General features: G+C 42.3%; 1 protein-coding gene across 1 annotated transcript; it reads right to left on the bottom strand.

The window, feature by feature from the left end:
* Positions 1-38,745: 38,745 nt before the first annotated feature.
* ID4 (inhibitor of DNA binding 4) lies at positions 38,746-39,898 on the bottom strand (the record flags this gene model as incomplete). The annotated part of the gene is made up of 2 exons (XM_080611437.1): positions 38,746-38,790; positions 39,500-39,898. The coding sequence occupies 2 exons, from the start codon at positions 39,896-39,898 to the stop codon at positions 38,746-38,748; spliced, it is 444 nt and encodes a 147-aa protein (XP_080467563.1).
* Between the last annotated feature and the right edge of the window lie 32,191 nt (positions 39,899-72,089).

The raw sequence follows: 72,089 nt of genomic DNA on the forward strand, positions 1-72,089 counted from the left end.
TCTTTTCTTCTTTTGCTTGATGCTTTTGCTGCCCTTCTTTTTCTGAAAGGTAAATTTCTGTGGGATTGTTATGCCCATTAGCACTCCTAATCACTGAACCTAATTAGATTCTCATAGAAATGAAAGCGCACACCAGCAACAGATGAACAACAAATTCCTTCAAGAATATGAGCTGTATCTGTACAGCAGTCAGGTATGGCTGGAGAACTGGGAGCCATACCCAAGCCATGTTTAAGACAGCTGGTTCAGATACTAGCAAGGAAGATGGTGGTGGTACATCTATTCCTACACAAACCACTTGCATGATCTGACTCGCCAAAGGCATTGACCTACAGAATATGTGAAATAAGAAATGTAAGAAACCTGCTGTTTTGGAATAAAACCCGAGAAATGCCAGAAAATTTGATGCTGAAACTGCAAATCTATCACAGAGTTACACTCCTACTTGCGTTAGTATAAAAGTGTAACCAAGCAGGGTTGCAGTGATTTCTACATCCCAGTTCACTAAAGAGGGAACTCCTAAATAAATAGAGTAGGCCAGACAATGTGATCCCTCTAGTGCCACATTTTCAGTCCAGTGCACACCACATTACATCTGCAGCTAAGGTGAGATGGATCACATTATAATCTGAAATACAGATTACTACAACCTAATCTAGCAGGCTGTACTGCCCCATACTGACAGCAGTCTCCTATGGCCTCCTCCACAGCCAATGCAACAGGGAGAAGGGCTCTGCCAGAATGGCTTGTCCCACATCCTCCTGCAGGAAGGGACTGCTTACTGTGTGCTGCTCATGTCAAGATGAGCTGGACATGCATGTCCTAACATCCCCTCAGGAACAGTCCAGGCAGCATCGTGGCAACCAGCTGCTGCTACAGCATTTGTGTCACTGCCAACCCTTGTGTCAACCCCTTTTCTCTTCCTCTTTCCATCCCTAAATGGCTCTTTTCCACCTTATCTTTTGTGCATCAGAATAGGCAATTTAAAACTTTCTCCAGAATGGGACAGGGAATTAGTACAGATGCTAACATCAGGCACAGCCATTGAGGTAAATATCTTTAATGTGTTTTTTACAACCAGCTTTGAAGTAACAAAGCTGCAGTGCAGGTTTTACTGGCAAATCCTTACTCACATGGAAAAGAGCAAGGAACCCCCCACTGCACTATCTTCGTGAAGTGTTAATGCAACAGGGATAGCCAGTACTTTGGGATAATTGAACCATAAAATAGTTCAGCTTTATCTATAAATTCTTCAGTGCAATGCTTCGAATGTGTAACCATTTACATTATTCCCAGAAAATTAGGTCAGCTTTTCACACAGAAAATGTCAAATAAAAAAAAAAAAAAAAAGGAAATAAGGAAGGGAAAAAAAAAAAAACCCAAAACCCAAACCACAGGCTTCCTCTAAAAGTACTTTTCCACCCCAGATAGGAAAATGTCACTATATCCACCCAACACCATCAGCCCCACTTGAGAGCCAGGGAGGGAGCAGGGGCCGAGCAACAGTGGGCAGCATCCGCACTCGGCTCCTTTGAGCTGGAACACAGCTGTGTTATGGCTGTGTCATCATTGCAAGCGAATTAAAAGAAATGGAAACATTAACTCTGTGGAATCTTTTCAGAAGCTGGTGGTGACTAAACCGGGAGGCACTAACAAAGGAATGCTTTCAGCAAGTGTTTGGCATTTGGAGTGCAGCACGCTCTTTCCATTAGGCTGTTGTGAGGGTTAAAATTAATCCGCATTCTAAGGGGAGAAGGCCTCACAATGGATGTTTATTGTGGAGTAAGGCACCTGGAGATGTGTTGTGTTGTCAGAAGGCTTAAATAGTTTGATTCCAAAATTTCACAGGCTATTAAAAGAACCGCAAGAGTCTGGCAGGGAATGTCCCTGAGATTCTGAGCATCTCTGCAGATCAACCGAAAACACTTGGAAGATGAGGGTGGCCATGCCAACAGACTTGCAAACTCAATCACTGAGTCTGGTATGCGGATGTGTAACTTCTCAACCCAAAATTTATTTTGCAAGCAGATTGCATCCGCAGGCCAGGAGGTAAATGTTCAGCCTGCTACTGCTCCTTGCTGCACAGAAGCATCACCCAGTTTAGCCTTGAACCTCTCCCCATCAAAGGGAGAAAGCCTAGTACTGGAGGAAAAGGGGTCAGGAGCGCAGGTTGCTGCAATGCTTGGTGACTCGCCACTTCCAATTTCCAAGAGCAGCCACAGCACATTTATAATTTTCAAAAGGTACAGGCTGCACATGCTCTAGTGTGGAAGACCTGAGGGATGCTGAAAAGGGAAGGAACATATTCAGAGTAATGCACAGTACAAATTACCGCTACCAGAGACACACACTATTCTGTGCACTGCCAGGCTCTCATCTCTGGAAATAGGCCTTACGGGGTGTGTAGGGAAAAGACCTCGAATATAGACAATTCAGGCTATTAGAAAATGGCTACAAAGTTTCTGTGGACACAAATTCCAAGGAAGCTGGTGCTTGCGCAGAGGCTGGCCACACACACCAGGTTGCAGAGCAAGTGTCTGATTTGATCCTGCATTCCCTGGTTCTCAAACAGCTTTTTCATCACCTATTAGATTGCTTTTATGGTCTGTTTTTGCATGACATTTAGACTAGGCTGACTGACTCCTTCCCCCTGACTATTCCACAAGGCAGCAGTTGCTCTACAGGCACAACCATCACTCCAGCTCTCAGAGGCAGCGCTCAGGTACTGCCCTCACTTTGCTGTGGCTGGGCTGAGGCTTTCTGCCTCGCAGCCTGCATGCTCCTGTCTCCTTCCCAGGAGGTCCCCTTTGCTATTTAGTAGCTCTGATAGAACTGAATATGGTAGCCATGCGATCACCAATGGCTTTGCTGTGCTGGAAAAGAGCTGGGTGGCAGAGGCATCGCGTTCAGGCAGCTACCACTGCGTGTTGCTATGGGCACTGATGCAGAGACGAAACGCAGGCTAAGCCATCACTTGATTTTCTATTCAAGAAACTCCTGAGTACTAAAGGAATGGCCATCTGCCAGTGTTTGTAATAGAAGGTCAGTATACACTGACATTCAGCAAATTGGTATTATATGCATTAGATCTGTGCTTTATGAGGTTTTGCTCTATTTTGGAAATGTGCAAATTGACTGAAATCACGACTAAAATTTCAGAGGTGCCAGTCTGCAGCTGCAAACACGCTGACTGCCCCAAACACCCAGGCAAGCAGCAGGTCCAGATATATAAGATGCAGAAAAAACTGAAGAGTGTGTGTCTGCTGTGAAGTTGCCACCAGCACCAAACGCACTGCTCCAACTCACTGCTGTCCCCAGTGGGATCCCTCTCTTAGGAAGGGGGTCACACAGTGAGGGTAGGCAGTATCCCCGGCTCAGCTGATGGCAACTGCTACATATGGTCTGTTCTCTGGGAGTTTTCTGACAGCAAATACACTAAATGAGCTCTTAAAGTCAAATTCAGACACTGTTTTTTCTTTATTTCTTTCTGCTGTTTCCCCATGACTTGGAATATTTGAGGGCTGGCTGGAGTGCATCCCATCATCCTTTAGTAGGCACAGCAGGGGTCTGCACCGGACGCACAGCTCGTGGTACACACTGTCCCCAGTATGTGGAACAGCGACTTAGCTATTCGCCTCCAATATTATGCCCCATTAACTTAAAGTCAGGCATGATTACTGATTATTTTTCCTTATTTTGTATGCATGTGAGAGGCAAGCAGTAAGAAAGAGAGAGGATTTCCTGTTCATAGTCTGAGCAGGGTTTTGGGCCATGGCTCTTTCACTGGATGAAAGCAAGCTGCTAAGTGGCACAGAGAATATGGTCCTTTACCAAAAGCTGACACAAAGAGAAGTTTGAAAGGCGCTGGTGTGACACAAGTCAAGAGTTATGTTTGTCTGTCTTTCTCTCTCTACACCGTGATGAATTGCATATTATTTCCTTCATTAGCTTTAGGCTTCAACCACTTTGCAGTGCAGACATGAATAAAAATACTGAGCAGTTTCAGTCTGGTGACGATTTTATTCATTGGTTCTACATGTCAGATAATAGTTGTATTTCACCTCTTTGCTCCACGAGCTTTTCAAATATTTCACAGTCTGAGTCTTTCATTAGGTATCCTCATACAAAGTCCTCTGCCTCTTCCTCTGAAAGGTAATTGTTTAAGTGGATTAGTAGCTTTTCCTGGAGATGCATAGGGAATGGCATAAAAGAACAACATGGCTATGACACTCTTATTCTGACCTTAGGAATATACCCAGAGGGTTGCTAAGATCATAGGCCACTCCAATTATTGTCAAGGGAAATTAATACACCATTTTACTCCAGCTAATGCTCATTGGTCAGGCCATGGAAAACCCTGTGGTTCAGAATATTCCTCCAAAACCAGAAAAATAAATCTTACATCTTAGTGGGTTTACTCTGCCAAGCCTGCTATTCTTTATAGAAATATTTCTCATGTGCTCTTTCATATCATCGTGACTTCATATTAATTAAGGGCCCCACATCACCCTCGGTATCTAAAAGAAAAGTATAATAGAAGAAAATGCAGCCCCTGTCTCAAAGAGCTTGCAGCTGTAACAGGGCAAACATATTTAGCAGTCAAACTGAAAAATAAGATAGGCACATTCAAAGGCAAGAAAAGATAAAGATGTGGGGTTTGACACTCTTCAGCTTCTCCGGGCATGCTTGTAATGATGCCTGTAACATTTTTCATCCTCTTTATTACATCCTTCTGTTTCAAGACAAAAGAAGGACTAAAGACTTGGACTGCTGGTTAGTAACAAAAAGGTAAAGACCAGCTGTTATTCCTAAATCTGATGTTTTGCTCTGCAGTCATTCAAAAGGTTGCATGAGACTGTTAAAAATATGTTAGGGTTTGTAACCATACTTTGCCCTCATTGCTGTTGAGATGTTGTCCAGGGAGGAGCCGTGCAGACTGGAGGACCGGAGTTGTGTTGGTGTTTGGTGCTTTAGGCTGGGGGAAATAATGATGCTGCAGAAGGAGCAGCTGCAGGGGAGAGGCATGTGAAAATGCCAGTGGGGAGTCAAACAAACAAGCAATATCTCTAAAAGTTAATATCATAGGCATTGCAATGAGTGGCCTTAATATATATTTGGAAAGATTTCATGTGTCTCACAAATGTTTGATATTGATATTTTTCAATTTAGAAATTTAATTTAAGAGGTAATTGGTATTTATTAAAAATAGATACGATGGCTATTTCTTGCTTCTAATGTTGAACATTTAGCATGTCATATTAAAACAGTGACTTGAAAACGTCTTCTTTCCATTCAGATTTTGAACGTAAGGCATGTGTTCACTCTCATCTCCTTTCCTGTGTTTATTCCTGCTCTTGCTCAGCCCTCACCGTGCACAGATGTCCCTTAACCCAGGCCCCATCCCTGTTTCACCAGGATCTTCAGAGATCAGCTGCTGGTGTTCCACATTCTCACTCCACCCCCCTCCCTGCCCTTCTGCTCTTCGTCCTGCGCTGTTTGCTTTCCTGCTCCACTCCCAGCTCAGTCGTCTGTCCTGCAGCGCAGACATGTTTACAGCAGTGCTGCCTGTGCCATGTACCAAGGCTCAGGGTAACATTTGCAAGGACCCTAGCTCGTACAGAGCATCTCGCTGCTTTTCCTTTGTTTGTGTAGCCACAATTAAGGAAAAAAAAAGAAAATAAAAAAAAAAGTATTTGTAGGTGAAAATGTAATTTCTCTCTTCCCAGGTCTGAAGGGAAAGAATAACTGGTTCATGGTCAACCTCAGCAGGTGCTCGTGTCCTACAGATAAAACCACAACATTTTGCAGCCAGTGATAAAGGACATCCTGATCGTATGTACCTGCTTGCTGTTGGGGTGCAGCAAGGGATGGGGGTGCTTTGACTTAAACAGCTCAGTTTCCCAGACTCTTGATCAAAGTTTGCACCTGGGGTGAAGCAGTAGCCCTCCCTTATCCATGCGTCTTTTTCACTTGAGTTGCCAAATTGAAGTTGCCACAGAATTGCTGGGGGCAGGGGGTGAGGGGGACCCATCAAGCTGGTACCTCATTTCAGGTATTTTCTCTGCTAACATTACCCCTGGCATTGCACAGTGCTCGATCAGCCCCAGGGCCCCAGAGCCTCCAAAACCCCCATGGGGCTGCTGCCTAATGCACTGCATTTAGGAGAGGTTGCAGAGGTGAAGCAGACTGTGAAAATACGAGATACTGTGCTGCATGCTGGAAGCTGTGCTGTCCCCTTTGTTTCCCCAGTGGCTTGGTGCAGGAGGTGCTTATACATGATGTGGATCGCACTCCCCCAGGAGATCCATATGCTGTTTTACTTGGGTGGTCACCTTGCTGCTGTGCTGAGACTGTCTGCTACCTGCTGTGTTCTTTTTCCTCCTGATGATTTTGAGTATGTCCCTTAGACTTCTGGTGCTTTTTTGATTCTCAGTCACATGAGAAGAGAGACATAGCTTCCCCATACATATCGGAGTGGATTGTGTGTTGAAATATATATTCAGATGCATTGAACTGGTGCTCTCTCTTATAGCAATTAATTGCATTAGTAATGCCAAACTCTGAATCCGAGGGGATTAAAATGGCATTAATACTGCAGGGGCTTCATTGTGTCCCTGGTTTTTAAGCACAACTTCGCATTTATTGCAATAGGGGCTTAAGGGTGGCACCACGCAGTCCATGGAAATTAATATCATATTCTTTAAGTTTCCTGGACTACAAGGGGAGGATGGAGTGTCACCTTTCCTGGTTGTCTGTGACACATGATTGTGTCCCTCCCACAGGCATTGGCAGGTTGTGTGTTACTGAAGGCAGAGAAACCTAGCAGCATCTGCATAGCTCAGCGCTTATCAGGAATATACACTGGCAGCCATACTGTAGGGCAGCAGCAGAAAAACAAAGCAACAATCAAGGGAGCCCTTTGTGATGGATTAAAAGGGTTTAGAAATGTCTGAGCCATGCAGTTTTCAAGCACTGACACTGCCAATGACTTCTTGACTGAAAACTAGAAAATGTGCTTACTGAGTGCACAGCTCGAGTTTTGCTTGTTTTCCCAAAGCCTGCCTTTTGTTAATGGCCTTTTATCTGAACAAAGTTTAGACACAGTCGCTTCATGAAATGACCCTTTCCTTGAAATAAATCAGGTTAATAATATTAGAGCTCTGCAGCCTGTGAACCAAACAAAAGGGCTGCATGTTTCTCTATTATTGGGGCATAATTTTCTTTTACAATCCATACTGCATCTCTCTTATCCTCTGTGTGGATCTCCTTTGCAAGCCCGCACCGACTCTGCAGGCTTCACTCCCCAGCATGAGAGTGTGATGGGGGAGACACGGGACCCAGAGCAAGAACAGTCACCCAGGGGGACCCCCCTTCCCCCCACTTCTTCTCTTGATTGCTTAAAAAAACTAATGCATTTGACCAGCGTTGAAGACTTAAAACCATCCTTGTCATCATGCTGAAAGTTTATTCAGCCTGAGCTGACATCTCCGAGGTATCTTTAGCATCTTAGAAGGGGAAGATAATCTGAGCAGGATGACTCACTGCTGAATATGGTTCTCCCTTCTCCTTCCCTGAGGGGGACATCAATCAAGACGCTCTTCCCACTGTCTCTCACAAATGCTGGCTGACGCAGCAGGAGAAAGTGGGGCCAAGGGTGTGCATTTAGGGCTTGGACCTCAGCAAAATGGCTCTCGATGGCTGTCACTTGTGGAAATGCAGCCAGTGACAACATCCCTGCAAATAGAGAGGTCCCAGAGGCCCAAGCCACCAAAGGCCCTTACCAGGATACCAGATCATATTCAGAAGCCCTCTACAGTGTCTCTGAGCATTCAGATTTTGCAGCTTCTGTGGTGTTTAATTTCAAGAGAGCCATGGGTGACCCAGGTTCTCTGTTGCCCAGGGCTTCCTGCAAAATCAAGGGAACGAAATGGCTGTGGCACCTCTGATGAATGGTCTGAATATGGTTTATGCCCTTAAACTTGACTCAGCATTTAGTCAGGAGCTAGGGAATGAATAGAGAAGCAGGCGGTTTGTGCTTGCAGTGACCCGTGCTGCTGAGCTGGTCAGCTGCTCTGCTACAGACATATTTTTGGCATTGACAGGGAAGTTCTTTTGTTATCACATCAAACTCTTCACTCAGCTGGCAGAAGGCATTCGAGCAGCTGTGAGTCTGGAAGAATCCAGCATCTGAGAGATGACTGCAAAGTTTGTTGGGTTCATGTATTTTCTTCCCATTCCTGAAAGATTTGCACATAGTTTTGGTTTGTTGTTTTGGTTTTGGCGTTTTTATTTTAATAAGCATATGTTTAATATGTGATTCTAAAATAAGTCAATTGGATAGCTTTAATATGAATACTGGCTATAAACTGACAAAATAATTTATTCTCCCATTAATCATCAATTCTGTATTATTCATATAGCAGAAACTCTTCAGAGAGAGCCATTTCATTGGGGCACAAAAAAAATATACCTGGAGATGTAGGTGGCATACTCAAAAGCAAAAATAGGTAAAGCAAATTTTCTCCTTTACTGCAAGCCTTGCAAAATGGAACTTGCATTCAGAACAAGCTGGTTAGGCAGGTTATATTCTAGTTGGTTAGGCAGGTAAAGTGCAGTCTATATAAACAGATTGCCTAGATTATTTTCAGTTTCATTTTCTATCAGAATTGCTATGGTCTTCTTGGATAATGTGGACAAAATAATGGTCTATTTCCTTGGGGGTCTAAAGCACCAAGAGTGAAGACATGACTTCAATTACCTCTGAGATGGGCAGAGCTGGCTTTTTTAACTTGCTACCTTGGGAGCAATAGCAAGCTGGAATAGAAAGAAATGGGTCTGTCACTGGAAATTAATGGAGGGGTGATAAGTTCATATTAATCCCTATATGTTTTCTTTCAGGGTTTGACCCAGAACAGTTTCAAAATAAAAGAATCCTTCAATTACACTTGTGTAAATCTTCCATAACACCGCCTAAATCAAGGATTGGTCTGCAGTGATGCTTGTGCATCTCAATTCAGGTGCCAGACGTCAGTGAAAGCCAGACGTCAGTGAAAGCCAGACATCAGTGAAAGCCACCTTGCATGTCTTCAAGGCACACAGGATTAAGTTAGACTTATGTAAACCTTTATATCCTCTTTCCAAAATTTTTAAGCCTTCTGACCTGGAGTTTGAAATGCTGACAGAGAAAACAAGTGGCTGTGCCCCTGCTTCAAATGAATCAGTTCTTCAAAAGACAAGCTATAAACTGAGATTTTTGTGCATGAATTAACTATTCTCAACACCTCACATCCCAGTCCCACTGAATTGCTGGGGAACATTGGTGTCCAAATAGAGGCATGGTCTGGAAGCTGCAGAGATACATGCATTGAGGATTTTAGCCCTGTACACTTGCCCCAGACACCTCTGTCCACTATTTGGGCACAGATTCCTAGACAGAATTGCATGCATCGTTGCCTTGATGTTCATTGCCCTAAATTATCTGATGGGACAGAAGAGTAAAAAGAGATAGGAATGTGAGGTAACACTGCGTATGTTAATGCAAATGTTTGTTCCCATATTTTGGATTAAAGGAGGACCATCTATTGGCGATTTCACATTACTATTCCAACATTCACATTTATGGGTTTAGAAAAAGGTTGTTTCCCTGTGTTGGGAAAAGGAGCATTATTCTACAAACCTGTACCTTTTCACAGCTCATGTTCCCTTGCTTAAATCTAGAATACAAAGAAACAAGAGGTCCAACACTGGTACTGGACTTACAAGCTTTTCTAGATTCTTAATGGGAATACAAGGAAATTTCTGTTCTCTATCTTACAATCAATAGGCAGTGAAGTAGAGTGTATTGTGGACATCATGATATTGTCTGTGAGGATATCAGGATTCAGTGTATTCCTGAAGTCTGGACTTCAGACCCTCTGGTGTGTTGCAACTGGAAAGCTGTCCATAGAGGTACTATGCAAGCCAGATGGATTAGCAGCAGCTGCATTTCACTTGTGCTGCTAAAGAGAGAGAAGGATGATTCTTCAGCAGGGGAAAGCTGCTGGAGACCTTACGAGCTGCCACAGATTATTATCTGAAGGACATGGCTTGTAGTCTCTTACCTAGGGCTAGCACAAGGGTGGTGGAGGTGGTCCATGCCGGAGGGGCAGGTGGGCAGAGCATCAGTGCCAGGGCTGTGAGTCAGGCTGAGGAGCTGCATGCAGTGCTGGGGAGCCTGTGCTCCTGCCGCCATGTTTCCTTTCTATTGGAAGCTGGTATCACTAGTGGGAGCCTGTATCTTGTTCCCAGACTGGAAATCTGGGAAATGCTCCTGGATCCAGAATGCTATGGGATTCAGCTTGCTTATGGCTGTGGGGAACTGAATTCAATAACCGAGGTGATGCCTTCTGCTCCTGTGTCCCTGCATGTACTTCAGCTGCTTTGATCTTTTTTCAAAGGTCAAAGGGATTCCTGCAGTTTTATCTAGATTGAGGCTTACCCGTGTTTCTTTCAGCCAAATCTTTCTCTCAGTTGGTTACATCTAAGTGGAAAAGTTTTTTGTAAGACTTAAAATGTGTAGACCTTTGTGAAAAAAAGCATAGTGAACTGCAAGTCACCCACACAGCTATGGAAGGTGCATTCATGAACGTGTATTTATGGAAACATATTATCTTCTTACTCCCATGCATGTGAATTTGCAGCAGCTACATGGGAGCTATGCACTTATCTTTGCCCAGAGGTGGCTCTGAAACCGAGCTAACCTCACAGTTTAAGACAGCAATCATCAAGTCAAAGTCTGTAATGTGAGACCCAAGCAAGTCAAATCCCCTCATGTAGATCCCTTGGCTTTACCATTAAGTACCTATTTCTGATACTACTGAACCCAACATCTTATGGGTACCCAGAGTATTACCATATATGTGCTTACCTGAATGAGCAAATCATGGCATATTCAAATAAAAACTTTATATATGCCTATATCTTCCATGTGTCATTGAATAATGAGGAGGAGGGCACAGACTCGTCTTGGGCCTCATTAATTCTTCCAATGCACTCTAGAAATGTCATCCTATTCTGTGTCCTCCTGGGCTTAGGCCATGGTCAAAAGCAAGGCTTTGAAAATTTGGTTTAGAAATTTAACCATGATGAGCACCTGAAAGTTTCTTTTTAATGATTAGATAACTCCAACTCTCACCCCAGCCCCAAACTCTTAAGAACTTGCTGTTTTTGAAGCACATCTTGGGAACAGCAGCCCGAAAGATGAATGCAAGAGCAATATGAAAGCAGCTGAAAGTACACTGCTGGTTACAATAAATGCATGTACAAGAACCTGGGAAGAACAAACACCGCATCATAGTTTCTTCAGGCCAGATCAAATCTGAAGTGCGCAAGAGTAATGTCTGTAATTGCTATCAAGTTTGGGGAAATCTTCTTAGGAATCAGTTGTTGAAGAAAAATTCTGGAAACGTTTTCCTGGGATTATTATTACTGTTCATTTCCACTGGTTCAAAAATCTCAGTACACTTATTTGGATGACATTAGGTGAGACACTTAAGGGGGTTTCCCTTCTTAATGGCTGTGGGACTCTCCAAAAAGTGTATGGGCTCAAGGAGCTATGACATTTCCAAAGGGGAATGTATTTAAGATACTGAGATCATCTGTGTGCATGTCTTTTTTTTAACAGCCCCACAAAGTGCAATGCTTTTGACAATATTCCCCACAGGGTCCTCAAAACAAGGTTCCCACCTGCTCTTCATGCTGTCACTGCTGTGTACATGTTTCTAGATAATGCAGCTTCTGATTTTTTTTTATATGATCCAGAAAAACATCTGCATTACTGAATTCCAACATAAAGTGCACATATATATAGACAGATACTATAGACTCCTTTTTCCGTCCCATATCTGAGCATGCACCCTGGAGCACTTGAGTAGCCCCAACACAACCAAAGGGGAGAGAACAGTGGGGCCTGAGGAATTCAGCTCCTATATTATAGGTGAAGTGGCTTTACAGAGTCTGTAGAAACGAGTTCACCTGGTTTCTATTTCTGTCTTTTCTTTTGGCACCCATCCATACAAATAGAGTGAGAGGACATAGATGCACGCAAATACCCAAGCATACTGTTGGCAAGAAGATCACTTTAATGAACATCTCTTACAACATACACATTTGCAGACCAGTCTGGCTTCCACTGAAATCTCGTATAATGTCTTTACCAACTTAAATGTACAAACTGCAACAAATCACCTGCTATAACTAAAATGTGATAGGAAATCTTAAAATCTCCAAATTCCTTCTGGTGCTTTTGAATGTAAAATATAGCAAGGGAGCAGAATAGAAGCCCATGTCCATTTTTCTTTCCTGGCATGCACTCATTGGCTTCAGCATAAGTGAGAGCTGTTTAAATGTATTGATTTAGTGAGCAAGTCACCCCTGGGCTGTCAAAGATGTATGCTCTGCATGAGTCCTAACAAAGCTTTTTACTGGACATCACTGTAACATCGATGTTACTTTTTCAGAGGAAAAAAGCAAACCATCCCCTTTTGAAGAACAGTGCTGCATTGTGCGGCTGCAGGACTGCTTCTGCTAACGCACCTTAGTCTGAATGCAGCAGTCCCTGTTTAACACACTCGTACTAACCATTGCACCGGCATGCAGCTACAATCACTGCCTGCAAAGGTACCTGTGCTGCTTTCCTTTACTTCACACAGAGGTTGAGGATAATCAAAGCACAGATCACATACGTGATGAGCTAATTTTGCTGCCTCTCTCAGGTTTATTTCACCCCATGGAAGCTGCAGAAGTCAGGATGGGTATCTGAAGTGTGGCGGTGCTCAGTGTAAGTTCTTCAATCTGGAATTGCAATCAGTGCAGAGAGCCCTGCTCAGTAATCTGCTTGTAAAAAGCTGCCTCTCCACCTTCCCATCCCCAATCCAGGAGCCTGTTAAATTAATGAGACAGAAGTCAGCGCAACAGCAGTCAACATGTTATGTGTGTACAGCACTGGTGCTGTTACAATGTGCCTGTTTTTTCTCCTGGGATGTTTAATTTCCGCTTCTCAAATGAGCTGCAAAGCTGTGAAGCCTGGCAGTGTTCTTTCTAGACACTCTGTGATGCAGATAATGAGGGTACTGATAGGTGCCTAGGAGACTGTGATGGCTCTAAGCACAGCTATGGTCTGATAATGCTTTATGCCAGTAGTGTCACAGCGGAACCACTATCATCCCTCAAGGAATGGTTCATCTTTATGTGTAATACAGCAGCTGTCACCTAAATGGCTAATGGGGAAGCAAAGTAGAACCTTAGTGCTAGTAATCTTTGTCACTTAATAATTTTAAAGGTATCAGACTTCTGTAGCTCCTGCAAGTTCCAATAAAAAGTGCACTTGCCATTTTTTTTTATTTTGTTTGCCATGGATTAAATGTAAATTGAGAAATCCGTGATGCAGCTCCATGCAGATCTAATTTAGTATAATTTGAATAGCCAAATAATTAAAATGTATTATAGGTATAAGATGCTGGGATGGTGGAGTGTCTGCATTTAAGAGGAAGATTTATTGGGCTCACTGCATCCACAGTGAACCTTCCACAGCCGCATTAGCCAACATCTGTCTGAAAATGTCGAGATGCAGGGCATAAGACGTATCCTTGCGGTGTGTATATCTGCATGTATTTGAACAACACACTAAGAATATAGAGCAACATTTGCAAAATTAGCTGCTTGGGAAGAAGTTGTGTACCTCTGTGTGCTATATTCAACTAAGTCAGTAAAGGCTGCACATAATGTAAAATATATGCGTGTCTCCATACATGTACGCAAGGTAGCATAGGTGAACAGGTATATTTTCTGTTGTATATGCATGCAGGGAGAGAGGGGAAACATGCAAATACACCAAGGTGCTTCTGTAGGCTTTTTCCCAATTAATGCTGGTTTCCCAGAGTGCTAGAACTGCAGTTCCATTCAATTTATGAAGGCAGGTAATGATAATAATTAATAGGGCAGTTGACACACATGATGTGAGTATTGACATTGCACTATTAGTGTTTCCTGGAAGATTATTTTGTTTGTTTTTGCTTAAGTGCTCAAGATTAGAGTGGTGATTTAGTAGGCGAGGGCACTGGCTTCTCGAGAGCAGCCAAGCTCATTTCAATCACACCTTCAGACAGCCTGATAATCTTTGGGGAGTTAACACACTTAGGCTGGTGAAGGTTAAGAGGAGAGTGGTGCTGGGACGTGTATGTCCAGTAATTGTCCAGGGGGAATGAGTTACAGATCCAGACAGCCCACAATTCAATCTGCCTCTGGTGCTACAAATGCTGAGAGGATAAATCAAAGGGCATTTAACTGGAGTTGAGGAAGGGAAGAGGGGCTACAGAACCATTTTCTCAGCACTGGTGAAGTAGCAGAATTGCTACAGTGATAGGAGAGGAATCATTACAGGACAGATTACCATGACCTATGCTGAATATTCAAGGGAATGTACTGAGTGGAAAACATCAGCAATTTGAAGCACTATGACAAGCAGTGAGCTGAATGTTCTGGCTGCTAGGATGATTGCCTGCATTTGTCATTATCCTTTTGTCTAATGTGGAGGGCCCACGGTCAGGTGAGGGCAGCCACCAAGCTGGCCCATGTGAGCCAGTGCAGCCCTTTCACATGACGGCTGACTTGCCTGTGACCTGCGCATGGGGGCACCCTGGCCATGTAGATATGGCCAAGAGGTACAAACAAGGAGGACAAGGGTTGTCTTCTTGCCATGTATTCATACAGCATCGCCAGCAAGGAAAATCTTGGACCATGGCTGGTCTCATAGGTGTGATTTAGGATACGCAGACGGCCAGAGCAGTGGTCATGGAGAAAGTAGCGAGTGAGAAATTACTGGCTACCACTTAGACTGGGAAGACAGTGAACAATTTCAGAGAGGAAGGCAAACAGGCAGGTCAGTGGCACACAAATAAATTTTTAACAAATGCAAACCAATATATTTCAAAACAAATAATTGAACTACTTGTGTGTATTGCTGGGTTCTAAATTAGCCTTGATAATCAAAGAAAGATCTGACTGCTGTTTTGGGGAGAATCTGAGGAACAGGGGCAGCGCAAATCTGTGCTCAAGGTGTAAAGTGCAAAGGACAAAAAGAGAAACTAATGCAGACCTTACAATATAATTTGGTTTTTTTGACTCCCCTGGATACTGCCACCTTTCCTTCAGAGTGGGAGATAGGTAAAAATACAATATGATATCTTAAAATTATTGAAAATATAGAATTAAAATATTTCATTAAGAATAAAAAATGCATGTAGATTTTTTCCAGAGGAAGATGATTGCCATGTCTATGATGGTTATCTTATAGAGAAATGAGCAGAAGAAGAGGACAAGAAGCTGAAAACAAGTGCTGTTCTCCATTAATTACAAACTTGTGTATACTTGGTTTTGTAAAAAGATCCATGATTACAAAGGATAGAAATAGACCTTCCCCCCCCGGTAACAAGTTCTTGGAGTTCCCTTCCCCAGGACCTATCTGAAGGAAGGATGTACAAGACCTGACTGGGGCTTGTTCCATAGGCAGAAATCAAGAACATCTTGAGGACTCCTGCCTGAGGTGGTAGGATATTTCTGGACGTCTACACGCGTGCTTCAAGTGGCACTGCTTCATTGGTGCTCCAAAAGATATTTCAGCAATGGCTGTCCACTACAGAGCTTCCCACAGCTTCCAGTAAATGCAGGTGCTGTTAGAGCCTTATTCAATACATTTATGCACTTTTTTCACCAAGCCTCCTTACCTCCTAGTTAATGAGCTTCAAAGCTCTCCTTGTAGCTCAGCTCAGGAGATGTGCCTTGTGGCGTGTTCTTGACATTGGTGTTGGTATGCCTCCTTACACCTCTCTTGACAGAGATAGACATGTTGGCAAACAAAGAAACTCGGAGCACAACAGTGTGCCTGGTAGAGGTGACCACTAGACAGGGCTTGCTAAATTACCTTACACCAGTATCATTAATAGGTCACATCCTGCTCAGTTGAGAAAATCTCCCACCTAGTTTCTAGATCTAGTTGAAGACCATCTTATAGCATCTCCTGCAGCTGGACCTCCTGATCCATGTGCTGTCAAGGGCCACTGGCCACATGCCACCTCTCCATACGCCGGAGCTGGGCAGTCTGGGGATTCTTGTGCCATACCCGTTCTCCCAGGCGGACTATTCCCCTCCTTTTTAACTTCTTTCTCAAAAAGACCGAGTTTACAGCCTCTGGGGAGTCATCAGCTCTATTTCCCACACTTGGCAGATAGGAGGACTCTTAAATTGGATACCACAATGTGTGCTTATATTTCCTATTAAATTGGAGGTATGAATTTATATTTCCAAAACCACAGGGTAACTATATGCCTGGGGCACATATTCAGAAACGTGAATCACTGCAGTCCCCTCTCTTGGATGTTTTTGTCTTCATGTAGAAGGTAGCAGAGCAGGCAGAGGGAAGCTGGGCTTCCCTCACTGGGGCAGCCGGGCTTCCCTCACCCGGGCAGCCAGTGCATCTGGGTGCCAGTCCAGTCCATACCAGCTTCTCTTTTTTACCATCTTTTCTAAAATACGTGTATAAAGAGAGACTTGAAAGGAGTGGTTTTTATTAGCTTCACTGAATTGACTGGGAAAGTTTCAGGCACAGAGCCTCGCTTCAGGCCTAACATGGAAAACGGTTTGTAGCTTCTGCTTCAAAGATGAGAAAATGATTGTGCACCCAAAATCTTGCCACATTTTCCAGCTGCATCTGCTGCTCTAATAAGACATACTGTCCCTCCCAAAGAACCTGGCCTCTCTCCTTCATCTATCCTAACTACACTAGCACTTCTGCAACTGGAATTAATGGAGCTCTATTGGAGTTAAATACTATTAATGAGATAGTGCAGAAATGCACATGTAAAGCTCACAGTTAAGAACAGGGGAAAATAATTCTAAGGGAAATGCATTTCCTCTTCCTCCTATTTTTCTACATGTAAATTCTAGCTATTCACTGGAACATCATTAATCATTCTGAATTGTTGTGATATGCATACATATGTAAAGCATAAACTCCTGATGAGTTCTCTTGCAATTTAGCATTAATTAATGTCCACTTAGTATAAAATGTGACATCATATTTTAGGTCAGCACTTCATTGTTAATGTAAACTGTAAACATAGTGCACAGAAAAAAAAATGGAAGATGTGATTTTACTGCAGTATCTGTTCGACATATTTACATAAAATACAAAGCTAATATATCATTGGGCATCAGATTTCTTTTTCAGCTGTGTGTACTGTGCAATACACACTGCTGTGTGATGCTTCTAGGGCATCTTTTTTCCACAGCAGAGTAAACTTTGTGAGAAACTGCTACCTGCATTTCAAAAATATATTTAAAATATGTTTAAATATTTAAAACGTTTTCATTGCACCAAATATCAGCTGATGCACTTCTTATTAATATAAATGGCATAGATTAGTGTCAGGCATTTTCAACAGTGAAGAAATTACAGAAGCCTGCATGGCTCATTAGGCTCTTGTTGCATGTTAAAGAGGGCCAGACCTTATTAATAAGAGGAAAAGGGGGAAAAGAGACAGTATAATGGGAAAAGTATAAAATAGCTTAAAAAAAAAAAAAGCAAGCTTTCTGTTTTGGAGAAAAATAAAAGCATCAATTAACCTCTTCCAGTCTCTGAACACTTTCTAAAGTCATCTTAGCTTTGTTTCTATGGGATATACAGATTACATATAAAGATTTCAAGAACAGAAAAAATGCTCACAGTCACACTGCATCGCCAAGAAGGATTTTTGGTGATTAAATGTGTTATGCTGTTTACACGGGTCACAATTTACATACTGCTTCAGGAAAACATCCTTGTTTAAGTTAGGACATAGATCCACGTTTGAGTTGAAGCTCTTGCTTATATCCCACTGAAGTGAATATTATTTAAGTATTTATTCCGAGTTCATCACCTGACGTAAGCACATCTGGAGGAGAAGAACAGATTTAAAATACATTTGAGAGCTTGCTGTAATTGGGGCCTCAATCACACAGGTCCTGAGCCTGCAGAGACTGACACATCAGCATTTTGCACACAGTCAGTCTTATCAGCTTCTTGAAGGCTGCATGCAAGGAAAATATAGGTGTGTGAGAAATGCATTTTGGTGAGATGGAAGTTGCAGTACTTGCTGCTTCCCCAGTGGGCATTCCTCACATTTACACTTTCTTTGCCTGCGGATTTGCTTGGGTGCCAAAGATGGTGTTGCTGCTGGTGGTGACACTTAGGTAGGGGATGCGGATGTGCTCCTCACAGAAATGGTAGTCAAGAGCCTGCTCTCCTCAGGACAGCGAAGGAGACCTTGCCTCCTCTTTAATGCAACAAAATTCAGCCTTGTTCTTGACACTGAGAGACCTTGAGCCTGCTGTACTTCTTACACACTCAGTGGCTGGCATTGCAGAGGAAAGATGACATAGTCCAGTCACCTGCTGGTGCTGCACGAGCAGAGAGTAATCTGATGTTTCTTTAGGTTTGTATTTCTGGATTTGATTTGTTTCTCCAAGCCAGCTTGCTATTTATTGTCATGGCTGCCAGAGCACACACACACTTACGTTAGGCTTGTCCTAAGGAGAGAGTATGTGGCAGTCACCATTTTGGCAGAAAATAGATAAGAATGAATGAGCCTGAAAATCATGATTCTAGGCAAATTAAACTAAATATGCTATTTTTCTAGTCTTTCTTGTCTCGGTTTCACGTGCTCCGTGGTGCAAGTACAAATGGGAACATGTTAGGGTGTTGAGGCACTGGAATGGGTTGCCCAAGGAAGCTGTGAATGCTCCATCCCTGGCGGTGTTGAAGGCCAGGTTGGACAGAGCCTTGGGTGACATGGTTTAGTGTGGGGTGTCCCTGCCCATGGCAGGGGGGTTGGAACTAGATGATCTTAAGGTCCTTTCCAACCCTAACTATTCTATGATTCTACAATTCTATGGTGTGTACCTTGGCCAAAGAGGCCCAGTTTTTCAGTCACGGCATTAGTTAGTGAGGTGGAGCTGCTTCTAATTTGAAGCGTAAATCAGAGCTAAGTTAGTGAGCTGCTTCCAATGCCAAGCACCGCGGATCGGTGTATTGAGTTTTTTACAATTTTTTTCCTGTGTTATTAGCATTTTACTTGAGTCTGAGACATTAATCAATAAAAGCAATACCCTGTAAACAGAGTAAAATGAAAAAGCAAGTGCTGCATTTTAATAATATAAATAGAAGACTGTGTGGCATGAGGGGCCAAGGCAGAGCCTGCAATCTGAATACCATCAAAGGTAAAGGAATTGAAGGCAAAGGAAATTTTCAAGGCTGATTGCACACGGCTGGAAAAAGGGAAAAAATAAAACTAAAGAAAGATAAAATATTGAGCACTTGTTAGTAAGCGATGTGTCTGAAATATTTAATTTTGATGGTTTTTAAAAATGTTGTCTTTGCTGCCGTTGATTTTAAGGGCAGAGAAGAGAGGGGAGGGGGAACCCAACCCCTGGTCTTGATAAATTAAGTAGAACAACATAGAAAAGTATTTCAAACATGGCTCTTAAAGCAGGGCTAAGTTCTTTATAGCAACTCCATGGGGTTTTTTTTCCTGTAAAGAACATTTTCTCAGTGGTTACTCAGAAAAAGATAATTTAGAATTTATCTCATTGTTTGTGGTACAAAATATCATGCTGGAAACCTGAAAATAATAGCCAGCCACTGTTGAGTACTCTTTACCTACAGAGCTCAAGTTAGCTGGTGAGTATTGGCTTTTGTGCAGAAAATGCCAAGGCCATACCACAGTGCTGGTGAGGACAGGGAGAAAGCCAGTGTGAAGGCTGACATCACCCGCTGGCTCCTTTTGCTCTGCATCCAACAGGTCACACTGTCACAAGGCAAAGCCATTCTATGCATTGCCCAACAGAGATCCCAAACCCCAGTGACAGTCTGTCAGTGTAGTGTGGCCAGGCAGTTCAACCACCAGGACCTCAGCTTGGGGTTCATCGGGGAGGCTGGGCTGTGCCTCTGGCCAGCTTGTGACTGAGCTTCTAGTGAGCTAGGCTCTGCTCCATGGTGGCTTACCCCATTGGGGTGGCATCTTAAATGTTTAAAACCATGATACCATGTGGTAGCATGAGTGCATTGCCCCTAGCTAAGCCAACTTCTTATTTTTCCCCAGTGGCTGTTTACTTTATGTGCTGCATTTCTTGCTGAGCAGAAGTTTACATTAACCTCACTGTTTACTAACTCATTTTTGCCCTCTTGCCTTCTCTTCCTCCTTCACATCCTTCGTATACTCTGTGGTGTTGCCACAACTTGGGGAACAGCTTTTATTCATGAACTGCTTTATTAATTAGCTTCTTCTAGAGCTGCAGCAATTAGTGGGGTGAACCCTCAACATTTGTCTTCTGTAGGCCCTACACAAAGACTTGCTAGTTGGTTATGCTTTTTCTTTGCAGCAAAAGACTGGTATGGATTTAAGAAGAAAAAGGCAAGGAGAGAAAATCCTGAGCTGCATAAAACCTGTAGGAGTCCCCTCTTAAAAGGAAAGAGTCACAGTGCCTGAATTTCCTTCTGCTGCAGCCTTCAGAAAATCCCACCCCAATGGTACTGAAGGTGGTTACTACCTACCTTTCTCTTCCTCTCCTCACATGGAGACTGGGATCATAACACTTTCTGTCACAGCTTTAGAGGTGGGATTTTTTCCGACATGTGATAACCTGGGAGGTTTTTAACTGTTTCTAATTTGTAGGCTCCTAAAAATTTTCTAGTGGAGAGAAGGTGTCTTCTACAGCAAACTGAAGTTCCCAAACAGCAAGCTTTGTCTCCTTTAGTGAGCCCTTCAGGAGTAACAAGTGGTTCCCAAGAAGTCTGCAGAAAATGATGTTAAAAGCCACCAACCTAGAGAGGCAGCAGTGGAAAAAGCTGGTATCTGAAAAGCCCTTGGGTAACTGTAGCATTTACTAAACAGAAAAGTGTGGCTACCTATTGATTCCTGTCTTGGAAACACAACCACAGCTTTTGGGGTGACTTGGTGATGGACTTCCTTCCTCTCCTCTGCTTTACTTGTTCTTTAGAAAATGTTTGTACCACTCATTACTTAAGCATGATCAAAATGTTTGCTTCTACACAAAAATACTAATAAAAGGCTATTGTAGGCAATGCCTCACCTACAAAGAGTGGCACACTATTAGTTTCATCTTACAACATGGCTGTAAGGATGCAGCTGCAGTGTTCAGACTGTAGGACAAATGTGAAAAATAATAGCAGAGCAGACGTGTTTCCCTGAACAGTGTGGAATAAAAAGAAACATCTGCCCCTTGGCCCCTAAAGGATATTTCTCGGAGGGAAGAGTAAATTAAGGGTGCATTGAAGATGTAGGGACTCAACTAAAGGGAACTGCTGCCTTAGTAACCACCTCTAACCCAGCTTCCAGCATCTGATGCATAATACCATTTAAAATATAAGGCAAAAATAACTGTGTAAGATACATGCAACCAAGTATAGACATCAAAATATCCACAAAATACATGCTGCTATTTTGTCCAAACAAATAAGTAAACAAACAAAGGAAGTATTTTTAAACACCAAACATACACCAGCTATATGGCTTTAGGATAAAACATGGGCTTTTTAAAAATCTATTGAGTCATAAATCTCTGTATTTCCCTTTGTGTTTGATCTCATATTTTACTTGGAGTTTCTAAAATGATAACAAGGCATGCATTAAAAATATTTCTCTTATTGTTACATTTCAAGCACGTTTACTGTTAGCTGCTTAGCTTCATTATGTATCATAGTCTGAATCTACAAATCAAGTGTAATTAGACTTAGAGAACTGATTGGATTTCTAATTAAGCTACATTGGAAACAACAATGCACAATCAGTAAATATTCTGACTAGGTACATTTTAAAGAGCAACTCTTGGGCTTTTTGCTGATGACTAGACACCAGTGTCATTAAATTTGTTGGTGGCAAGCAAATTTTAAAGCTAAAATAGAGGCAATTAGTAAAGATCTTGAAATATTTAATCACGTTTGTCCAATTAGTGTGCAATTAGGCAATGGTGTGGCGTGGGACAAACATTCTGCTTCAGTGTTTGGTAGAGAAGGATCCCTTTGAAATTTTGCTATTTAGTTTATTGATATATAAAAAGGAAGTTATGGTTGTAATTTCCAATTTAAAAAAGTACTGTGCAGATGGTCTGACTATATATTTAACAATGTTAAACAAAACTAAACAAGGGAAGCATGTTACCTGAAATTACACAGCTGTGATCAGTGAATAAGCTCCAGATCACATTAGATTACAGCTGTGGGCATCTTGATCATAGAGAGTGCCAGGTAGTTATGCTGGTAAAATCAAAGCTAAGTTGGTCTGTCACATCTCGAGATGACATAATTATTTTGTCCTTGACCGAAAATACACTTTTCTCTTTGAGCTTCGCCTGGTTGTTTTGCATTGTTTCCATGAAGCCTTACGTTGGCAAGTTCATTGTGGAAAGTCAAGTGGTAGCTTTTCATGAATAAACCACTTAAGTATCATCTTGACTTCAATTCAGCTGGGGGATCTGGCTCCCCTTCTGGCAAATTTTAGGCTGTCTTTTTAAAACAATTGCGACACTTATTCCTTGATTTGCAAAACTTCAGTGTAATGTTTTGGCCAGCATGTAGAAACTGTCTGCTGTCATACATTTCAACATGCAACCCTGCACTGAAAGGCTCATCATACTGGTATTTTATGAAATCACTTTGCTCTGTGTGGCCGCATGCAGATAGTGAAGGTAACAGAGCCAGGCAACATCCCCAGGTGATGGAGCTCAATTTTCTGCATTGTTAAATTGTTAGAGTGATCCCTGGCATGGTTTTGGTTTGGGTCAAATACAATTCTCCCCAGCCGTCCCTGGACACAGCTCAGATGTTAACACTGGCCAGGGACTATTCCCAACAGGCATTTTGGGAGGAAGGAGGATTAGGAGAATGGATGTGGGCCATTTTGTGCCAACTGGCCTCCAGATCAAAGCATATTTAACCTTCTACTGCCAGTAGTCCCCAGAGGTTCACAAGGAGTGAATCTGAGGGAAGGTGTCTAACAGGACTACCTAGGGATGACATGGACACCAGCCTGGATCCCTGACTTCCTTATTGCAGAGGCTGTCTCATTTCCAACTTGTATTCAATATGGACTAAGAAACAAGAAGAGATTCTTTCTTCCCCCAGTGATCATAAAGTGAAGAAAATTGGTTTAGCTGTTGTTTGGATTTGATTGCCTGATATTTTTTTTTTTTTTTCAGAAAAAAGAATAATAGGTGATCAATTTTTAAAAAATCTTTCTATGTATTTCTGATAAATGCTATCATTTCTTCAACAGTGTTATGCTGTTGTGGGATTAAACATTGTCAACTTTACTTTCACATCTGAAAATTTTTTTGTTTGATTTCAGTATTGAAGAAAATGCTGAAATAAAGCAAATAATACTTCTGAGCAATGTTATGCTTCTTTTGTTGTTGGTGGTAATGGGCTTTGTTTCTTTAATAGATACAGACCTGGAGATTCAAAGTAGAGAGTTTTGTCTTGCAATCAGGTTGGTGCCTGTGAGAATCTTATGAACAGGATTGTGTTCATTTCTCCAGCAACATTAAATCAAAATATTTTTTATCTGAAATGATGCTAACAGGAATATTTTATGGGAGAGGAATGAGACAGATAAAAAGCAGAAAACAGATAATTACACAGACATTCATTTATTCCTTGACTGTAGGCAAAATTCACCTGGATTAAAGGCTGGATTTTGACTCTTTGAATTCCAAAGGTTAAAAGCAAAGTTTATCAGGTTGACTACTTCCCATGTCTCAGGAAGAGTTTGCATCAAATTTTCCTGGGTGCTTTCTCCCATGCAGAAGAGAGGACAGCATTATCCTTGAGGCCCAGGACACCATCAGCTCTCCCATGAAACACAGGCATTGCTTTAAATCCCCACAAACCTGACTACAGGAGAGACATTTTGAGCCCTGTGATGAAGTGAACCTTGCAGTACATGAACCAGTCAAGCTTCTACTTATGATTATGTTGCAAATAACGCTAATTGATAATAACATTTGTTGCTGTTGTTTTTACAGATACATACATGATGTCCTTAACTATATATTTTTTTTTTAGTTACACTTATGTTTATAGATATACCCTGATTCACAGAAGAGTTAAGTTTCTATGGATGTGAAAATCAGAGCTGCAGGCTTCAACATATTGGCAAATTGGCTGCCAAATCCTATATGGAAACAAGATGTGAAAGCAGTATTTCATGGCCTCTGCCTCATCACATCTTTATTCAAGTAAGGGATCAGGAAACCAAATCGATAGGCTGAATGCCATAAGATTGAATAGCTGGCTGCAGAGGCAGCACAAGAGAAGATGCACCTCTTACAGTTAATGCCTTGTGAAAATCACACGGGCTCCCATAGGGGGCTCTGACTTAAAATGTAATTTAGTCCCCAGAAGAAAAGATTACCTTTCACGGCTTTTAAACATCTAGGAAAAAAGAAAGAAACTGCATATCTAGTGGTAGAGAGTTAGTAAGCCTAGCTTTAAGCTTATTTACTAACACACAAGTACGCAGTGTGTGTTTATATCCAGGATTGTGTGCTGAACTTTCGCAAACTGGCACCTCAACCCTTATGCATGTATGGTCTCATATATATATTATATATATAATATGTATATTATGTATTATTATACATATATATTATATATATGTACACATATATATGGGCATTGATATATGCGTATACATACACTATACATGTAGAGGAATTGAGAACTTCAAAAAGGAGAAGAATGTTTGGGAAATTCAGAGAAGGAAACCCCTGTTTATTTGACATTGGAAGCAAAACTAGCACTTGAATAGCCATTCACACACTGCTGTCAAAGTAAGCTCTAGGTGGATACTCAGACTCGCAGGTTCCCTGTAGTTGCTGAATTCCTCCCAGTGTTGTCTTTATCAAAGAGGTAAATGTACATTTGAAAAAATTGCTTCGATGTGCAAGACATCACAGAACAGCAGCTCCATTCATTGCAGAGAGAGTCCATTATTTAAGTCTCTCAGGCAACTGTGCAGATTCCCCATAAAGGGAAAAATAATGGGACGGTGGAAATAAACCCCCAACAGCATGTATTCTGCTGGCTTCTGGAATCTTTCCCTCCAGTTTTTTTGTCTTGTTTCTGTGAAATGATATTAGGCCCCGGATCATGCGCCGACAGTCTCCGATGGGCAATACCTGTATTCTTGCCAGACTCCTCTGTCCTTGACCGTAAGGGTGAAGGTAGGCATTGGTGAGAAGGACTGAAGGCTTGTTTTCTGCCTTTTGTCCTTGAGACTTCCCCTTGGCTCACCTTAGCTTTTCCTCCAGCACACCTAGGGTTGGCAAGGTGGGCCACTTGCTGCATACCAGAGGGGTGAGGCAGTTGTGGCACCAGGGCACTGTGGGCTGAGCAGGGCTCATTCCCAGGGCAAGATCCCCCATGGAGGTTCTCATGTACAGGAATGGGAAAGGCAGGCAGGAGATGGGGGCAGAAGGAAAAAGGAAATGGAACCCTGTCACCCCTACAGCAGCAGGACTGCCTGCAGATTGGCCAGGTGACATGCCATCCAGGCACTTTCCTGTGACAGTAGGGGGGGACAGTTTCCCCACCTCTCATCTGTACTGTCGTAAGCCATGCCAATGTGTAGAAAGGGTCTGTGAAATTAATTATACTGTGAGTGCTTGGTAACCAAATGAATTGTAAATTGTACATTATTAAAACAGCGTCAGAGCACCGACTGATCTATTATTCTTTAGGGAAATGTATGAAGATAAGAGCTTTAGGGTCTTTCCAGCCACCACACAGCTAGCTTTGTAAGAAAAAATGTGGCAATATTTTGTTACTGTCTGAGTTGCAACTGACACAATACCGTATTGTTTATTTTTATTACTTTGTCCCTAATGTATATGGGATAGTATACAATGACATATACATGCCCAGTTCCGCTTCTGTTTATCCTGTTTCAGATGGTGCATGGTATTAATCGCCCCCAGTTTTGTGTCAAAAAACAAACCTGTGGGTGCAGAAAAATGAGATAAACATTAAGCAGCATGCCCTTTTGCACAAATCAGGTAACTAACAAGATGCACAGCTATTGTTAGCCCAACCATTTTGCCTGCATATTGCTGCTTGCTGCCTACCTGTCTTTTAGCATCTGAGAACTGTAAGAGAGCTTGATGGGGAGCTGTATGTTCAGAAAAAAGTGTTAATTAATAACAGGGAAGAAAGAAAACATGGCTTTATGTGTGCATGCTTGTTTTTCTCCCTTTTTTCCACAATGCATACCTCCCCACCCCCCTTCACATTTCTCTTACACAGTGCCTGATATCCAGGAAACCTGGTTCTCATGTGTGCACTGTCATCTTCTGGGATACTACAGACCAAAAGCCATATGCCCTTTCTCCTAGGCACACTAGTTTTCTGTATGACTTCTTGTAGGCTGTCCCCCCTGCACATGATGTCATGGTCCTTTTCACCCTGTGTTCCAGCAGAAAGAGGTGTTAAGCAGGGTTTTGTATGGGAGAGAGGGAGAGTGGGTTTTTTTAATGCCCTTATTGAAGAAACAGAGGTGGTAGCTACTCCAGCACAGCTTTTCTCACAGGGTTTGCTTTATATTCCCTCCTTGAAGGAAGATGCATGACAGTATGCCCTATCCATGCAGTAGCTTGCCAGTGAAGAGGAGAAACAGCTGGAGAAACATCCTCCTGCCTCTAGCTGGAGACACATCTCCTGTCTAAGTGGCTCAAGGCAGGGACATGTTGGTTTCTACAGCCACCACGTCAGTTGCCCCATACCAGTGGCCAGCTTTTCAGGTGATATGTAGTAGAGTAACCCTATGTGTCTCTTTTCTGGTGCAGAGGATCAATGGCAGCCAGTTGCATCTTCCTTCCTTCAGATAAAGTCTATCAGAAAAGAAGTTTTCCTCCGACTCCAAGGCCTAGGTGGGCATTCAACAAATCTCACAGCTCAAATGGTCAAAGAAATTACTGCAATTCCAGTGAAGACTCATCTAAAGTGGTTCAAAGAATGTCAGGACTTGGTCTCCCTTCTATCCAGGCACTGGAGACAATGAAATTTCCATGGCTAAGATATTTCCATACCAGAGTAGGGCATCTTCGCATGTTTTCCAATTTTTCAAAATAAAGAGGAGAATTTATATTTCAGAGAATTTTCATTCTTCGCAACAATTCTGCTAACTCTATTTAAGAGTATAAAATATGGTGCTGCCTTTCTCGTCATTTATCAGCACCGCAGGAGTCACCGGCATCTTTCGGGATGCTTTGCCTCCCGCTCCCCGGCAGCCCTCTGCCAGGAGCTGCACTGCCTCGTGAAATTCAAGAGAGGGCAGCATTTTACTTAGGCTGCTTGAAAGGAAGGGGACGACTCCCAAGTGTGTAGAAGAATGTCAGCAAGTGTATATCACCAGCCACAGAACATACGCATCACATTCTGAAAAATTACATTTAATGGAAGAAATGCTATGTTCCTAGGACCTTATATTTACAAAAAAAAAAAAAAAAAAAAAAAAAAAAAAAAAAAAAGTACAGGCTTTTAATTTATCAACGATATTAATGAATACATCCCACCTACGTTCAAGGAATCCTTTGCATAGCCTGACATGCAGCTGCAATGCTACCTCTGCAGCACACCACAATGACTTTGCCAACCAAGTTAGCACCACGATAGCTAACTAATATTAGACTGATGCATCTCGGATAAATACCTTATATGAATGAAGTGTTAAACTGTGTCTGAGGCTTGATTACTTAAGTATCTCCTTAAAAACTGGCAAAGCCCATCCAAAGAAAAGAGGAAGAGTTTTGTGACTTGACCCCAAAATATGTGTCTTCTAGTGCAAAATAATCAAGCATGCAAAGAAAGATCTAAGTGCTTGTTTCAGTCCAGAAGCCTGGACCCTTCTGATCAAGAGTACGCTCCTTTCAGCTGACCACAAATTACCTTCTGTTTGTGAAAAGTCCACCCAATATTTGCTCTGCTTGAACAGCATCATAGCTTTCACTTACGCAAGGAAATTCTAAGGAACAAGATATATTTGAAGTACATGCTGGATCGTAAAACAATTAGCAGGCACCCAACCGTAATACAACACTTTTTAGTTTACCCCCTACTCAACACTTGGTGCAATGTTACCCTCCTGAAATAACTCTACTGTCAGCGTTGTCTCTGGCGCATTCAGCTGGGCTGCCTGAATCACTGAAGAGCCCAGGACAGGGCAAATAAATACTCATTTTTCCTTCTCTGCATCTAACAAATAACAGATGTTGCAGTATTGAAGAAGCACACCTGATGTGACTAACAAGGGATTTCTAAAATATTTGCCCTAAGATGACAGCCACTCTGCTATTAAGCTTCTACTTAATGAAATCTGTACACAGGGAAATGTTGCATCAATTCTGGTTAAGAGGGAACAATCTGCTTGAAATAAAGGCTTCTTCTGTGATCTCAGGTTAAAACACATTACCAGAAGGATGCAGACCCAAGCTTGAGGATGCCTGCTTCCTACCCACCTTAAATACCTGATAAAGAATCCCGAAGGAGCCTGTCAAATCCAGAATGTGGTGCCACTGTCCCCACAGCTGCTCACCCTGCTTTCCCTTGGGCGGATGCCCCTGCCATGGGACAGTCCCGACAGTCCCCACAGCCCCAGGATGTGCCAGCTGAACCCTTTTGCATCAGCTGTTGGGAATCTGGCACAGCATCTCTGAGCAAACCTGCCAGGAAGCAGGGTTAGCCCTTCGCAAATAAACCCTGCTTGATCTGAGTAACACGAATGGACGCCTGGAAGATTAATTCATCCCCTGTAATAATACAACTACTGTTTGCACAAACCAGTGGCATGCAATAGTTTCTTATCAAAATGCTCAGGATATACATTAAGATCTCACTAAACAAAGTAGTGCTTAGGGACAGGAGAAAATGCAAACTTTCCTTGCCTATAGTTTGCCACTCTTTCATCAGATTTGATATAAAGCTATAAGGAGCATCGTAAATGGACCAATGAGTTGTCTAATCGTCTAGAACACCCTCACGTAATTTATGTCACCTCTTAATTTCTGTTTTGGAACATCCAGGGCTGTCTTCAGTGAATCATAGTGTATACCTCTACTCTGAGAGAATATCACGGTATGATTTTTCCTTCAGTTTCCCAGTTTCCCACAATGGAAACATGCAAATTTCAGCAAGGTATGTACCTACTGCATTAATCCTTTCTCATGTGATTCCAGTCAGCCCTTTAAAAGTAGAATCCAAAAGATTATTTTTACTGTTCCCATTCTCCATTGTGGCATACAGTTTTCCTGCTGAAAGGATATCCATCTAACTCTATACACACATAGATGAATATACATTCGAACCACAGATACATATCGATATAACACACATCACAGACTGGAAATACATTATTAAAATTAACTGCATTACAGAGAATAGATGTACAGACAAAACTGCTGAGGTACTCGACTCTCCCTATTCCACGGTGCCTTACCACTCGCCACAAACCTGCCATCCCTTTGTAATGCAGTCCTGAGATACTCAATCTGCTTTCTCTCTTCCACCGATGTAAATCAGCAGCAAAGTTGTCTGTGGAGGAGCGGAGTCTGGGGGATAATTGTGGCCTGGTGGGTTATCTATCTGTAGCTGCGTGCACAGTGGGTCTGCTCACTGAATTTTTAGTGTGCGAATTTTCCCAGTCTCTTTTCCAACCTGAGTTAGAAAGTGAGAAACAACAAAACTGGTTTAATGCACCAGGTAAATCAGACCAGCTCATTGTGAAACCTATCACCGCGCATGATTGTTATGATAATAAACGCGGGTGAGCTCTGGTTATTACATGTACAGCCCTGTACTAACTGCTCCCTACCTCTCGCCTGTTCTCTCACTTTAGCAACACCCCACACACCTGTTCAAATAATATTACTATTACCTTGTGTTGACACCACATCCACCCTTTCCTTTCATATAATAAGAGCTTCTGGTGAACTGTAAATGGAAAGCTTGTGGTAGCAGAAGCCGATTGTTTACCTGTCTCCAGTTTGTTGCCACAGATACTTGGTCGGGAGAAGGGAACAAAGATCAGTTTGACATCCTTGTTAAGCAGGATTTGCCCCCCACCTTACCCACACAAGGTTATGAGTTGCTATTCAAGCCTGAGTTCCGCAGGTGTGTCATCACACCTGTCTGAAAGAAAACAAAATACAGTTTGTTTCAATGTGGCTATTGCCCCAGCAAAATAAAGAAGACCTTGCCCTGCAACACAGATACAAGCGTTTGTTCTAATATTTCAATGAATCCAAGCAAACACAGACTGACATCCCAGTTTATATTTAGCGTTCAAACCAAACACGATGCAAGCACCCTCAGCAACCCATGGCGGTGAGCATCTGACCCTGCCGTACTCATGAAAATCATGGCCAAACTCATGGCTAAAACTCAGTTCAAAACTTATCTTGTGACGAGAAAGAGGATTCTGTAACTCTCCACGTGTTTATGCCAAGCACTAATCCCAAACCCACTGAGATGAATGGGAGACTGAGTCCAAAGCCAAGCTAGGGACATGCTTGGCCTCACCAATTTATTTCCTCTACCATTTATCCCTGCCAGAGCTGCTGCTGCTATTGAGTCGCATGTAACTCTTCGCATGGAGTTGTTGTGGGTTTTGAATAAGGGAAAGTTAAAATTTGGGAGCCCTGGTGCTGTTCTGCTTGGTTGAAGGCTGCACCCAACTTCCTATGCCAATGAAAAAAATGTAGGTGTGGAGTAAATTGGTAAAAAATGGTAAATCTAGCTCCCAACTGAGGTACAATGGGATTTTGTCCATGCAGCATGTAGCATTGCAGAGCCTTAAATGTGCCCATTCATTCATGTGAATTTGCCATTTGACATCTGCTGAAGGTGATGGAAAGACTTTGGTGGGCACTTGATCAAGAGCTGAGTCACTGGAGTTTCCAATGCTTTAGGTAGAAGCATTTTTCACCAAAAAGGGCTAACGAGAACAATTTGCCTGTTTTCCAGCTAAAGCAGTGCTCTACTTCTATAGCTTTCTATTCTCATATATTTCTATTACTTTATATTCTTATGAGAAGCCTTATCCATAGCTGCCTCTATTATGGTTTGAAGAACGATGTTTGTTATCAGCTATAAGGTGTCCCTGCGTTTAGAATAGGAAGTGTGGTAGATGCACAGCACCAGCTGGTTTGGAAAGAGTTTGCATACAGGGCTGCAACTTATGTAGGGAAATGTCCTTGAGGCAGGGAACATATTTTATTTATTGTTTTATTTATTGCATATGTCAAGTAAATGGAATCCCAAATTATGAAGATGCAAAACACAGTGTGGGTATTTATCAGCACTGAATGTTTTTATGTGCTCCAAAACAACTTGGGGTTTCCCGGCTGACTGTGAGCAGCTTGCTGGTTTTGAAGATCTAGCACCTTTGGAACTGAAGGGACATGCTGAATTTTAAGCACTTGGAAAGAGAATTAATTGCATGGACAGCAACACCTTTTTTTTGTATGCTCATCAATAGCAAATGATGAAGCCTCAGGGGAATATTAACACAAGTAAACTAAACACAGGAGTGGGACTGTTTAAACAAGGTGAGACAAAAGCCTTCATGCTACAAGCAAATTACTTTGATAGCAATATTTTTATGTTTCCACCTCTATTGTTGCAGATGTCTGAATTTAAATAGGAACTTTATCTGTCTTGTCCCAGGTTCTCCTCCTTCATTAGTCTATGCTGAGGTTGCAGGCCCTCTTATCTCATGGGTTATTACTTGCAAAGGCCTGGGAGCTCACCAAGTTCCCCTTGCAGCTTTCTACTGAGGTTAGTATGTAGCTTCTGCCTGCTTCCCCATGCTTTGGGAACAGAAAAGGATCTGTCCTGGATAATAGCAAATTAGCTATTAACCTGTGTGCATGCCTTCACTTCCATGTGCCCTGCATCTCCACACCTGCCCCTGGCTGTGCTTGCTGCTCAGCATGGAACCCCTGGAGCCACACCCCAAAAAAAGCCCCAAACCTTAAAAAGGCCCTCTGGTACTTGAAGCCCTGGAGCAGCTCACAAGCAAGTGCTAGTGCATTAGCTCCGACTCACCTGGTGAGCCTGTCCAGCAGACAGACCATGAAACTGCTTCCTCATTAAAAAAGCTGGAGAAGGCAACATCATTTTGCACTGTTGCTCCCCCACTGCTGTGATGCTCCTGCAGTCACTGGACAGACACAGCAGAAGTCAAAGGGAAACACATGGCCCGTGGCACCCTGTCCCCTTGCCCCTCTGAGGCCAGGCACTGCTGCCCTCCCAAACCCTGATGAGGATTCATTCCATGCACTCATACACGCATTAATTATGTGCGGCCCATACACATAACCTGTTCCTGGCCTTGCGTGTTTCCACGGCTGGTGGAGAAGGTAGAGAGGAGCAGAGGAAGGAGTCTTAAAAACCTGATCCAAAATGGATGTATGTTACAGTTTCTTTCATTTGAACTATTCTTTCCTGTTTCCACATTTTCACAGGGATCTTTCCAGCCTGCTGAAAAGGCTGAGCAATATTAATTCTGAAATATCCTAACAGGCTGGGCAATATTAATTTTGAAATATTCTAAACAAGATATAGATGTTAGACTGCTACAAATATAGACATTGGCATCTCTGAATGAAGAGATAGCCTGATGAATAAATAATACATATTAAAAAATGTCTGAATAGCAACTTACAGGATAAACTGTAACAGCTTCAAAGGAGCCATTGATCTATGGAGTACATAATATGCATGTTAAAAATCGTTGGAATATTTATTTACATGACACAAGGCTCAGAAGAAGCCATTATGGTCCTTAAGTAAATTATACATGTTGTGAAAATTGTCGAAGTGCTTCTTTCACCAGAAATGAGTGTATCCTGTCAGTTGGTAAACACATTATCTTTGTGGGGGAAAGGCAAAAAAAAAAAAAGGAAAAAAGGAAAGCAAATCCAAGGCTAAATGAAGGTTAAAACAGAAAAGGAAAACTAAAAAAGGGTGAGAGAGAAAATAAAAACCAACCCTTGTGCCATGTCGAAGTGTGTTCCATGCCCATCAAAGGAAGAAAAGTCCAAGCTGCTCATGTAGCCCCACGTCCCACTCAGCACTGCCATTGCGCCTCATGTGGGGAGGGCTGCACGCCCAGGGCTCTTGCAGAGGGGCTGCTCATGTCTCTGTGTGCCAAAGCCTTGGGCACTTCTCCCTATAGGCCAAGAAATGACAAACGGGGACTAATTTGTTCCAGCCACCGCTGTGTCCTCTACTTTGAAATAAGCTGCCAGAAGGCTGCTCTGCTTTCCCCACCCATGTCCCTCTGAGCCTGGTGTGGGAGAGCTGGTACCGCAGCCCACTGGCATTGGCTTTACCTTGATGTACAGGGAGATGATTTTTATGGCTATTCTTACAGGTCCTCAACTGCCTCAGCACAGCCAAGCCTTAGTTGCAAATGGCCTTGCTTCCCCTTTCATACCTTTAAGAGGGGTAAAATCGGGGTGGGAGGAGAACATTGCTTTGCACAGTCATCGTGTGCCTGTCAGCTGGGCCCATCTCTCACTATCATCTGCTGAATGCTGACCACAGCATTCAGCAGGGTTTGCACTGCTCCTTCCCCAGTGCTCTGTAGGTGACACAGCTCTTTTCTGGCTGATGTTTTGCTGAAGAGAAGGAATGCCAACTCAGAAAACCCCACCTCAAGTCCATGTTGTAGATCACACCGCAGCCTACGCGATGCAAATGTTTTTTTCCAAGCCATGAAGAGGAAAAGGGGTTTTGTCAAGAAGGCATAGCCAGGATTTGGTGGCTGAGAGACCAGCCCTACCCCGCGCAACAGTGGTGGCCTGGCCAGCAGCCGAACTCTGGAGTGCTCCACAGCCCTGAGGCGCTCGGTCCCCATCTGAGCTCAGGTGTGCTCCCAACGCCTGCCTCAGGCATTTGGGAAAGCAGGCTCTCCTAGTAGGCACAGCATGCAAGTTCTCTGAGACAGAAATAAGAGTAAAGGATGGATTTTCTAATGCAAGAGAGCAAGCAGTCGTACGGGTGGAATATATTTAGCCTGTGTTTTCAGATCACATGTTCTGGGACTGGAGCACAAAACATTTTCAGTACTGTTTTGGAAGCACGCTATTCAGTACTGCAAGCCTTACTATTGGAGAAGCCAGTAAATTGCGTTGCATCTAAAACAATTACTTGAATTGCTTGCACCGTGGTTTCTTCTTTCAACTGCAAAGGTTTTACAAAAATGTGACTTCTACAGCTACAAAAGCATTGAAAGTACAAATAATTGTAAAGTGCTGCTCTGCATTTGCATAAACCTGTTTATCCTATACATGATTTATTCATTAACTCTCAGAACAACCAGCAGGACAGCTATGGTATTCCCTCTGACCGCTTCGTTTGTGGCTGAAAACGCAACAACTGCTTAAAAGGAGCACTACGTGCTTTAGAAAGTGAAAATAAATACCATTCCCATGTGAAACAGCAGGGGAAATGTAGCTATCACTGCAAGAGCTGGCATTTGCCTTTTATATGGAATGAAAATCTCCTATCATTTGGAAATTTCAGAGGGGACTCAGTGTCTGCAAGGGCTGGGACCTCAGCCCTGCAGCTCATCAAAATGGACACTCAGCGTTAGCAATATCCATTGCTGTGCTCTGCAGATAGCATACGAGTTAGAGATGGAAAAGACCTAGGTCCCTCACCTATTCCTTCTTGAGAACATTTTCTAGTCCTTACAGTTTAGTGCCCCAAGCAAGTGGCTCCTTGCAGCCTCTGCTAGCAATGTATTTTCCAATCGGCTCCTCCTTAGGAAGACTTCCTGATTATCACCCCAGCTTTCCCTGTGCTTCCTTTCTCATCCAAAACTCAATTCCAAAACTTAGATGAAGTAAAACACATTAATGCATTTTGCCTATTTCATCTGCCTGCTTCTATGAAAATGAGTACGTGTTGCCACCAGTGCATTACAGGTGGAAAACGGGGAGTTTGACAGCCAGTGACTTGCTCAAGGTCACAAAAGAGCCTCAGTAGCAGAGCTGAGAACAGAATTTGGTATCCTAATTCCTAATTCCTAATCTGGCAGCCTCACCACAACTCTCATCACGCAATCAAAAAGCTCCTTTTAAGGAATGCTTTTGTGACTAAGAGAAAATCCAAGGCATTAGAAGAAAGAGACCTTTTAATTTGCCTTTGTTCAAACACATAGGCCTTTTACTATATGGAGAACATGATTTAAACAAGATATGGCATTAAAATATAATGAAAGATTCTCAAATCTTTGAAAAACAAAAATAAGCACAGCTGCATTTAATACTGTACTGATTCCAGCCATTAGGATACCCCTTGCTTACAGTTTCATACATAGCATAAGGAATAAATCAAGATCAGCATCTACTATGCTGCGATAAGAGCTTTTCTCAGCATTACGTACTGGCTTTGACATTTGTCAAGAATATTATATAACAAGAAAAAATTTCATGGCTCTTTTTAGTAAGATTTCATCTTCTAAAGGCCCTAACTTGTTGCACAGCAACAGTTTTTAAAAAAGCAAAGCCAAATCCTCAAGCCGCTAAACTCAACAGGAGATTGCCCTGACCTGAAATAATCTGGGGTTTAGTTCACTCTCCCTTGAAGAGTAGTTCAGCTATTTATCAACTCTCCTACGATACTCCAGCTTTGATATGCAGAAACTCTACAAGGTAGTTTCATATTTTAAGACACCACCTTTTGCTTGCTTCCTCTTCTGTGTAACAGAACTCTCTAATTTGGCAACAACGGTGGATGGAAACAAATGAGGACACGGAGAACTAATGTCACTGAAAAAGTGTATACAAAATAAGCTGAGCTATACAAGCTAAAGCAAGGAGGAGAGTGTAAATATTAACAGCATAAACAAAGAAAACAAATGCAAATTTAAACCATTCCTTTGGAAAATGACGATTTTCTTTTTTAAAACAGTGTAAGAATTCCCAAACTGCAGTAAAAAATCCCATTCGTAGCATTCTTGCCGTCATTGAATTAGCTGGAGACACAGGACAAGAAGTCCATGACTCAAGAACATGCATTTTGTTCATTAAACTATTATTTATAACATCCGAGCTGGGGAAATCATCGCAGGGTCCCGCTCCCCACCCCTCAAGAGTCAGGGATCAGCCGGTGAAATGCCCCTGTCTTCAACGAATTTGCAGCGACAGGAGGTTTATGTTTGCGGATGTGTTTAGCTACTTTCTGATTTGATCTTTACACAATTATTTTGATTAAGAGAATGTTCATCTTGTTGACACTATCCCTGTAGTCAATAGCTAATGACCCCAGTAGATAATTTCCTTATAAATATTTAACTTAATAGAAGTTGTCCCTTGGGCTGCAGTACTTTTGACACTTGTATAATCTGAAACAAATCCTCTTTTTTAGTCAAACAGACCATGTTACACACACAGTTGGCTAGCTATTTACAAAGCACCCAATTAAATCCTGCTTAATTCTCCCACTCTGAAAATCTCATTTCACTAGCATGCAGGCTACTGATCACACAGATGAACATCTTTCACCGAGCCTGGACATGAGTTTGCAGACTGCAAAACTTGACTGTACAAAAGCTCACTGTAAAATTAACTCGCCCGTCAAATGGTTATGTACAAAATATAAGTGGAGAGTGTGCAAATTCACAGGATTGAAGAAATAAGCTGAAGAATCACAGTTAAAGACAGGTAAATCTAGTTTAATGTTCACATGTAGTTACACATCACAGAGATTAAACAGGATTTTAACTGTAACATAGCTGCAGTGAAACGTAAGTCATTTTGTACTAGAAAAATAATCTTGACGCAGTTATCAGATTTTTGGTCTACTTAAGTTCATTTTAAGGTGAATGTACATCACTGATCATAACGACTCTGCCCATGTGCTTTTCTGCAGTTCAGTATTAATACTCTTTGGACGAAGGAAACAGCAACTAGTTTTGTTAATGGTTTGCCCTTTGGTTGCAAGCAGAGAACTCCTTTCACTTTTTAAGCAGTTAATAGGCTGTAGGAACACACGGTTGCAATAAAACCTTTTGGTGCTGAATGAAGTTCCAGAACAAATTTCTTGATCTGATGCGACAGCAGATTTTTTAAAGAAAAGCTGATTAAAGATCTAAAGCATCGCCCCCATAATGCAAAAACTAGATAGATTTTGTTTTTCTATTCCAGTAAAAACACTATGTCTTACTGCTACTCCTATAGAATGCACTAAAAACCCCTGTGCCTAAATGACAAAAGTGTAGTCTCAAAATGTATAATACACTTACAAACATTTCAAGTCTAGATTGAGGAAAACACGTTTGTATGGACTCCAAACAAGTTTATTTGCAATTAGACATCTCATGCAATCATGCAGGACCACTAGCTATAGCTGTTAACTTCTGAGTCTAAAGGACATCTGGGGACAAACAAAAAAAGAAGCCCTAAACATTCAAGATCTTTCCATATTAGCAGCTCCATACTTGAGCTGTGGTTTTCTAAAGAGATATTCCCACAGATTTAAAAAAAACATACACACCTTTATAATATTTACAAAAAAATATTTAATTAAAAATATTTTATAATTACAGTAGTCTATTAAAGCATATACTTTTCTCACACTTATAGAACATCTCTATATATACACAGTATGAAATGTCACTCATTTATCTATACAATATGTAACATTCCTGCAGGGAGAAGAAAGTTCCCTGGGCCCCAAATAAAATCCATCTATTTTAAACAATAGATGTCAAATATCATCTACAAATGCTCTGGTAGATTAGTAAAGCTTCAAGATTCAGCTGCTCGGTCCCTTACGAGTTACAACGCTTCTAAAGTCTGGTTTAGGTTCGGGTCCTCTTATCCCGGGGCAGAGTCGCAACTTTTCCAGCTCGAGGCCGACAACCGCGGTCGCACGGCTCCCATCTGGTCGAGAAACGAAGAGAAGAGACGGGTTGTGCGTCGGGCGGGGTGATGGGAACCGAGGTGGGGGGGGGGGGGGGGGGGCGCTACGGAAAGGGTGAAAAGGCTCTGCCGGGGCGAAACACGGGAATTGCTCGGGGGGTTGGAAGGCTCCTTCCTCCGGTGCGGCGGGGCCGGGCCGGGGCTCCCCCCCCTCCCGCCCCCCGCGGTGCCTCTGCGCGGCGGCGCCGCCGCACACCTGTGGGAGAGGAATGAATAGAGGGGGTGTGTGAACCGCTCCGCTCCAGACCGACTGGCGCCACCAACAACACACAAGACATGCTTGATCAACAACCCAAAACAAACCAGGTCAAACAACAACCGCAGCTCCCAGGCTGGGCCAAGGCGGAGGGATGCGCAGCTGCGCGCCGCGGCCAGAAGCGCTTCGGGGGAGAATAGAGCGGGGGGGGTGTGGGGGGATTTGGAAAGAAAAAAAAAAAAAAAAAACCCACACAAAAAAACCAACGAAACAAAACCCGGTAATTAAAGGAAATAAAATAACCACCCCGTTAATTAAAAGCCCAAAGCCTCCTGCTAATATTTCTCGCCAGGTTCGTGTTCCCCCCCCCCAACACTTTCGGCAGGCTTCCCATCGGGAAACGGTGTGCGCTGCCGCCCCCCCCGGCCCTCCGTCGCGGCCCCGCGCCCACCCGACACTCACCTGGGGAGCGGCGGTCAGCGGCAGAGGATGCTGTCCCCCGGCTTGTTAACAGAGCCAGCCTACGCAGCAAGGAGACACGGCATGTTAGAACGGGTAGGTGGGAGAAAGGCACGGAGATTTCCCCCCCCGATCCCCCTTCCCCGCCCAGGGCACTGCCACATTCCCACCGGGGAGCGCTGCCGGGAGCTCCCGGCTGCAGGAGGTGCCCAGGCGGGCAACCAGACCGGGAGCGCAGAGCGAAAGGGCCGCGGGAGAAGCACCGGGACAAGGGGGTGCCGAGGCACGGCGCTCCCCGCTCCGCCGGGCTGCCACAGGGGTCCCGCGGACTGGAGACGCTCCCCGGTGTCCTCCCCCCGCCTCAAAGCATGCTGCACCGAGGTCGTTGAGTGTGCATGGCCCTCAGACGCGCTCACAGACTCGCTCCGCGGAGGGCTGGGAAGCACAGGAGCAGCGCGTCTGCTCCCGTGTGTGCAAACACTCTGATTACAGCGGCTCCCTCGAGAGGCTGTAATTACACGGTAAACACCGTGCGGGCGCCTGCCTGCACTGAGGGGATGCAGGCACCCGCCGCGCACCGCCGAGGCGATCCTGCGCCCGCCAACCCCTTATCTCCAGGGGCTGCGGCCGCTCGGCAGAACCACGAGGCCAGCAGCGGCGGGGCATCACCGGGAGCTCCCACGGCGGCCGACGCTGGCCGTCGGGCCATTGCGCTGCCCTCCTCCCGCTCCGCATCCCGAACCGCGGGCTGGCGTGGCACGCACCTCTTACCGGGTCAGTGTTGAGGGCTGTCAGCGGGGTCCTTGGGGTGCCCACGGGACAGCTACCCGGGTGCAGGGCGGGTGGCTGCTGCTGCTGCCGAAGCAGCGCCGGGTGCGTCTCCAGAGCCAGCTGCAGGTCGAGGATGTAGTCGATGACGTGCTGCAGGATCTCCACTTTGCTGACCCTCTTGTTGGGCGGGATGGTGGGCACCAGCTTCCTCAACCGGCTGTAACAGTCATTCATATCGCACTGCAGGCACAGCGCCGCAGGCTCCTCTCCCGACGGCGGGCTCCCCTTGCAGCCGCTGTGTTCGGCCAGGCACCGCAGGGCTGGGTGGCCCCCGCCGCCGCCCGCCACGCCGGGCTGCGCCTTGCGGCTGGGGTGCCGGACGGGACTCACAGCTTTCATGATGCCGCAGGGAGGGAGGAACACCTCCCTCTCCACCACCCCTGCCGCCTCCTGCGACTTCGGGCTGCCGCGCACGCACCACCCGCAACGCGACGGGAGCGGGTCACGGACGCAGCCTTGCTGGCGCTACCGGCGGCCCTTCCCGAGGATGCTACGAGAAGTGCTCGCAGGGCCGCACGTTAACAGCTGCGCTGCCGAGAAAAGCCCTCCCTCCGCGGCTGCTCGACTACAACGGCACCGCCGCCGCTGCCCGCGCCGCCTCATATATACCGCTGGGTGCGGGCGGGGCGCGGCGGGCGGTGCCGCGGCGGGGCAAGGCGAGCGCGGCGCGGGGAACGGGGGGGCGCCCTGGTGCCTCGCCGCAGCCAATCAGGGAGCCTCATCTCCTTCTGGATCGCGGCGCCTGCCAATGGCGGAGGGGCCGGGGGGGCTGTGGCGCTGCTGGAGGGGGCGGGCGGCTGGCGCTGACCCCCGCGGGGAGGAGGCGGTGGCGGAGGAGGAAGAGGGAGGCGGTCCCTCGGAGGAAGGACTGCGGGAATGCGGGCGGGATCTGCCGCCCAGCGGCTCTCGGCACCGCCCCAGCGGTCCGGTGCGTAGCTCCGCCACCGGCGCCGCTGCCCGCCGCCCGCCCAGAGGATGGCGGCTGCCTCCCCTCCGGGAGGGGTGATATCTCCTCGGGTCGTGAAAAGCGGTTTTATCTTCGGTATCTGGAGACCCAGCCCTGCTTTCCACATATTTTGAGGGACTTGGGGATGCTGGTTTAAACGCAGGGAAAATCCCAAGCAAAACTTGAAGGGGGAGAGGAGAAGGGAAGAGGGAAGGAGAAGGGTTTAGGGACTTCAAGCAAAGCAATGCCTGGGAACATTAAATTAGAGCACATATCTATTAAAAATGCATGGAGATGAAGTATTTAAAATTCCTCCATGACATATAATATTAATCCGTTTTATGTAAAATTCATACCTGTAACTTAATTTGGTCCATTAATGCAGCAGATCACGTATTAGTTGATGTACCATGTTTTAAATATGATGCTGGAAATGTCCAAAGTTCTGTACTTTGAGGCAGAGCATTAAAATTAACAGACACTCCTGAGTCCTGCTAAAGTCATCTTGTGGTAGACTGTAACCTTTTAATTTAATAATGCAGTGTTTAAACTTTCTGTTAATTCCTGCTAAGGATTAAGATCCACTGCATATTTGAATAGGACGCCAGTGTAAGAAACTCAGCACCCGATCCTACAGATGCTGCAGCTCTTTGAGCTCTCCGCGAGTGAAGCAGGGCTGATTGCTTGGGCAAAGGACTGCAGGAAGGAGTAAAGGCTGCAGGATCTGCCCCTAAGCTTGTAAGTGAAACCCAGCAGAAGGGCAGAAATCCATAATGGTGATTAATGATTGCATGTCCCCACAATGCTTAGTCACCACGGGTGATATATAAAGGATACAGTGGGAAGCTGTCAAACCCAGAACTTGAATGAGCATTGAGACTGGATCATCTGAAGTGTATAACGAAGCATACTTTCATTCTCTCTCACCCTTTAAAAACATATGTTTTGAGGCTCTGCTTACAAATGCTCGTACTCGTTTTCCTTATTTTGTCCCATATTACCGTTGCCATCCACAGCAGTTGGGCTCCCCCCAACACAAAATCCAAGTGCATGGTGTCAATCTTTGAGGTGTAAATCTAGACTGAGGTCTACATTTGTATGTTACATTATGTTGATGTGTTGAAAAGATGTATTTCCATTAGCTATGGGTGGGATGATCCCAATTCTGCCGCAGTCATTGCTCTTATTCTGTGAAACTCTTCTCCCCTGCAGTCTCTGAGTCTCAAGAGGTGGAAATATATATGGGCCTTAACGCATACATTATGCTTACGCTTTGCCTGCTTCCCAGAGTCCTGGTAATATGGACAGAATTGATGTGCAGTCTCAGAACAAAAAAAGAGATTTCTAAATTGTGGTGAGCAGGCAGGCTGACGTCTTGCTGGTCCCATTTAATTAAAATCTGCATGAAATTAGATACACTGCAACACTGGGTTGTTCTGTTTGTACTGAATTGTACTGAATCGTACTGAATCCCTCCTGGGAGCTTGTCTGCTCTCATTGGAAATCTCTGGGAAACCCCAGTATGTAACTGGTTCCCCTTTAACTCTCCCAGAGCTAATTTGGACAAATTATTTCTGTACACAAGCAAATCTCTCCGTCTCTCTCTCTCCCCCCTTCCCTCTCTCTCTCTCACACACACACTGTACCAGCACTATATAGCCAATCTACTGAGACCATATTAACTCTTGAAGACGACTCAGTATTTCTGGCAACCTGTGAAGAACCATGATGTGCTGCTGACCTCTTTTTCCACTGGGCTACTTCCACTAAAGAGGGTATGAAAGGAAATCTGAGGGTTTGTAAGCATTGTCAAAGTTGCAAGAAGACTCTGTGTTCACGTAGCTAACATATCACAGTAGAGATATGTGGGAGAGGGAAAAACAGCCCTCCCCTCCAACTATTGCATAAATATTCAGGGGATTTCCTCTAGTAACTCCCTTTGATACTCATGAAGTTGATACATGCTAGTCCGTCATGCTCGGCTGAACAATAGGCACCAATTCCCTGTTAACAACAGGTCTCCTTTTGCTCTCCTTGAAGTCAATGGGAGTTTTGTCATTGACTGAAGTGGGAGCAGGCTGGGTCGGCTGCTTTTTCAAAATTTAGATTGGATGTGCACCAGATGCTAACTAAATTGCTGTAGAAATGGGTTGGAAATCCCAGAATGTTGGCAATGGAGGTAGGCGTTAAACTCTTCATCCCTGAAGATGTACACAAGAGAGAAGGACAGAGCCTCTGTTCGTACTTTTGTCCTATTAATAGCGATATTTTTCATGACATGACTAGGAGGGATTAATGGTCCTGTTTTTCGCTAGACCAAGTTTGGATTTTTTAAATAAATTCTGTGCATCTTTAAGCATGTGGTCCCTTCCTGCCTGGCTGGCGGAGCTCGTCTGTCTTGGCTGGGTTTTTCTGTGCGCTCTTCCCACATCCAGAGTCAAGATTCATTTCCATTGTAACCAACTCTTGTAATATTAATCTGACTAGATCCTCAGTAATGCTTGAATGGGCCAGTTTGGTCCATTAAAAGAGAATTGATGAGTTCAGATCACGTCACAGGTTCTCTCTGGAGTTTAGAAAAGTTGCTTTTGATTCAAAACCAAAGTAAAGCTAGTAAAAAATGAAAATGTAATGACTAGCCTTGTATCCCCTTTGTCATGAGGATAATCCCATTTAATTTAACAAGAATGAGTAATGTAGGCTGAATTTGTCAGCACAGGTCTGAGTACATGAATATGCTGTTGACTCCAGCTGGAAAAATAAGCTGAGGCATTGACAGTGTCTCTGGGTGATGGCACCAGGGAAGGGGGACAGTCTTTCCAAGTGCAGAACACTGGACATTTTCTCTGACAGCACTCTGGATCCATAGATGTTTGTCCATGATACGATGCCACTGAACTAAACGGTGCATTGGATAGTACCTCATTAGTTCACATAGTCTCAGGACAGATAGAATTTGAAGAGAACACATTTAGAAGGAAGCAAGCAATCAAAGTGGTTTCTTACACAAGGTTACTTGCTATACCTACCTTAAGAGGGCATGAAATGCACACAAATGTACGATGTATTTTTATCCTTGACCAGGTTATGAAACAGTGGTTGAGTCAAATGTCCCTGTTTTGGGGCTTGGGGCACACTATATCAGAGCAGTGCAGTAAAATGCCAAGCTTTCCTTTGCTTGAGGCCGATAACTGATGGGACAAGTTTCATCCTGGTGGGTACAAAGATATGTGATAGTGAGACCTCTTGCTGCCCATTCCTGTGGACTTCAGCAGGCAGCTAGAAGACTTGGGTTCTCAGAGGAACTGCTCAACACCGAGAAGGGCTGATCATTAAAAAAGCATTATAAATCTCTGAATGGTTTATGGTTTATGAGGGAAATAGCAGTTGATTCCTCAGTGGTGCCATTACTCTCCACTATTGCTATCATTCAGAAGGCAATAATATTGGTTATTTACCTTCAATTAAAATATCTAGTTAGTTGTGATGTCATTTAAAATAGCACTATAATGTGTTTAGTGCTCCCTTATCAAATACCATAGATAAACTCCTTTTGGCAACAGGGGATAGTGATATGAAATGAAAAATTGGGTGGGGGAGTGAGATGGAAGAAAGAATATGTAAATCTTTTATTGGATTATTATTCCTAAATGCCTACGTTCCCTTGCACACCAACATGGAGGTGAAACTGCAGGCTTCTTTGCAGTGACGCCACATGGGTCCTTAGAATAGGTCAGGGAAGATCCATCAGGAATCTGGGGAGCAGAGAGAAGTCACCTCACTGCATACTACCAACAGACTGAAGTCCATTGGTCTTGTGGTAGCATTCCTCACCAGAGACAATTCATCATCAGAGCTCTTCTAAACTCTTAACACAAACCTTTTCCCCAAATAGCACAAGTCATCAGGAGTAACACGGTGGGTTTGGTTTTTTTTTTTCTCATTCTCTGGCTGTGGTCATGACAGAATTTTCCGTTTAATGAGAAAACCTAAGAGATTCTTAAGACTTTGACTTCCCCATTGTCCCCTGTGCGTGAAGTTTAATATAAAATAAAAGGAAGAAATGTTTGTTAATTGCTCACAACAGCTTTTCACAGACCATGTTTGCATAGTTGTCCAGCCTAGAGCATCCTCCTAATGACAGGAGCATACTCCTATCCACCCTTATATGCTTTCCTTCAGCTTCATGTGCTACGAAAAATCACATGACAACAAACATTTTGGAGAGATGAGGAACAGATTATAAAAACCTCAGTCTTTCTCCGTGGCTTGATGCTTATGTAAACCCTTTTTTACACAAGCATGGAAATAACTGCATAAAGAAATATTTTACCTCAATTAGTGGAAAGAACCAAAAAAAGACTTTAATGGGGTTAGTGTCTAGAATAGCTTTTCTTGCTATGTTGCTTCCAGCATGGCTATGTTGTAGAAATTCATGCAAACACACCTCCTCCCTTTGAGAGGCTGTGGCAGCAGACAACATTGGTATGTCACTGACAGATGCCCTGGCATTTTGCTGGTGGTTGTACGTCGGCTGAAGGCTAATGTCATTTAAGAAGGTTGCTTTGTTCAGGTGACCAGAAACACTGGGTTTGTTGGGTAATGTCAGATTTCTGCATTGACTGAAGCAAGCTTGTGGCAAAAAAGATAACTCATGTTGACAGCCTTCTGCAGTATGGTCCAAATATAAGCAATCAAGATGCTTATTCTGGGGAAGGGGAAAAATAATTTAGGAGTATTTTGAGCAGCTTCCTGAGGAATACTCCATTAAACTGAGGTGCATAGTAACAGATTGAATTTGGAGTCTTAACTTTAATTTCATTTTGTGTAGATTTAGATCAGATTTATGTGCAATGTCATGCCCCTTGTCTGTAGACAGAAATCCTCAGCCAATCTGCCTGAAAACTGATGGCATGATACAGCCTCATATTATTTTCATGTTTGTTATGAGTTTGCATTAAGAGCTCTATAATCACACAAATAATACAGCCTACAGGGACAATGAGCAAATTGACCTAAATTAAATAAGTATCTGGATGTGTACATGCTCATCTGCATATGTTATCATTACACCAATGATACTGGTATTTATTTTCGGAGAACCTGAAGAGCTTCATCAGCAAAAGCAGTCTAACTTCATGCCACAAAAACACCCCTGCAGAAACAATGGCAATACCTTGTACTAATACAACGTTTTCCATCTTGAAAGCTAGTGTAAACATGTTTTTTATTTGTTCTCTATGAGTGTTTTAAGGAATCCTTCAAAATCTTTGGAGGTTATCTTTTTATTTTTTTTTTTTTAATTAAAATGAGAAATGACCTCCCTTTCCCTGACTGTGAAGACAGCCTTTCCCACAGTGAAGGGACATCCAAGGTAGATGGAGAGACCTTCGCTTCCTCTGGTTTGATGCAAATGCATCAGTGTTCTCTGTGACTGCAGTCAGTTGGTACTTTTATGGGTCAGTGTCACTTTCAGGTATCACCTGCTTGCCAAATATTGATTTACAATTCTGCATTTTGCCTCATGCTTCTAACAGCCTGACCAGTATTTAAAGGACTATAGAAAAAGCTGTTTGTTGATTTGGTTCAAGTCACACTGGTGACATTGCTGGGAACAAAAGTTAGAAAGAAATAGAAATTCAAGTCTGGTGGCTGTGTGTGTGGAGGGGAAGCTTTTCAATATACCTTCAAATCCCCTGACTGCAGTTATTCATGGCCCACGCCATGCACTTCCAGTGCATGCTGAATTCCGTGTAACCTAGTTATCTATTTATTTACCTGCCATACAGTTCCTGTTGCCATAACGTGAGGATCTACCAAGTGCTTGCTAACAGAAGCAAAAGCCTATTCCTCATTCTTCTCTTCTATCTTGTGGAAGAAATAGTAAAATAATAGGAATTATTTATAGGATCACAGCACTGTTTTAATTTATTTATGTACTTGAGTGTGTTTGAGAAAACACTGCTAAAAAGATGGGTTTTGTATTAATTTGTGGTAGGATGCTCTCTGTGATCTTTCTTTATAGCCTGCATGGCTTCTGAGAAAGTTGTCACTTAAGAAAACAAGAGCCCTCAGCTTTTGTTGACAGAAAACAGCTCTTGCAGGATTTCATGTTTAGAGAGCAAGGAAAAAAGTGATGACAGGTAATGTCTCCTTTAGGCAGACAGGGTCACACTCGGGTTTTAATTCTAGCAAATAGTATATACTAAAATGACCTTATACATTTATTAGTCAACGGGATTGTGTAATGAAAACCACTCCGTAGCGCCGCGAATTTAAATCAAGATATACATTGCAGAGTGCAAATGGCTGGATATGCACAAAAAAGACAAATGGATGTAAGGAGAATATTGGACAATGATCCATGAACTGCAATTCTTCACAGTTAAATATATTCTGTGTCTTACTAATTTTCCTTTACAAAAAATGGGAATGAATGTTATTTTCCATTTTAGAGTAATTGTGTAGAAATTCTTCATGTTTTTGCTTCTTGTGCAGGGGGCAAACTATGCAAAAATATTTCAAAGACATATTCAAAATTGCTATTAAAAATGCTTCAACATGCAAATTTTCTGACAGTTTTGACTTTGTTTTCTTAAAGCTAAATGATGTGCATATATAAGAATATTTTGGGTAATCACACAGCTTATGCTAAGTAACTATTTCAAGTTGTCTTCAATACCAGTGTGTTTCCACATACTTTCCTTGAAGTGTTAATGACATTTATTTTGGTAATTTTTACTCCACTAACATGCTCTTTCAACACTTTAAAGCACTGATATATTTTACTCAAGCAAATCTCTTAATTTACCTCAATGGAGAAATTGACTTGAAAAGCAGCACAAATCCTTGCTTATACAGAAAGTTTGTCTTGAAGTTAATGAGCTTATTTGCCTGAGTAAGGATGTGGGTATAAGGACTCTCAAGTGAGCAAAAGTTTCACAACTGGATGCTAAGTCATTAGCCTATTTCAGACCAACCTCTTGAAACAGTTACTCTACATTGAGTGCCTCGGAATTAATTCTCAAAAAAAAAAAAAAAAAAATTAAAATGTGAAAACACAAATCCAAAATAGTAAGAAAAATTGAAATTTTAAATTCAAATCTTTAATTGAAAGCCATTGTGGATAGTGGTGATGGTTATTTAAACCAAACTAAATTTTTGGTCCCCACTGGGTTGTATCTAGTGTCCATCGCAGTTTTTTTCCACTGAGAGTAAGAGACTCCTGATAGACATAAAGTGTTTTCTTTGGCCTGTGGGAACTCCTTAATTTACACAGTGCATCAATCTTCCTTGCAGTGAATATGAATTATTATTAGAAAAGCATTAATAGCATATTATATATTTGTAATCTTAGTATGAGATGTGACTTATTTACAACCTTGCATCTCAGCTTCTCTTTTTTGTTTTTTTCTCCCTGTCCCCTCTGTATCTTCTTTCTTCTGAACAGCCTTGCACTTGTAGCTTCAAGATTCTCCATGGTGTTTAATGTTTTAGTAAGGTGGCAGTCTCTCCTTTCGCTCTTTAGGGTACTGTTTCATCCTGATGTGCTAAGAGATGCATGCTTTTCCCTCTGTATTGGACAAAAGGTACTCCATGAGGTGTGTGAGCAAGCCAGTGGGGATGGGGATATGTGTGTTTGTCTTCCTTCTTCCACTGCTGAAAGACCCAAGACAGGAGCTAAGGTAATTACTGCTCATTAAAAACTATGCCAGGTGAAACTTAAACTGGCATAGCATGAACAGGACACACAATGGGCAGGCACTGGATAAAACATTTATTTTCAGTTGTTATTGATGACCTTTCAGAGTTGCTCGTGGCTCTACTTTGACCTGTCACTTGTGAGCTAAAGAGTCATCAGTAACTTATGGAAATAAATGTCTTATTGATAGTCTGGCTACTCCAAGTCCAGTATATTGTCTCACATACAGACACACAGGAGCAGAAAACACAAATCACAGAGAAACCACTTCTGATATTAGCCTCTGTCCTTTTATCTTTAGAAAGATATGGCTTTCTAGATCGTCCTCCCTCCCTCCCTCCCTTCCTCCCTTCCTCCCTTCTTTCCTTCCCTCCCTCCCTCCTTCCTTCCCTCCCTCCTTCCTTCCCTCCCTCCTTCCTTCCCTCCCTCCTTCCTTCCCTCCCTTTCCTTCCTTTCCTCTTTCTTTTTGTCTTTGTGTCTTTTTCTCTTTCCCTCTTTCTGTCTTTCTTTCCTGGTATTTCATAAAGATAGGGCCCTAATTTATTTATAAGGGTAAGTCTCCAGAACAAGGTAGCATTACAGAGCTGGCTTACGAGTTCCTCTATACACATGAGTACATTCATAATTGATGAAATGGTCTATAGTGTTGTGGCTAGAATAAACTTAAGGTCAAATCTCTGGGAGAGCAAATCTTGCCATTATTCCTGATGAGAAATAAATACGTGCAGGAACTAAAAAGTGCGGAGCTGAAAGGGAATAAAACTGAATGCATAAGGGCATTTTGAACAATTCATTCCAAAGTGAAAGTGCTTTTTCTTAGTTTTTCTTCATTGCCTTGATCTTCCTAAAACTGTTGTTGGGGCAGGTTAATGACTGACCTTTGAGGGAACCACATACCAGTCTTTGTTCCCTAGCAGTCAGGATCTTGCAGAGGCTTGAAACCTTTGAGGGAGAGAATAGGATTAAACTGCTGTATGAAGTCCAGCGCAGGTGATGATCAATGGGAGCGGAGGAGCGAGTTTCTCAGGACGCTCTCTCCCTTCCCCCACCAGCTGGAATTCATTTTGTTTACTGCAAAGTTACCTGACAACATGGCTGACTGTCAATGATTGTTCTCAGATTAATTTCCCTTTAAGCAGCCATCAAAAGCAACCAGTGTTAAAATCCCAGTAAAATTTTAAGGTGGCAGGTCAGTTGGATTTAAATATCGTATCAAGCAGTTAACATCAGAAAGACTTGAGCCTCACATTGAAATCACATTTACATAAACTCAGTTTACTTGCACCCTCAAATTTCTAAAGTGTCCATCAAACCAGAGAAAGATGATGTTTGATCCTGCAGCATGCACATGCACCAGCTGACCTCAGACAACTCAGTGTTTGCAGGGTGAGTCCTTCATACACGCCTGCCTTTACACTTTCTTGTACACCTGTGAATAATGCCACCGGTCTTAACACATTACACTGCAGGCTCCATTTGCACGCAAGCTTTAGCTGTTGCGTTGCACACAGAGCAAATCTGCACCACTTGAGTTGATTCAAAAATCCATTCTCAGCATCAGGGCTGAGCTGTGGTGGGATAGCCGAGGGGTCCCCTCTCCATCGTCCCTCCTCCTCAGCCCCTGGTCTGTGGCTGTTCCCAGGGAATCTGCACCCTGTTCTCACTGGGTGCTTTGCCCACCCCGCCCCTGTGTCGAGATGCTGCTGCTCAGGCTCCTTCAGGTGGCTGAACTTTTGCTGCAACAAGGTTCAGATAAAGGGTCTGCAAGCTGACCAGTGACATTTCAGCAACCATTTCTGCTGCCTTTGAAGGCTTCTTTATGACTGCAAGTGGTTGTATTTATTCCTAAAGGTTCGGACCTGACCTTTTCCTCCCTGGGAACTTTTGCACCAAACCAATTTATTAACACAGTTAAAATAAGCAGAATTACAATGAAAATCATTGGAAGCATCCCACCTGCCCGACCAAAAGTGGCCACTTGCCAAATGCCAGATGAAGTAAAACACAAAAAAATGTGTAACTGGTTTAAGCTGGTCTAAGGTTTTACTGATAGAGTAACCTATTGTCGCATCTCCTCAGCCTGGAAGAGCTGTCATGCATGCAGGCTCTGAGGCCCGCAGCTAGAGGTGCTGTGCGATGAAGATGAGATGAAATACCGAGGAGCTGGAGTTTCTGACTGATTGGGGGGGCGAGGGGGGGGGGGGGCATTCCATTCGCTGCAACACTTTAATGTCTTTACTGAGATAAATTTATGTTTAAACCCAACCTGCATTTCCTGCTGGGTCACAAAACAACTATGCTGGCTTTTGTCCTGAAAACGCACTGAAACTAATGTAAAAAGTGAATCTATGCAAGTAACAATCTATATTAAGGAACAATCTGATTTTCCTACTCTGAGCCCAAGTTACTCCATGAGGAATGCATCCTCTCATGAAGAACTGAGGTAAGAAAGTAATGAAGAATTCCCTACGTGAAGCAAACTGTTCATTGCAAGTTTGAGAGGATGTGTTACTAAAACTGCCTAAATTATAATCAGGTATTCTGCAGTGTGGGAATCTCGTGGGAAACTTCGAGTCTGAATGTGGGGAGTTCGGGAGCGTTGGCAGGGATTGTAAACCTCGTTGGAGCGCAGTGAAAAGCCCCCTCATTCCTGCAGGAAAGAACTTTTCTAAAGTGCCTGCCGATGCATTGAGGATGGGAACAGAGACATCTCCGCTCGGACAATGGGGAGCGCTGGCACGGCCCACACGGTTACCGGGGGACAAGCGGCGGGAACGCCACCTCCCCATCTCCCGCACCGGGGGCAACGTGCTTGGGGGGGGGGGAGGTACCCTAGCACCCCCCTTCCCTCCTCATGCCTCCCTTCCACACGTGGCCGCGGGGTGCGTGTGAACATTGCGGGGCGCGGGCTCCCGCGTGCCTCTCCCTCACTCCCCCCCCTCCCGCACTCCCGCTCCCAGCTGATGCCTTGGCCCGGGCGGCCCAGACTGGCCGGCGCCGGCCGCGTGACATCACCCATTCACACTGCGGCCCCAGCTGGCGCCGCCGGGGCGGTCGCCGTGGCAACGCGGACGCCAATCTCCGGGCAATGACTTCCAGCTGCCCGCCCGGCCCGCCGGCGAGAGCGCGCGCGCGCTCCGTCGCCTTCCCGCCTCGGTTCTCGGTAGCGCTGAGTGGGGAATGGTGCGGGTATCTCGCTTGCTGCTGTGGTGATAATAGTGTCCCCCCTCTCCTTCCGTAGTTGATTTGCCCATGCGCTGCGCGTGGAGCCTCATTCTTAAACGCCTCTGGGGAGAGCTATGGGGCAAACCTGTCCCAGTGGGGGGTGGGCGAGAGGAGCAGCAAACGAGATGGCTGATGTTCACCCCACGGGAGGGTTTTGGGGGTGGCTCTCACGCCGCAAGGGAGAAGGGCCGCTATGGGCTCATGGGTGACAGCGTCCAATGGAGGAGGAAAGGGGGTGTTTGTGCTGGGGAGTGTGCTGCTGTGAGGCAAGGACTGAGGTGAGGCTCGTCTGCAGTGAATAGATGGGTCTTGTGGGGGGGCTGCCTCGAGGTCACCCCTGTAGAGTGGCCAGGCCAGGGGAAAGTGTAGAGGCAGCTCGCCCGTGGTCATAGAATAGGGTTGGAAAGGACATTAAGATCATCAAGTTCCAACCCCCCTGCCATGGGCAGGGGCACCTCAACACTAGACAGTGTCCCCCAAGGCTCTGTCCAGCCTGGCCTTGAACACTGCTGGGGATGGGGCATTTGCCACTTCTTTGGGCAGCCTGTGTCAGTGCCTCACCACCCTCATGGTAAAGAACTTCTTCCTTATATCTAACCTAAATCTTCCCTGTTTTAGTTTAAACCTGTTACTCCTTGTCTTGTCGTTACAGTCCCTGATGAAGAGTCTCTCCCCAGCATCCTTATAACCCCCCTTCAGATACTGGAAGGCTGCTATGAGGTCTCCACACAGCCTTCTCCAGGCTGAACAGCCCAGTTTTTTCAGCCTGTTTTCATACAGGAGGGGCTCCAGCCCTCTGATAATCCAATATCTGTAGGATTGGGTGGTTACGGGACTTTCTGGCTCACAGGTGGCAGCCATTGTGTCTGATAAACATCCATGAACCTTTCTGTACAAATACTTCCATTCTCTTCTTCTGTGGTGTCTGTGGCATCTGGTAGCAGTGAGTTTCACAGTTTCATTGGGTGTTATATGAACAAAAATGTATTTCAATTGCTTTAAAAATCTGTCAGCTAATAATTAGAACTGGCATCTCCTATTTCTTGTGTTATGAGTGAGTGACTAACTTCCGTATTCACCTTTTTTAACACAATGACTGATCTCTGCCATGTTCTCTTTAGTTACTTTTTTTTTCATATGTGCCAGAGAAAGTATGTTCCTTTAATCTCTCCCATTCAGTCTCCACTCTGACTGGTCATTCTGGTGCTCTTTGTAGCTGTGCGATACTGTTTTTGAGAAGGTGGGAGAAGGATTGCATGGCAGCATCATATGATACTGCTCTGCACTGAGTACTTTTGAAAACCATTTTCTCTTTAGCTTGCCTAACTGTGAGCCATTTTTGCCCCAGTATTGTGGTCAAGTACCCAAAAACCTGACGCTGAATGTTTTGAAAGTTTAAATCTGTAGGCTTTCTGAAATCATCTGAGAAACTTAAAATGCTCGATGTCTTTCTGAAAGATGTACGACTGACATCAAACTTTGTAAATACCCATTTTTTTTGATCAAATAGGTATGTTTCTATATTTAGTGTCCATAATGAAATTTTTTGAAGTCTGAGTTGGCCAAAACTTGAAATAGAAGCACCAGGAGATAAGTAAAATGAATCTGCAGTTTAACATTAAAAATCTTGTCACTTTTGAAGCCAATCCTGTGATTTATTTTGGTTTTATGTATATATTTTTTGTATGCAACTCAGAAAATTCTCATGCTTCAGTTGGATAATGCTACAATTTGGCCTCATGTGACTTGCCAAAGCCCCAAAGGGGCACTGAGTCAAATGGGGGATTAGAAGTGAGAGAGTTCCCTGGTTTTCTGTACAGCCCTTTGACAGGTAGCTCACACCACTTCCTTTGAGAATGAATAGTTACTACCTATTGTCTTGTAGTTTGTTGATTCACAGTTCCTACAGGAAACCATCTGTAAATATTAGCCTGTGTAATTTGTAGTGATATTAAACAAAGTGATGAGAATCCTACTTAAGAAAAAAATTGATAGCTTTCCATATGGTTCCAAAAAGCTTAACACTGATGCTAGTTAGCACAGTGTAGGAACAGCACAGTTCTGACTCAATTTATCCGTAAGAATAAAGACTTAGTGAAACATTAATTTTCCAAAATTACGGAATGTTTTAATGTGATTGTAATTGCCCCTTTGTGCTTTTAATTTATTAACATTGTTATAACAAATTATAACTCATTGCAACCAAATGCTTTAGATGTGAAAGAACCAGGCTGGTATGCTGGCATCTTGATATAAAAATGGTCTCTGTATAATGCAATCACAGCACATCCATTCTGATTTACTTGGAGTAACTTATGCTAATTCGAGGGTTTCTTTTACATTGGTATTGTGATGCTTTTATGTCTCAGGCTTAGTCATTTACATCTTCACATCTTAGCTTTCTGTAATGTGGGGTTTTTATAGGTAGCTGCACCTAGACTCAGGACAAGCTGGCAGAGCTGGATCTTGTACAAAGAATGTAGTTTTGCACAGCAAACTGGTGTAAATGATGCTATGGAGGGGAGCCCTGTGGAAACTCTGATGTGAGCTGAAGAGCGTGTTGCTACCATGCCTGATTAGTTCATCAGGAGCCAGTGTGAGTGTGGAACATCTAGTACCATGTATGAGCCTGGATGCAGTCCAACTGCTTTCTTACCCTATAGAACCGAAGCGTTATGTCTTGCTAAACTAGACCTGTGTCTGTTTGGGTGTGTACGCCCTGTGTTCCTGTTATCAGGAGTACTGATGAACCCAGCACAGCCGGTGTCCACATAGAGGCTTGACCCTGAATCAGTGTGGTTGATGCTGAACCGGAGGTACTGTTCAAGACTGAATACTGTAGCATCGCTTGGAGCCTGCATGCTGTGCTCCACAGTGCGCAGAGATCAGCTCAGCTACAGTCCTGGATACAGGCTGGATTTGTGCCGTGTCCTGTCAAGGGCTCAGATTGACTTCAGACTGGGATTAACACAACCAACTCCATCCCAGAGTCTCTGAAACCCATCTGGACTTTGCTGTCCAGTTCTCCTGGGGGCACAGCATAGGAATAACTGGGCAAGCTTTGCAAAATGCATTCATATTCCATGTGGTATGAAAGTACTTGTATGGCTGTGAATCTGCAGTGGTCTGGGATGCAGCTTGAGCTAATGAACTCAGTCAGAGCTGAACTGGCTCTGCATAGAGCTTTCTCTGGTACCCCTGTTGCTTCAGCATTCTTGATCTACAACTCATCACCTGTCGTATATCTGCAGATTAACTTTGTCTGGTGTTGTATCTATGAAAGCATGAGCTAAAATGTGATTGGGCAGAAAATACCACTAAAAGCATCAGGAGGAGAGCTTATAGAGATTGACAAAGGGATTGTGTTTAAGACTAGGTCTGTATCCTGACACTTTGCTGTGAATTTTTCTTAAGGCATTGAAGCAGATTGATGGGAACATGGGGTTTACTGTACAAAGATCTGACTGTAGTAAACTTTAACTGTGCCTGTGTGTTCCCTATTTCAGTGTTTGTAATAGTCAGATATTTGTGTTCTCTTCCATTGCATGCTATAGTTCTGATCTTGCAAAGTGTTTAAATTATGTTCTTTAGAGCTTTATTGGATCAGGGCCATTGTCAGTACTTCCAGAAAGTAAAGCCTAAAAAATTCCCTGAAATCCTTGGCTAGAGATTGCCTAGCATTATTTCTTACCCATAAGGATCTTATCTGGACCCTCCCATAGGAACTGAAATAGCAAATGTCATGTATGCAGCTTTGGCAGTCAGTTTTGAACTTGGAAGACTTCTTTTGGTGAAGCAGTGTGGGCCAACATGCCTATGAGACATGTTCAAAGCTTTTTATGCTTTTCTCATCTATTTAAAATACAAACAAACAATTCCTGTTTTCCAAAACAGGAATAGCCATATATTGTGATGGTGGCAGCGACTTGATAAAGAAATATGGGAAGCATAGTTTTCAGTTCATAGGATGTGCTTTATCCAAGAAGGAAATAACCTCTTAGTGTTAAAATAAAAGAAATCATTATATTGAAAGCTTTTCATGTGCTAGAAACTGTTTATTGATCTGTAAACAGTCTTCGACAGACTTTCTGTGGCAGTACTGCAAAATGCTTACCTGAGTACATCAGTGACAGCTGTCTAAGACTCAGAAATTTCTTTTAATCTTTGGAGGTTTTTTTGCATTGTTAAGGCTTCATGGTTCTTGCTTCTGATAACTGGAATGTATTCAAAATGCTGTCTTATTCTGAATCCGTTTTTCTCTTTATTTTTGCTTAGAGGCCAAGGGATGCTAGCTGGCAGTAAGTCAAAGATTATAATTTTTATGGGTTTGGATTATCATGAGCCCTCTATGCCCATTCAAGAAGGTAAAGGGCTAAAAGATGTATTTTCAGACAGCATGTACTATTAGCTGTAATATGGAGGAAGAAACTCCAGTGAAGCTTTCACAGAGAAAATGTAACTCCACCAGGTGCATGAGTTAAGGACTCACTGGTCATGAGAGGGTTCATATTAACTTTATTAACTGTGTTAACTGTGTGAAAAAATGTTTCCGTGTGTGGTGTGCACATGTATGGGTACATAAAGTATCTGACCCCCCAAATTTGATTACTAATAATGTAATTAAAATTAATCAATTTGTGGGAAAATCCCATTACTAAATCATGTACATTCTCCTGGAATGAACAGCAACAGGAAACTAGCATTCTAACCTTGAAATTCCAGTCTGCTTACGGAACGCAGCAGATTCTCATGTTCCTTTTAGGTAAGGTGACCTAATTAAAGGTAAGTCTGCCTACCTGAAGCTAACATGTTAATGTCAGTGGTTTGAGATGACACATCATGGCTTTAGAGCTCCCTTTTCATGTCCTACCTACTGTTCTTCCTACAGGATTCACACAGGCCTCCTTTTCCCCACGTGATGACCAACACTGCAGATAGCTTATATCTAGTCAAAGTTAGTAGTAGTAGTCCATGTGGCTCTCAAATGATGGAAAGTGGCTACTGATATTAATAAGGCTCTTCATAGGAAGAGCCAAGTCACTTTCTTCTGCTGGATCTATGTATGTTCCTCCACTTCTAACATTCTTCCTGTCTGGCTGGCTCACCATGGATGTGTTGGATATCTGTCTGGAGCCTTCACCTCTGGAGCACAACCAGCTGGAGGCTTCCCCAGCAAGCAAATCCCATCCAGGATGTTCACAATCAGAGCACTACCAGCTGGAGGTTTCCTCTGACGGTGTATTCCTGTCCAGGACCTTCAGAAACTGTAGCACTGTTGCCTGGAAGTTCCCACCTTGGTGGCTGAGATAGGGATCAATGACAATATGAAAGTACTGAGCAAGGTCAAGGAGAAGAGACTACTCTCTGTAACCTGGCTAAACAGCCAGTCCCAGAGGAAGGATGACACCATTCAGTTCCAAGCATTCCGAGTTAGAAACTCAGTCCTGCAAGATCCATTTCCAATTCCTCTGGTCTGCATTGGCATATGGTACCCTCAAATGTTGCATTGCAGCACAAGTCAATAAAACCCTTCAGTTTTGTACTGTTGTACTGTACAGTGTTGTACATAAAACTAGGGGCAAAGAGCAGGGTACCTGCCTGACTCTGCCCAACAATACCTTTGGGCACAGACTTTGAGCACTGATCCATATGGTAGAGTGCCAAAATTTGTTACACCTAAGATAAAACTGTTGAGTGGTCCATGAAGGCAGCTGATAAGGAGGAAGTCTGTATAACACCGGGGCAGAGGCTAACTTGGTTACCCTGAAGGGTATTCTGTGGAACCTTGAGGAAATGTAGCTTCTGCAGCAGAGCCCAGCTAGTAACTACAGTCCTGTTTTAGAAGAGTCATAGCTACTCTCCTGCCAGTAGAGCCCTTAAATGTTGACGCCATTAGCAGTTTTGCTATTTGAGAGATGAGAGAGGATAGATAACTTTTCACAGTACAGCTATATTTTGTTCAGTAGGGGTTTTGTTGTTTGTTTGTTTGGGTTTTGATAAACATTTCCATTCTCCCTTCAGGGGCTAAAAGGTGCTTTTCTTAAGCCCTTGGATCTAATAGCATATATACAGTTTTTGTGGGGTTTTTTTTGTTTTGTTTTGTTTCGGTTTTTTGTTTTGTTGTTTGACCAACAGATGTTGCACTGTATGACCTTGCACACTTTTAAGATCAGAGCCTTCATGTGGAACTTGCTCTGGATTTTCACAAAGTTTTTAACTGTCCAAAGTTAAGTTTTATTTTTCTAGCTATTAGCAAAGAAGATAGAACTTGTAATTAGTCTGTGTCCGCACATACATAAATATACTTCTGAAGGGCACCAGTTTATGCTATTTTTCTCTAATTTCCCCTAAAACTTTTAACCTGTTTAGTTATGCAGTATGTCTCCATTCCACAGTACAGATTTCACAGTGCTCATCTGTGTGTTTTAGATCAGTTAACCTTTTCTTACAGTTATGAATGTTTTGAATATGAGTTCCTACTCAGTATTATTATGATTTATTAGATCTTAATCTATAGTCTTAAATTTGTAATCTTTAATGACTCGTTTTCTTTCTAAAGCTTGTGTGGGAAAATAGCTGCACTTAAGTACTTACAGAAAGTCATTCAGAAATTAGATTTACTCAAGATGATATTTATAGATTAATTGTCCGTGAGCTCTTGGCACAAGTTTAGTGGAAAATTGAGAACCTGTAAGTTGGGGTCAATTAGGAGTAATTTTTAAAATAGCTCATGAAGTTTCTGTGGTCAGCTGTAGCTCATGTGATTGTGGCCTGTGGTCGTTATTCAATGTAGTGCTCTAAAGTCTGTCCTAATAGCAAAACATCCATTGTCTGCAACAGTGGAAGGAGTGGTGAAGATATCAGAAGTGAAGCATGCATTTAGTACTTTATTTGCATTCTTTGAGACTGCAGAATCTAAACAAAAGTGGATTGTATTTGTATGAGTTACATATATGTGTACTTGTACTGTGCATGTTCTATGTATAGTAAAAGTGCAGTCATATACTGACAGTACTTACTGGGTCCCTTTGATCCTTTTAAGCATTGGCTAGCTTTTGTCCGCTGGTCAAACAAGACCAAGTCAGTTGATATAAATTTTTAATAACTTTATGTAGAATTTGGACATCTTTTAAGTAAGTGATATTTGAGTAAGTATAAAGAATGATGTCTGGTTTGTTTTTTGGGGGGGGAGTTTGGTGGTTTTGGTGGATTTTTTTTTGTTTTGTTTTGGTGGGATTTTTGTGGTTTTTTGTTTGTTTGTTTCTAAATTTTGGGCATAGGGGATGTCTGCCTGTGCTTAGGCATCACAGCTTTTTACTGGAATGACCATTCATAACGTATTCATTTGGATATCATGAAGTAAAGCTTTTTCCTATCCTACCTCCAGTTTTCACACATCCATGTCATATTTCTACTTCTTCCTCTTTTTCTGTCTTCTGTTCCCACCACTTCTGTTTGTACAAGTTTGATCTGTAAATGACCCTGGCCTAAGGTCTATGATGGACAGCCTAACAATTTGCAGTTTTAATGGTCATTTTCTTTGATCTCTAAGGAAACAAAAGGAGGACTATGAAATGCTATAAATACTGGGAGACTGTAAATCAGCCCTATCCTGCTGCTGAACTGAAAATGACTGTAACAGTAAACATGAAATGTGTGACTTCGTTGCATGAGACATGCTGTTTGGTGGCAGGATTTGCAGTATTTTTGTGTGTGTCTTTTACTCTGAGAACTGAAAACTTGAACTGATAGAAACAGCGGCATTTCGCCTCAGAAGTGGTGAGATACAAGAAGCACTCCTAATCCAAGGTAGAGAAAATCTGGAAGTTTCAGAGCTGTTTTGCCCCTGATGATTATATTACAAAAGCAGTACATGATGACACGCTGTTCTTCAGGTACTTGCTTGAGACAAACTGTATGGCTTATTCATATTTTCTTTTCTTTGAATAAAATACCTGCTTTAACCTTTCTTCCCAACCATTCTAGACCACACTCTAACAGACTGAGGTGCTCACATAGATGTCTACATTAAATAAGTTCTATTTGTACATATGTACTCACATGTGAAAAAGGGAGTAGTGTTATCAAGAATTCAGGCATGATTTAGTGTCATTGTATATGACTAGGCAAACTCTAAGTACTGAATTGACGACCTTTAAATAAAAGGGCAGTTCATTATAGTTAGCAACCATGATTTTCAGAAAAAAAAATCGTAGTGTTGCCTTTAAGATTGTTAATGGCTTTAGAGATTTGTCAGTGTGGATAAACCAAAAAAACCCCCTCTTGTCATTTGGCATACTAGCAAATGCCGGTGACTGTACTTTCTTAGCACAAACTAAAGAAGATAACCCCAAATCTTATGATACCCTTGCATACCTCTTTATTATGCTCTGTGAGGATAGAACATTTTTCTTTAAATCTTCTCGTGTAAGACTGTAAATTCAGAAGAAGGATTTGTATAGTAAGCATGAGATTTAAATACTTAGAACTGCACATAATACTTTCAGTAATGCATGGATCCAGCTACTGACAGGCTGCAGAAGTCTTGCGTACTCTGCCTGGTGCAGCCCCTAATTGTCTCAGTGCACTAATCAGTAATAGCAATATGGGAAATGTCTGAAGATCTGAAATCATTCTCACTGGGAGAATCATCTTGGAATTTTGTGGTGGTTATAAATCTAGTATGTGTACATGGTATAGATGATGCTATAGCTTCTGAGTGTTATACAGATGTATTACTGATTTTGGACTCTAGGTTTTTATCATTCACTTCAGGGAATATTGCTTATATATGCACCTGTGGAAGGAAAGCAGTCAGGTGCTCAACAGTTATGAGGATAGAGTCTAAGATGAGTCACACTGGAATTTGACTATTTCTTATTAACTTGTCAAAACACTGGATTGTAATACAAAGCTTGTAGCAATACTTTCTACACATGTAGAATGTGCTTTCTCTTTTGTTAATTTTCAAAGAAATGGAAGAAAAAAAGATGGACACAGCCACCTTAATTTTTTCTTTAGATCAGAAAATGTAATATTTTTTCAGGTATTTTAATAGAACAATTACTCTTTTGTCTTTAAATATAATTTTGAAGTGAATTAACTGCCTGTGACAGGTGCTTTTTGAACAGTCGTGGAGAATTAAGTCCTTTTTTACCAAATCACATAACACTATCAGTCAACGATTTCTTTATCTGTTGTCTTTAGGCATCACAGCTTTCTTTTGGAGTGACCATTCCTAAAAATAAAAGGAAAGCAGTAATTCCAGAACACTTTTTTTTTTTTTTTTTTTTTTTTTTTTTTTTTTTTTTTTTTTTTTTTTTTTTTTTTTTCTGATGTCAGTTATTGTCTGCTAGGATGATTGATGCTTCTTCGCTTTGAACTAAGCTGAGATTGCTGGCTCACTTCTTGTCCTTGAAAAGCATGAAGGTAAGAACTTTTGACCTGGAGAAAATCTTGGAGGACCAATGCCGAGATGCCATTTTACTGCAGTTGCAATCTAAAATAAGAAATAAACAGTATTCTCCAGTCATTTTCTGCCTGTGCCTGTCATTAGCAGTGTACAAAGGTTTAGTGCAATCTTGTTTAATAACAGGAATAGAAAAAGGAAGAAATAGCTACACACTCATTAGAAACAAAATCAATTATTACTTTTAAAAACTACCTGCTTTCAATTAAGCAGGAAATTATCTAACCGGTTACTTAATTTGCTCTGGCTGGCAGTCTCTCAACTGCTTTATGCTGAGTGGAGCATGAAATTAAATATGTAACAACTATCCTAATGGTTATGTTTTTAGAAAACCGGCATTTAGGAATGGTATTTTGCATAGTATCAAAAGAAATAATGGCATAAAAATAAATTACTGCTGCTTCAATGCATTTGATATTTAAAGGAAAGAAATTACTTCATTTTTGATTCTCTTATTCTGATTAATAACAAAACAATCTTTGGTTTGACTGATGCAGATCTATGCTTGGGAATTGGGTTATTTGTTTGGGTGGTTGTTCCCCCTCCCCTGCTTTCAGGTTGTGTATGCTGGTGAAAGTGTTGGTGCTAATCTCTTGCTGCTTCAAGTGTTAAGCTCCACCCCATGAGCATCTATTCTGTGTGCAATATGCCTTTTGGTAAAATTATTGTAGGAACCTTCACAATATTTTGAAGTTTTCCATTTGAAGCTATTTGCTGGATCTTCCTCAGGATACACTCAAAGTCCTACGTGGCAGGTCATTACTGGATTTTTCAGAGGCATCCCATTGGAGTTCAGTACTGGCTCATGTATATGCCTTAAAAATAATTGAGAATCTGGTGCAGAATGCTTCTGATTTTGAATTATGGCAGAGCTTAAGCAGAGGGCCCAAGGTTAGGCTTGTAAAAGTGCTTGAATGAGTCAGTTCCTTGTGTGTCTTAGCATCAACCCACCAGCCCTCTTCCCTGCCCCCAAAATGGCAGAATGATCCACAGATTTGTACTATGTAAACTTGGCCATGCAGCCATCCAAGAAAATATATTTCAATTTGAATATAATGCCTTTGGTTTGATTAATTTGGTGACACAAATCCATAGACTTTCACTTTCATTTAGATTTAACAACAGATACATGATTTATACTGTGATGCTAAGTTAGAATGAGTCTTTTTAAAATCTGTAAGTATATCAAACAGCTATATGGATCACAGAAGTATTTTTTTTTTTAACAAAAAATAAAAAATAAAAGAAATTCTAATACCAGAATTATGATTTGAGATGCAGTAACTCATCATGTTCTCCGATACCTTATTTTGTTCTTCAGTTGGGTTTTAATGCTATATGGATTCCAAAGAGAATCAATGTCATTTTGTAGATTCTTTAATGAACACATTTCTGTTCTCTACAAACTTGTGAGTTTGAGCCACCAAAGTGGTAAAATTATTAGTCTTTTCTCTAAGTCTTGACTCAGACATTAATTGCCTGCTACAATTTTTGAAAATGCTTTGAAATTTGGTACGAAGTGTTGGTTCTTCCACAAAGTAATCCCACCATTATATTGCAGAAGTAATGGTTGTGGTAGCAGCTGTCTGCATCTTATGAAAATTACTTGGTATTGTTAGTTGGTCATTAGTCTGCCAGGCCATTCTGTTTTTATTTCTTGAATGGGGGACAGTTTGTTTATTGTCCAAATAACAAAAGTAATAAAAATAAGCTCCATTTTAGTTGGATCAGAACTAAAAAAGAATGTCTGACTTTTCCTTTATGTTTACACTCCTTTACCCCTCTCTAGCATATAAATTAGAAGCTGTCTCCAAATCTTCAAGAATATAAAATGACTTTTATGTTCCAGTGACACACTTAATGAAGAAAGTGGAAAAAAGAAAACAAGTCAAGGAAATGAGCTCAGATGTTCGAAGTACTTTGAGCAGCATCCCTATATGTCACCCCAATATTCTCAAACTTCTGCAGTCACAGTCCTGTGGAAAAGTCACCTTTCCTTATTCCAACCATTGGCATCAATTTTCTTTCAGTGTAACCTGCAATCAGAGTCACTGAGCTGAAAAACCGCTTGCTCTCCCTTCAGTGATGCCTTCCATCGGAGCTGATGGTGTCCTGTCAGCAGCTTAACAAGACAGAACCACCGGCGCCATCTTCATTAGTGTAAAAGCTAATATAAACCATTAAAGGCGTTAGAGGAGATAGCAGAGTGAGCGTATTACTGAAAAATGTTTTGCAGAGTCAGTTGCTATGTCTTTAGTTTTAAAAATATATAAATGTTATATGAATCTCAAATCCGCTTTTATTTACATAAAATATTTATACATCAAGCAAGACAATTTCACAACTTTAAAATGTATTTTCCTGTTAGATTAATCTTTTCATATGCTAACCGCATTACAAGTAAACATTTTCATAGTCTCCACTACATGAATGTGGCTAAAAGCTTCCTTGTTATTTTATAGTTACAGCATTTCAAATGTATCCCTTTTTGACGTGGTTAGGCAGCCTGCCAGTTTTACCACTAAATTATAGCAGAGAAAACACTCAGTAGAATGTGATTAGATTTCTTCCTTCTCCCCATGAGTAAGGCAAAGCAAATTTATGTTCAAAATGCAAGCTGGGTTACGAAGAATTGAATGTAGATCCATATTTGTAGTGTTAAAAATGCATGTGAGTTTTGTAGTTGAAAGTACATCTTGTTTATAGTGCTGCTTTCTATTACTGTTGTATTTCACTCTGTTTTGTCACTGTCATCTGCAGAATGGCAGAAAAGCATTAGACCATATGAAAGTTAAGGTTTGTATTTCAAAGAACTAGTGATTAATATGTCTTAATCTTTGTTATTAATAAGGAACTGTATTAAAGTAGCTATTAAGTCTGGATTCATCCCAATCAGTTGCAGATGTTTGCCTAAGCGATCTAATTTAAAAGTGTGTTGTCTATAAGCTGGACTTTTAAGGACAAAGGCTGCATCTGACCAACCTCTGAGTATGTGGTGTGGTGTGTGTCTAAACATATGACTGATTTGTGCAAATTTGGGATTTAGTTGGAGCACATTGTGGTACCTCTCTGGCTAAGAAGGTCAGGTTTTCTTTTGGTTGTAATCAGGGCAGAATAGGAGAAGAGATGTTGCGTGCCTGATTTTGACCTGATACAGAGATGGAACATGGGATAAGACAGCATCAGAAACTGGGAGTTAGAAATGGTTCTCCCATATACACATCTGAATATCTTCAGCGGGCTGAACTGCCCCAGTGTTCATCTTTTCCTAAGAACTACAAGCAGACTTATCTTCTAGGACTTATTCTCTCTCAGCTGCTAACTTGAATCCCTAGGCTGTCTGCTTTGTGAATTATGAATCCTAGTGACCAAGCCCCACTCCAGAAATGTTTCTGAAAGACCATTTGCAGTTGTTTGTGATTGCCATCTATTTATATTCTTTAAGGATAGGAAAGACCACTGTGAACCAGTATTACAAAACATAAACAAAGGCATTTTAGTCATCAGTCTCTGCGGAAGCCCATTCTGATGATCAGTTGAGTTGAAGTATATATTTCGCAAAAAATGTAGTTCAAAAGCTAAGGTGGATGTAACTGCTTATTTAATCCCCATTCTAAGAGGCAAGTATAAGGTAGGTAGGTAGGAGTCTCTTATACTCTGTAAATCTTTTATAGGAACAGAAGTGTTCTGTGTTTCTTCACAGATTCTGTGAAGAATCTGATATTATAAATCCAGCACATTTAACAAGTGATCCTTAAAAATGTACACTTGTTGCTGCTTGCAACGTGTTCTTTTAGTATTGAAGTGAACTGAAACATGTATTTATAATTCCATTTCCTACTGCCAGAGGAATTAAGAGTAACTTTAATGAATATAATGATTTAATTGTCTACCATATATAGACTTGACATTAAACAAATCTTTAAAATCTTATGTGTGAGAATGTACCTAATAATTAACAAAATTTAATAAATGTCACTATGATGTATATGGTTCAATTAATTAGGGAAAAAACATTCTGTAAAACATGAGCAGTTGATGTAGAGATGTTTCATCGGGATTATCATAGCTGTTAGGTTAAAAGAAACTAGTGTAGGAGGAAGAGTGTTCCCACTGTATATTTTTCTTTGATAAACCCCATAAAAACTTTGGATTTTCAAATTTAAGAAGACTTAAAAATTTGTGTTAGAAAACATTCACGAAGACATCGAGTGGCTGTGGAATGGTAAGAACAGTGAGTCAGTAAACCACACTAGACTAAGTATTCAGAGTAGAAAGGTAGTGTATATAGCACAGCGTGGATTACTTATTCGTTTTTTGTAAACAGCTTTCATAATAATGGACCAATTGAAAGCCTGTTGGCATCAGTCAGTGCACTCCTACTGTTATCATCAACTTCCATTCCAACTCAGAGCCTGATCCAAAGCCTATTGAAGTTGATGAAAATGTTGTTACAGTTAAGGTGGTGTAAGGACCTAAACAAGCTGTTCTGAAATTAAATATGCTACCTCTTTTTAGAACCTTTTTCTCGATCCTTCTGCTAGTTTTGACAGCACCCAGCTCTTGGGAGAGCTTTCATTGAGCAAATGTTGATTTTTAGATCTAACTTTCTAAATGGGGGTTATTCTACTGAATGTTCAAAATATGTCCTGCCTGTAACTAAGAAAAATATGACATTGTCAGAAGGAGCACAAGAAGTGTTGTCTGTGTTTATAGACAATTACATTTAACTAGGGCAGCAGAACATTCATTTAACTTATGATTTGTATACAAATAAAAGATGTAATTGATTTAATTTGTATCACCATGGATCATTGGTAAATGTGACCTGAAAGGATCCATATTTTGGTCTGAAGCTCAATGTGATCTTATTCCCTTTAAAGAGAATGATAGTAATCAATGTCTTGCAGCATTTGGAATTGAGATATTGTCTTTCCCATAAAGACTAGAATTTTACGAACATTAATTGACACTGATGTTCCCATTGAAATAAGTGGGACTCTTCACTGTGATGGAAGTTATGATTTTTTTTTTTTTTCCACAAAGACATGAGGACATAATTTATTAATCCTTTTATAAGATGTCAGTGCCCCACAAGCCTCATGACATGGCAGTCCAAATATACTGGAAAGGGAAAAAATCAAATGGAAAAGTAATCCCTTTATGCTATTTGTGTGAGACTGCCCTAAAATGACACTACAAGAGGATGTAGGGTTACTCACTGAAGATGCAGTCAAGACAGATGATCTTCAGATCACTTATTAGTGTATTTGTGCATCATCTTTCAGAGTGGGTTAACTCAGTAGTTATGAATTTCAAAATATGTTACTTACATATGTCCTAATCAACAGTCGTGCTTGCAGAAATTTGATTCCAGAGTGGAAATATTCAAGAAAGGTGACATAAATTTTGTCCATAGGCTGCTGTATCATAATAATGCCATTTCCCTTCAGCCAAACCAAGTTCCAGTATAGTCTTTTTCTGCAACAAAATTAAAATATAAAGCCTGTGTTCTTACTCTTATATTAACTGCATGCATGTACTCTCTGATCATCCTCTGCTAACATATGGGAATGAGACTGGGCCAAACCAGCTGGTTTACTTAGGTGGGGAAAAGAAAATAGGGGTAGAGGTAGCTTGCTCTCCTTTGAGCTCTGTTCTTTCCAAGGGAAGCACAGGGTTCCAGTCTTGTTATTCTAGGCTTCCGCATACCTGATGAAATCCATCTGTGGGTCCTGAAGGATCTGGCAAATGAAGTTGCTGAGCCACTGTCCATCATATCTGAAAAATCATGGCAGTCAGGTGAAGTTCCCAATGACTGGAAAAAGGGAAATATAACCCCCATTTTCAAGAAGGGGAAAATGGATGACCCGGGGAATTACAGACCAGTCAGTCTCACCTCTGTGCCTGGCAAAATCTTGGAGCAGATTCTCCTGGAAGGCATGCTAAGGCACATGAAAAACAACAAGGTGGTTGGGGACAACCAGCATGGCTTCACTAAGGGGAAATCCTGCCTGACCAATTTGGTGGCCTTCTATGATGGGGCTACAGAACTGAAGGACAGGGGCAGAACAGTTGACATCATCTACCTGGACTTGTACAAAGCGTTCGACACTGTCCCACATGACATCCTTGTCTCTAAATTGGAGAGACATCAATTTGATGAGTGGACCACTCGATGGACAAATCGCTTCCTGGATGGCTGCATGCAAAGAGTTGTGGTCAACGGCTCGATGTCCGGCTGGAGACTGGTAATGAGTGGTGTCCTTCAGGGATCGGTGTTGGGACCGGTCTTGTTCAACATCTTTGTCGGCGACATGGACAGTGGGATTGAGTGCACCCTCAGCAAGTTTGCCGATGACACCAAGCTGTGTGGTTCGGTTGATACGCTGGAGGGAAGAGATGCCATCCAGAGGGACCTCGACACACTTGTGAGGTGGGCTGATGCCAACCTGATGAAGTTTAACTGTGCCAAGTGCAAGGTCCTACACCTGGGTTGGAGCAATTCCAGGCACAGCTACAGGCTGGGCAGAGAAGAGATTCAGAGCAGCTGGGCAGAGAAGGACTTGGGGGTGCTGGTCGATGAGAAACTTAACATGAGCTGGCTTCAGTGTGTGCTCGCAGCCCAGAAAGCCAACCATATCCTGGGCTGCATCAAAAGGAGTGTGACCAGCAGGTCGAAGGAGGTGATCCTGCCCCTCTACTCTGCTCTCGTGAGATCTCACTTGGAGTATTGTGTGCAGTTCTGGTGTCCTCAACATAAAAAGGACATGGAACTGTTGGAACAAGTCCAGAGGAGGGCCACAAGGATGATCAGGGGACTGGAGCACCTCATGTATGGAGACAGGCTGAGAAAGTTGGGGCTGTTCAGCCTGGAGAAGAGAAGACTGATTGGAGACCTCATAGCAGCCTTCCAGTATCTGAGGGAGGGCTATAGGGATGGTGGGGATGGACTCTTCATTAAGGACTGTAGTGATAGGACGGGGGGTAATGGGTTAAGACTTAAACAGGGGAAGTTTAGATTGGATATAAGGAAGAAATTCTTTACTGTGAGGGTGATGAGGCACTGGAATGGGTTGCCCAAGGAAGCTGTGAATGCTCCATCCCTGGGGTGTTGAAGGCCAGGTTGGACAGAGCCTTGGGTGACATGATTTAGTGTGAGGTGTCCCTGCCCATGGCAGGGGGGTTGGAACTAGATGATCTTAAGGTCCTTTCAAACTCTAACTGATTCTATGATTCTATGCCTGTTTGGTGCAATGCCTTAGGCTGACTATTGTGCTTTTGCTTCTCAGGCAATATGTTACAACGTCTGCTTGGTACTTTCTTGCTTTAAAACCAGCACTAGTAAGAGCACTAGCCCCATTATATGATCTAGAACTGCAAAGAAAAGACCCCCCCAGTAGTCTAATAGCAGTGGGACTGCAAGCAGATTTGTATAATTGCAGAAAGTATACAAACTATAAATATTCTCTTTGTTCTAAGGAAGAAACATGAAATGCAGTCACCAGACAAAATGTTTATTTTCTCTCTGTTCACATGTGTTTCTTCATCCTTTTGTGACCTCCATGTGGTAATAGCTAAATAGTTTGTTTTACAACATAAAACATGCTGTGTGAAAAGGCAGGAACAGGAGCATTCACACCATGCCAGGATCTTGACTGGTTGATCATCTCTTGCTACTTATGATTAAGCAATAAAGAGAGAGGTACAGGGTATTTCCTGGGGATTAATAACTGATAGGGAGGAGTTAATGGCCTGAGGTGCAGCTGAGGGCCATTAACCCCAGCTGGTCATCAATCCTCATTAAAAACCTCTGCAACTCAGTTCACCAAACACAGTGAAGGGCAAACCAATGTTTTAAGCACCTTTGTGATTCCCTTCTCTGTTGGCTCCTTAAATTAGTTCTCTTTTAATTTCTATTACTTTCTGGGGTGGATTCTGCTTTTCTTATAGCAACAGAAGTTCTGTTCAATTAAAGGTTTATCTCACCAGTAGCTGAGCAAAAACTGTGGGGTTTGGACCTTTATGTACAAATAGGAGTTCTCAGTAATACAGCAGCAGAATAACAAGTGTTTTGGATACTTCAGTCCTGAATTGCATGAGAAAGAAGGTAAATAGTAAATTTCATAAGATAAAAGGTTTGCAAAACCTGAATTTGTTTTTTAATAACGTAGCACAGCATTTTCTGCTGCAACAAAGAACATGTTTAAGGGAAGGGCCCTCGTTAAACTTTCTTTTATTGTGTTTCTGAAAAGTATTCCTTTACAGTTGGCAGTATTTAATATGTAAGCCATCTCCTAATTCTACATTCCATATACCTAGACTTAAAAAGCTAAGTTTTGCAAATATGTTTCATAGTAGCTGATAAGTAATGGAACATGTATCTTTTATAACTGGTTTGGGGTTTACTTAGGCTTTGAAATGTCTATGATTTTTGTGTTATGCTAGATATTTTCTAGGAAGTTAATCTTCTTGTGAAGGAGGCACTGTAATTATCAGTGTGGTATTTACCCTATAGTAATTTTATGGGTATTCCATTATTCTTGGTAATTCCAAATTCATATTATGGTAACAATTAGCAGAAAAGTCTCTTCAGCCCTTACAACTTTGTAGAGGTGCTACCAGATGTGATTGGCAGAGTTCTAGGTGCAGGAGGCAGACGGCAGAATGAAAGCGTGTAATCTGGTAGTAACACAATGAAATCAATGAAGATTTCTTTTTTGCTTTTGATTCTGGTGAGAGTAGACTTGGTACTTAGTCCTTCATTTAAAAATGTGTAAGTTTGCCCTACCCCTGCTGATGAACTCTGGACGCTGCACATGAGCTAATAAAATCAGAAAGCCTCATTTTCTGGGCATACATGAATAGTGAGAGGCGAGTTACCTGAGTGTTTGAAAGAAGGAATGCACAAGGCACTCCAGTTTATGGTAAGCTGTTTCCTGATGCTGTAGAAAACAAAAGGAGCCTCTTTGCAGAGGAAAGTGAGTATCTGGCAAAGAATGCAGCTGTGATCCACCACCTTGAAAAGCTCTTCTCAGTTTGCCATGTGGAGAGGGGACAGTGTTGCTTCCATGCATGATGATATCACTGTGCAAGGAACTTGGATGTGCAAGTAGTGGGAACTGTATGGGAGAGACTTGGATCAAAGCAACAGCTCTTTGAATGTATTTATAAAAGGTATATCTCAGTACAGCCTTGTCTTTTATTTGGAAAACTTAAGGCAAATAAATATGGTGACTGTAGTAAGTCTATTTCCCCTGTGTGGTTTAAAAAGACGTACTTTTTTGCCGGACTTCACTGTAACTATTCATGTGAGTGAAGGTGGGTATTGACAGGCTAATTTGCAGAATCATCCCACTGAAATAGAGACCAATAAAGACTCACATTTAATGGAAAGATTGAGAATGCTACCTGAGCCTTTATATGCTGTATAATATAATAATAATAATACATAATAGCTGAAGATAAACTCTTCTCAATTAACTTTCTGCATATGGGACTTGAGGAAAATTCTTCACCAGCCAAAGAGTATTTTGAAAAGAATTTCACAAGAAAAAGATGTTTTGTAAATTAAAGTGCTTTTCTGCAGTCAAAAGCAGTGCACTGTTTACAGTTTTACTTATGGGAAGCTTCTGAATGCCATTTTATTACTCAGCATAACTTGGACTCCATTACTAATCTTTGTGGTTGCATGTTAGATACCTTTGCCAGAATGCCAGTCCTCCCTACTATGCACTGTTCTTATGGCTGTAAGTCTTATGGTGGCTTGTCTTTTCAATTCCAGCTATCAATAGTAGAATCCCATTTATAGGGTCTGCCAATTACTGAAATTACCAAAGTTGCTTTAGACATTAATTTTGAGACTATTTTTTTATCCCGTCAAGACAAAGGACTCTTTGGAGGTTAGAATGCTTCCCTCCATTTCCAGCTTCTACAGTAACATTTGCATTGGCAGTCTTGGAAAGAATATGCTTCAGTATCAGTTAGTTTAATGGGAGACATACATTGGATTTATTATAATCCCCAAATAACATTTGAATGTTGTTCTTTGGCTCTTAGTTGTGTCAGTCCCATACTTGATAGCTTTGGCTGGAACTGAGTTGAACAAAATGTATGTAGCTCAGCTCAATTTGTATTATATGTTAGGAAACTTTTTCCTGTTTGTGACAATTTATTTCCTTCTCTCTTCTATTCAGCATAGAGGACCAATGTGCAGAAAGTAGTATGTTGAGGCAAGATGCTGCTGAGTGTGGATAAATATTTAAACAGACAAAACTGAATGTGGTCAGAATGTCACCTTCTTACGTTTTCTTTGCAACACTTTTAGATAGGTGGGATTTCAGTTCAGTGAAATCTGAGATAGGGTTGACATGAACTGTTGTGGTGCTAAAGGTCAGAATTGTCAACCTCTGCTTTTGAGCTGAAGATCTTGAAAGCCTTGCATCGTCAGTCTTATGGCACTCTGCTTGTTAGGTTTCCAGATCTTGTTGCTGTGCAGCAAAACTGCTAACCAAATTTCCTTAGGGATGGTAAACCTTTGCAGAGCTATCAGATTGGATAGCTCCACTAGAACTTCCACACTTTATGCTCACATGTCAGGAACCAAATGAGATTTGTTCTCACACAGGTTTGGCCTTGTCTCTGTAGAAGAGAGCTTGGAGGTCCAGGGGCCTCAGAGGCAGGATGTGAGGAATAGCAAACCTGGGAAGTGTTCCCAAGGTCAGTGATTCTGGGACAGTGTGCTTAATGGGGCTGATTGAATAATGTACATATAGAGAGCCTGTATAGTTGATAATGAAAACTGAGAATAATACTTCATATAGTAGCAGATGTTTAAGGAAGAGAAGGAAAATGAACAAGGCTTAATTTCACTGAGGCTCTGCAGAGTGCAGGATGTTTTAACTGGGCAATATAACTGACTTTTTCTTTACGTCTCTTGTTTGTGGAGTGTTTAATGCTTCCAGATTTTCGTCTTCCTCGTGTAAAGTCTGGCATTGCCTATGAATGAGAAACCCTGCTTTTCAGTTACTCTAGATGCAACCCAATGTCTGAATGGGTTTCTGTAGTTTCTGCAGGCTTTGTAGAAGTTCTTGCATTTTACTTTTGTGTAACTTTAGATATAATTTTACTGTATCTTTGACATGTAAACAGAGAGTGCACCTGATGTGTATGGTAGAAAGCTTATGCA

This window comes from Psittacula echo (genome assembly GCF_963264785.1).
Source record: "Psittacula echo genome assembly, chromosome: 2".
NCBI lineage: Eukaryota > Metazoa > Chordata > Aves > Psittaciformes > Psittacidae > Psittacula > Psittacula echo.